General features: G+C 42.4%; 1 protein-coding gene across 1 annotated transcript; it reads left to right on the top strand.

Moving 5' to 3' along the window:
• Window positions 1-12,104: 12,104 nt before the first annotated feature.
• Window positions 12,105-70,052, top strand: LOC126285392 (uncharacterized). Its single transcript, XM_049984736.1, has 5 exons — window positions 12,105-12,249; window positions 23,378-23,851; window positions 24,538-24,634; window positions 25,486-25,764; window positions 69,901-70,052. Exons 1-5 carry the CDS (start codon window positions 12,232-12,234, stop codon window positions 69,960-69,962), a joined length of 930 nt encoding a protein of 309 aa, XP_049840693.1. The 5' UTR covers window positions 12,105-12,231; the 3' UTR covers window positions 69,963-70,052.
• The last annotated feature ends 2,037 nt before the right edge of the window (window positions 70,053-72,089 follow it).

Genomic DNA, 72,089 nt, shown 5'->3' with positions numbered 1-72,089 from the left:
GCACTGATGCATGCCTGTATTCGTCGTTCCAAAAGTTCATCAAGGCAATGTTGGTCCAGATTGTCCCATTCCTCAACGGCAATTCGGCGTAGATCCCTCAGAGTGGTTGGTGGCCCTTTTAAATCTATCCCAGGCACGTTCTGTAGGGTTAATGTGTGGAGAACATGTTGGCCACTCTAGTCGAGCGATGACGGTATCCTGAAGGAAGTTATTCACAAGATGTGCACGATTGGTCCTCAAATTGTCGTTCATGAAGACAAATGCCTCGCCAATATGCTGCCTATATGCTTGCACTACCGCTCGGAAGATGGCTTTCAAGTACTGTACAGCTATTACGGCGCCTTCTGTGACCACCCCAAAGCATCAGGGAACCTCCAACTTGCTGCACTCGCTGGGCAGTGTGTCTGAGGCGTTCAGCCTGACTGGGTTGCCTCCAAACACGTCTCTGACAATTGTCTAGTTGAAGGCAGATGCGACACTCATTGATGAAGAGAACGTGATGCTAATACATTAGGCCTGTTGTTGGACCCATCTGTACTGCACTTCGTCATGGGCATGGACGTGAAGTCGTACATCATGCAGCCTATTGCACACACTTTGAGTCGTGACACGATGTCCCATGGCTGCACGAAAAGCATTGTTCAACATGGTGGCGTTGCTGTCGGGGTTGCTCCGAGTCATAATCCGTAGGTAGCGGTCAACCACTGAAGTGTTAGCCCTTCGGCAGTCTGAGCGAGGCATGTCATTGACAGTTCCTGTCTCTCTGTATGTCCTCCATGTCCGAAATACATCGTTTTGGTTCACTCTGAGACGCCTGGACACTCCCTTTCTTGAGAGTCCTTCCTGGCATAAAGTAACAAGGTGGAAGGATCAAACCGTGGTATTAACCATCTAGGCATGATTAAACTACAGACAACAAGAGCCGTATACCTCTTTCCTGGTGGAATGACTGGAATTGATTGGCTGTCGGACCCCCTCCGTCCAATAGGCGCCGCTCATGCATGGTTGTTTACATCTTTGTGCGGGTTTAGTGACACCTCTGAACAGTCAAAGGGAATGTGTCTGTGATACAATATCTGTCAATGTCTGTCTTCAGGAGTTCTGGGAACCAGGGTGATCCAAAACATTTTTTGATGTGAGTAGGTACAAAAGAGGAGTTACTATAGTTTCAGGTACCTACTTTCATCTACTTTTCCGGGTCATCCGACTACCCACTGTTTGCTGTTTTGCACAGTAACCATGCAAAAGATGCTTATGGATTACCGTAGGTAGGATTTCACCACCCCCGGTACCCGCATCAAAGTGTTCTGCATGGACGGTGGTGCTGTAGAGAAAGAATGACAAAGACAATTAAGTACAACGTTCCAGACATCGCTAGCTGCTTCAAGGAAAGAAAGAACACTTATTATTTGTAAGAGTAGAATGAGTGGTGCATATGAATTACCTATTTCGCTCTGGCTCCTTAGGATCTCCCTTAGGTCATCTGGTATCTTCTCACGCCAAAGAAAGTCTTCCTCCATGTGCTCTACCCACTGTGGTATTTTGTCTTCGCCTGAACTGGGGAAGGGCCATCTGTCCATCTCACTGGTGTCACCTAAAACCACGTATTAATTTTTTTAGATAATAAAAGCATATGCACTTACAGGAGATCTGCAGTGGCTCCTGTTTATCCTCGACCCTCGACACATACCCTTCACTGTTCACCTCTTTCTACCAGGAAATCATATACAACAACGACAAAGAAAATGCACCCTATTGCGAGTATGATGAAATTTTTGTCAAACAGCAGCATATTACTTATACATTGTACTACAAAGAAGAAAAATATGTATTCCACTTACAATGCTGATACTGTTGCTGCTTCTCAATATCCAGTTGGTCAATGATCCTATGGACAAATACTGAAACAATAAGATGAAATATAATTAATGTCACTTCTACGAAATTCTTAGTGGAAGAAAAAGTTATAAATATCGATTTTGGTCCCTCGAAATCATGTACACGTTGGTCGCAACGTATTACATATACTAGGAAAATGGAGATGAAAATATGTACTTACATTGATATAACTGTTACTGTTCCTGCGGCGGATGCGTCTCAGCAACTTGCTCATCAGGGATTCGGAGGATATATATACTCTGGAACAATGAGACGACATGTAATCAATACTACGAAATACTTACTGAAAAAGAAGTTACAATTTTCGGTTTGAATCTGTACTTGCCAGGTAATTCTCCGTCCTGCTCTAACGGCACTACTGCTGCTTGATGTCACTGAACATTTCATGTTAGATCAAGGACGAACCAAACTAACGATTAACGCACACGAGCGAGAACAAGGCAATTGACCTCATACAAAGGCGGCGAATGAAGACAGAACGAGACTGGAAGTGGAGGGGCTATGGTTTGTATACTTTCACTGATTCAGCGCCATCTTATAGGGACACAATATTTTGGAACACTTAGCCAATACGAGCGCAGTATTTGGGGATACATTGGTCGACAGGTTTGGACAGGTTAGTTCACGCACGCACAAACAGGAAACAGCCTTTAGAGATGGCATAGGACGTCGCCATAAACAAAGGGGACGGCTGCTGCAGGATGATCGGTAGTTTGGTTGGTTTGGGGGAGGGGACCAAACAATGAGGTCATCGGATTAGGGAAGGATGGGAAAGGAAATCAGCTGTGCCCTTTCAAAGGAACCATCCTGTCATTGCCTGAAGCGATTTAGGGGAATCACGGAAAACCTAAATCAGGATAGCCAGATGCTTATTTGAACCGTAGTCCTCCCGAATGCTATCCAGTGTGCTAACCACTATGCCACTTCGCTCGGTGGGTGCATAGTGGCCTATCTCCCAGACGGTTACACAAAATGTGAGTCCGCCATTATGAGCTTGGGCGTCCAGTACGCATTGTCTAATTTCAGTATTGATTGAAGTCATCGTATTCTCGCATACGTAAGAAACAAAATCTTTGCATGATGTTCTAACACGTTCCTTCTACTTTTCGTAACAAACTCTTTTCTGCCGGCTGCATCAGATCCGTCTCGGGACGTTCCTTTTCCAAAATGTTAAACATGTATGGTGGTTAGCAAGAGAAACTTAAAATGTGCTTCGACTTGATACAAAACAACTTTGCGATAACGTTATGGTGTGCAAACGTTTGTCTACCCATTTGCTCGAAAATTAACCCGAGTGGACGTGCTCTAACATATTGCACTCGCACTGATGTCTTACCTGCGAAAATTGTATGACTGGGTGTTAAGTCTGTGATAGTTATGGGTTTAAACACGGCACAAGGTTCAAGCGCACGAACATAAACTCCGACTTGTGGGCCTGAATATATACGACGCCACTGTCTTGGCTGGATTTACGAGTATTAAAAATATGGCAGGATATCGTGAAAGTAGCGAAATAGAAAAAAATAAAAAAGGCACATTCAGTTGTAATTAAATCATTTATTCCTCGACAAATATGTGATAATGACGATATGGTGGGGGCGTTTTGCTACTGGGCAGTGCGAAACGACGAGTATGGGCACATTACAATTTTTTCAGGCACGATACAACTATAAATCTCACGCTATTTAAATGTAAAGTACAGTGGCTTATGTTCCGACTATCACCAGATGTTGGTGGGAAGTGATCAGACTACTGTTCATATAAAAAATATTACGTATGTGTAGTCCTAAGGGGGGACAGATTTAAGGTGGTGAATTGTGATTTCAACGGATTGAGGAGTATATTTGACCATAAGGGGTGGTACAGTCATATCGTAAGCACTTGCATAATATAGCAGTGCAGGGGTTCAACTGGATCTTCGATGGTGAACAAACAGGATGGGAAATATGGCTGTAACAAAATGGTATACCTCAGCTCCACTGAGCAGATCCTCTTATATTCTTTGTTGTACTATCTACTGCGATGTTTATTACAGCCCAACAACCCATATCGATGTCGTGTTTCCCACCCTTTCGTCCGCAGGGAGGCTATTGATTTTCACATAGCACCCGATACCTGTGCTTTACAACACATCTTTGAGAGGGTCTTGGAGAGATGCAGCACCTTCCGAAGACTGGAAGACTTGAATGTCATATAATTTCCTAGAACTAGAGTAATCGAGACACCTGGCCAGTGTGAGTGTGGACATATAATAATGTTTGTGGGTGCTCTACAAATATAAATGATAACTGCACTGCTTGTCTGAAATGTATATATGTCGTTGTATAAAGTTACTGTGGTGAGTGCCCAAAGAAAAGGGCTATGTCCACTCGTGAGGGAGGTATAGGTTTGACGTGGAAAATTGTGATTTCAGCACATACATAGCTGTAAGGGGTATGAAAGATTTTACGTGACAAATTATGTTCATTAGTAAGAATGGTACAGATACTGGTATTTCCTGGCCACAGCTATCAGGAGGCGTTATTTCTGATACTTCGCTCATTGTCAGATTGTCACCAGATTGACACTATGATCGTAATATTTAATTGTAACTACACTGATAAAAATTTGGCTGGTTTCCTAGGACGATTCTGACTGGCGTGAGAGTGTGTGGCAGAGATAGCTGGCGACTGGAACAAATTGATATTTCCAACTTAACTCTGGAGCCATCGCTGAGCCCCAGGTAGGGAATGGGGTTGCAGTTGACCTAGCTGTATTGTCCTCTGGTCGGGTGAATAGTGAACTAATACTCGATATTTTTTAGGCACCCTTTGTGATCATGTGTAGTGCGAGTATTCTCTGTGGAAATTTGAGAAGATTCAATATAGTGAGTGTTGCCGCTGGACATATTGACAACATCTGAATTCCCACCACTGTGATCGTCCTTGACATCTTCCATGACCAGGCGAAGGGGGGGGGGGGGGAGGGTGGTCACTGAGACGCACGTTCCATGGTAGCAACTAGCAGTGCACAACTTTGGGCCAGGGGCGTGCGCTTGGACATTGGGACATAAGTGCATGGGATGTGCGAGTGATCTCTGGCATCTAACCATGACAACTACTACTACTATGGAATGGGTCGTGGTTTAAGTGTATCATGTTTAGTGCTTCTCAAAGCATTACAGTGGACTCTCTCTTGCAGTGGGGTTCGTTGTTGCCTCTATCCTCCTTTCCTTCCAAATGTGATGGAGAGAACCAATTTAGCATATCCATAGTGCTTGAAAAACCCAATTGTAATGTCGGATGCCTGACTGATCAATTTATCGTTTGCTATATTGGCACTGCGATCACACACACCAATCCAACTCCCCCACAGATTGTTTAAGGACATAGAACGCAACTGAGCTGAAATTTGAAATTTTCAGCCACCACCTATGTAATGGACTTCCCACGAAATGATCTGATGGTGCCAGTGTCCACCAATAAGAGGCAGGGGGGAAGGTCTGGAAGGGGAAAGAGTAGGATTTGGAAACTGGGCAGTTGCGAGTTTGAATCCTGCCAAACATACCAGTCCTAGTATCAACCAACAGGCTGCAAGGGAAAACTAACGGTACACAAAGAGTATCAATTTAGTTAAGTAGCCAGTCAATTTGATAGAGTGAGGTAATATTTCTAAGACATCCATAGCTGAGAGTTTACCAGGTGTCCACTATTTTGTCGAGGACAAATGTGCTGTTAGTGTGGTACACAACAGACGCTACCTGCTTCTTCTTGAATGTCTTTGTTCCATCTGTCACAGGTTTCTATAGCAGTGGAAGTATGAGAACAAAGGGATGTCCAGCTACCAATGCCAGGTCTGCATGAGTTGTGAGGGGGGCAGGGGAGGGGGGATGGAAGGGAGGAGGGTTCGGGAGGGGGGGGACAGCTTGGTCTCTGTGTGTTTGCATACAATAGTTTACAAAAACAGGAAGCAACCACTTGAGAGAGAGAGAGGGAGAAAGAAACAGACAGCGAGAGCATGTGTTTCAACAAAAATTACTCAGGTATCGATAGCAAAGAGTTGCCGCCACCTGATGCCTTGCTTGGGAATTAGAGTGACTTCCAGTCTGTGTGCCACACAAACTGGCTGGTGGTCTTGCAGCCAGCAGCGGTTGTGGGGCCTGAGGGGTCTTAGCACTGTCTCTTGGACACTGGTGCATGGTGCAGCCCAGTGAAGTGGTCAGGGTATGGGTGCACAATGCCCTGTGTTCGATATGAACGATTTTTAACAGTATAATTATGTTCAGTGAATTATGTTGACGTCGATCTCGTGATTGCATTCTTTGCGTGAGTGGAATGAAAAAACACTGCTATTGTTTAAATATTCCATATTGCCTTGTCACTCTAAAATGTTTAAATAAACAGTATTCTGTACACTTCAGTCAGTTTCCTGACAGATTCCTTAAATAGATAATTTAATTATATTCGAAACACTGTTTTGTATCCCTTAAATTGATTAAATAAACATTATTCCACTCGTTGCCTTGTCTACCAGAAATTTTTTAAACATTGTTCCATACACTGCAATCGATTTCCTCCAAACTCTTTAAATAAGCAAAGAAACCTATATTTCATGGACTGCCTTGTAGACAGAAAGATTATTAAAATAAACAATATTCCACACAATAACTTGTCCACCAGAATTTGTTTAAACAATATTCCATACAATGCAGTTGTATTCCCGCCAAAGAGCCACTCAAATGACTCTTTTCCCCATCAATTTCCAGATGGGGAGGGGAGAGATTAATTAATTTATCAAGTTAATTAATTAGTGAATCAGATTAAGATAATGGGTGGGGGGCTATTCGAATAAGTCAGGCCTGAAAGTGTGCTTTTATTGGCGAGGGGAGGGAAGGGTTGGAGGTTTCTAGAGGGGTGGTGAGATGGGGGTTTCTCTGAAGGACTGATTATTCCAGCAGATCATAAATCAACTAGCTTAACAATATGTTAAGGGTAGGGGATCATAAAAAAACCATGTCTGCTCTTGAATGTACGGAACCTGCACTAACGAAATGGTCCAGACCCCACCTACTTCTCCCTCGGGACAACTGAGGCAGTAAAGGCGCCTTTGGCCTCTTGTGGCGAAACAAGCTACGTGACTCTGTTGAGACCTGCACAGTGTCCCTACTGGCTCTAATATTTATGACACATCGTATCATTTGACATGGGCGTGTAGAATGGCTTTTAAAGAAAAAATGTTGCATTGTAGCTCATCGTCTCCTCTGTGTTACAGGTTTGAATTGCTACTGAAATGTATAACATGCAAGTGAGTAAAGGGATAACTTAGAATATTATTCCGGTCAGCCAAGTACACATTCATTATTATTTGATAAGAAATTAGGTCTTTTACGCCAAATGTATGGTATGTGACATTTTATTCGAATCGCCTTGTCGAGGAGATGCCCATGGAAGGTGGTATAATGTATTGTCACTTTATGTATTGCCCATAGAAGATGGTAGAAATGGACAGCCACCTTACATCAGTCTGCTAATGAGAGAAGAGTTTGGTAATACTGTCACTGTAGAATGTTTCACATTGTTGATGGAGCACGGCCTTACTTTTGCTTGCACCAAATCATCACTATCAAAGTGAAGTCCTCGAAGATATTATTTAAGTTTTGGAAACAGATGAAAATCGGATGGGGCCAACTCAGGACTGTGTGGAGGATGATCGATGACACTGAACCCAAGGCATCAGATTGTTTCAAATGTCGCAGTGCTCATTTGTTGTCTGGCATTGGCATGCTTAAGGATAGGGTGCTCCAAGTGTGGACAAACTCTTCGAATTCGAAATTCGATTACAGCACACTGTTTCCCACGTACATACGTAATCACCTTACACACTACAATATGAAGAGCTCTAATGGCAGAGGGCTGCAAATTGCGCCATCGAGGTGGGGAAGTCGACCGACTAATACGCGTAACATGTAACACATCAGTCAATATCGAGAACAGAATAAAAAATTCGGAGCATTACTTTTCAGCATACCCTCATAGATGAAATAAGCTGAGATCGTTACTCAACGGGTGATACATACAAGTAAAGAAAGCGAAACCAAATGTGGTGTGAATGCTAAAATGTCAACATTAAAACTTAATAACCTAACTATACATCCCAAAAATACATCACCTACAAAATGTAAGAAATAAAGGAAATAGGCTCCATACATTTTAAGTGCAAAATCATGAAATCTTTCACTGTATATGCTATCGTGTGCCAATACACATAAATATATGTCAGTTGACACGTAATGAGCAATACTACTGACAACTTTCATATTAAAAATTTGTGTCGTAAAACTATGTAAATCATTTGTGGTAGACAATAATTATCAAATATAGCTCTTGGGAAATAGTCATTGTGAATCACATATTCTGATTAACCAAGGACTCAGCCATCAGATGATTTACACTTCTGATAGTGTACGTCATAAGAAGGGTAATATACAGGACTTGTTAGATGTACTGTAACACCGTAAATACCCCATGTCTTACATCCAATACCGGTGCTGGAATGTGAAATTAATTATATGTAAACAGGCAGTTTTCTTCATCGAGAAAGTCATTTTAGTAACATTCTAACTTTTGCAGAAGTTACAATGAAGGTTAGTAGTGTGACGTCGAAGAAACGGAATGAATGTAGTCAAAGAAAATGGTTCAAAGATGAGTTAAATTGGAAACATCAATGTAAAGCATCCTTGAGTAGGAAAATATAATTGCCACATACATTGTTAACTGGCTTGATTGATTATGACACTCTGAATGATGTAATTAGCTTCGAAATTACTATGTCAGTTGTGAAATGCAGGCAGTAGTACACAGACATAATAAGAACATTGAGAGTTGACAAGAAACAAAACCATCCACAGGATGGTAATAGTTTCTTTCCGTTCTATGATAAGGTAATTAATCTCATCGACATTGTATTTTCTCCACGAGATATCACGTTATTAGAAAATAATTTAAAATATAATTTGTGTTGTGAATTATATGCAAAATGGGTAAAGCGTATGACAGCTCATACAAAAATCGCTGTTGATCAATTAGTAGGATCAAAAACCCACAAGGTTACAATATTGAGTAGGGTAATAAAATTTCTTACGAATATGTGTAAAGTAATAGGAAAGAAGAAAACATGTGTGCTACAACTACGTTACAAATAAAATAAGTTAAAGAGGAAAACTCGTCGATAATGATGCAATAGATAAAGCTGATACCCGAAATTCCCTTGTAGTAAACTCATGTCTATTAAGAATAGCACTGAGAAATCAACGCGCTTATTGAAGGATAAAACCGATTGCTGGTGTCCAACAACGAAAGCGAGCACATATAATATGGCATTAGTTATCAAGGTGACTATCGCTGCACATAGAAAGCTTTCTGGTTTTAATTCTGCCACTTCCACGTTATGTGCCCGCTTCCTAATCAGCTATATCCGCCGTTGAATAACAGGATAATTTACTGTACACACATCGACACCTTCTGAGCTTAAAAATGGCTTCTAAGGGCGAAACTGGCCAATTGTGTAAGGTATACTGAAATAATTGCTTTTCAAAAACAGCAGATGTGCAAAACTGCAAAATTTCTTTTAACAAATGTACGGCAGTGATACCCCACATGAAGCAAATACCTCGTATACCGTCTTTTACCCGTTGGCTAACCCGTTTGCAGTTTCATTAATTATTCCATGTATTCTTCTTTAGCGACAATTAGAGTCTTATCCTTTTCCAATAACAGCTACTATACAGGGTGTTTCACAAGGCATGTTACACAGTCATAGAGCTTGTAGAGCGGACTTAATAGATCAAGTTTTACATAAGTACTCATAGCTCCTCACGTATACATTTTAGAGCCCATGTTTACCGGATATTTTTCCCTTGTTTTGTAGAGGATACTAGCACCTCTGTATGCTGCCTGTCTTAGCAACAACAGCACCAGTACAGGTATTCCACCGTCAGGGGTATCACAACGGACTTGTCTTATAACTTTCGACTCCTTCCTTTACGGTACAGGGATCCTTATCTCAAATTGATGCATTTATTCTTCACCATCATCCTAGTAAGTTTGTAACATTATCATTGGACCACCTCGTATACACATACATTTACAGGCACCGGCGCCTATAACTTTGATGCTCTGTAGCATCATTGGATGACATTTCCGGACAGGGGTTCCTGTGTAGAACTTGACCTACTAAGTCCTCTCTACAATTTCTAGAAGTGAGTAACATGAATTGTGAAACACCCTATATAATTGTTTTAAAAATAAAGTGGCCTTACCATTTTAAAATTCTACGAGAATTTATGTAATCCAGCTTCATCTTTATCTACATCTATGTAAACCACTTTGAAATAACCAGCAGAGCGTTACCAGTTATTAACACTTTTTCCCATTCCATTGATGTATGGGGTGTGGGATGAAGGGCAGTTTAAATGCCTCAGCTAGCTCTCTCAATACCTACGGGAGCAATATGTAGGGGTATGTAGTACAATCGTAGAGGCATCATATAAAGCTGGTTCTTGAAACATTCTAACCAGGCTTTCTCGGAAGAGTTTATGTCAGTTGTTAAGAGCGTACCAAAATTTTTTCTTCAGCATCTGTATAGGTGAAAAAAAGCTGTGACCATTCGTCGTGCCCTTCTCTGTACTCGTCTAATATCCCCTTATAGTCTTATTTAGCAATGTCCGACACATTTGAGTATTATTCTAGGAGTCATCCGTAAGCTATTTCATTTGTAGATTGATTGCACTTCCCTAGTATTATACCAGTAAATATTTACCAGTAAACCGAAGTCTGCCATCTGTCCTACAAAGTGCTACAGCCAGGTATCTGTATCAGGTGTCTGATTCCAGCTGTGACTAACTGTCATTATATTCATAGGATACTACTTTTTTCGATTTGTGAAGTACGCAGTTTGACTTTTCTGAACATTTAACACAAGTGGCCAATCTTTGCACTACTTTGAAATCTTGTCGAAGTCAGACTGAATATTTTTACAGCTTCTTACAGGCAGTGCTTCGTTACATACTGCTGCATCGTCTGCGAAAAGCCTGAAGTCACTATTAATATTGTCCACAAAGCCATTAATATGCAACATGAACAGCAAGGATTCTAAGACATTTCCCTGGGTCACACAAGAAATTACTTCTACGGGGTGATTTGACGATAATGTTACAAACTTTCAAGTACGATGGATAGGGTACAGTTATCAATTTGAGGTAAGAAACCCTGGCACGGAAACAGCCTACACGAAACTTATAAGCGAAAATCATTCTGATATCTCTGACAGTGGACCTCTTCTATTGCAAGCTCTTTGCCATCCACATTTTGAGAGGCAGGAGAATGGTCTAAAACAAGGAAAAGTGTCCAGTAAACATGGACTCCAAACTGTGTACCTTAAGACGTGTGAGCACTTGTCATCTTTGCTATGGTGGAACATATCTATTCTACTGAACAAATGCTCATAGCTCTTACGGTATGCTTTTATTAGTTCATATATACTGAATATTTTTTTCCTAATTTTATTTCATTTTACCTCCTGACAGAGTATGGAAAGCAAAGAAGTTACAGTAGAAATGGTCCACTATAAGAAGTATGACACGGTTTTCGTTTATAACTATCAACTCTGTCGTTTAGATACCAGGATTCGTTCCCTCAGATTGATGAATGTACCCTTCTCAATAATACCTGAAAATGTGTAACGTCATCACAGAATCACACTGTACATTTGCTCATGACTCTCCGTTCTAGATAACTTGCTGCGTCCTTCCTACCAAAAGATCCTCAATCCAGTCACAAATTTCGCTCCATACCTCGTATGATCGGTCTTTTGAAGCATAGATGTGGTACTGGGTGAAATGATTTTCGGAAACGAGAAATAGTGCATCTACCTGACTGACTTGATCAAGGCTTTCAGTATGTTATGTGAGAAAAGTAGAAGTTGTTTTCGGAATCTATTCAGGCTAATATGTACGAAGTCATTCTGTTCAAGGTATTCAAGGTGCTTCTGACGCCTTGGGGTGATGGGACAGCAAAGAGTGGCAGCTGCGGAGAGGGCTGAGCCGTGTCGCAAGGCCCCTACCGACGTTTCCCAGGCGGAGCTGGGCGCGGCGCAGCTGTCGCTGCCCCGTGTGGCGACGTGCTGGCCGCCAGCGGACGTCACGATCGCCGGAATTCCGCATTCGTCGCCCCGTCTCCCGAAGAGGACCAGACGGTGGCCGGCCGTATAAAACGCTCGGCTGGACACCGAGTGGCCACCAGTCTCCCAGTGTCCGCTGCCAGCAGCAAGCCGAGCCACGCAGCAACAGCGAGCGACATGGGCCGCACGACGAGGGTAAGCACAGCAGCAAGTCTCAAGTTTTGCGACTACAAAAACACTTCATGCCTCCCGCTTTCAACGCATTTACCCTGGTAATAAATATTTTCACCCTCAGTTCGCAATCCTCCCTGTTCTCCTCCACCGACATAAAATCTCTCGTTGTATAAAAAAATGGTTCGAATGGCTCTAAGCACTATGAGACTTAACATCGATGGTCATCAGTCCCCTAGAACTTAGAACTACTTAAACCTAACTAACCTAAGGACATCACACAACTCCCAGCCATCACGAGGCAGAGAAAATCCCTTACCCCACCGGGAATCGAACCCGGGATCTCGTTGTATAAACGGTAGTCATTTCGAATAACTCTGTCTGTATCCTTCTCTCTTTATGGGATGCTAAAAGGCGAACAGGTGAACAGGACGGATTCCAGATTTTAGAATTCTGTTAACAGCCAACCATGGCAACGCAGGTTTCTGCAGTCTCTGACAGCGATCTTTAGATGACAAAATAATTCAGGGATGTACGTTCGGATCTCGATGCCCGACGGGTGCAGTGTTTCAGCAATCGACTACTTCGCCATCATCAGGTGTATTGATGTACAGAGATACAGTCGCACATCGTCAATAATTTTGCAATCTTTATTTTTCTATATGACTCTTTTCAGGTAAATTGTTTTTCATCGGTAAACCTCTCACAGATATTATTTCTGCAGTTTTGAATATTGAATTTAGTTTACAAATTTGTTTCCGTTCCTAGTTGAATGCATGGTCAGCCGTGTCTTTCTCGTGTTTGCCAGCATTCACTTCTTCACTCCTCCAACATTAAGAGCTAAAGAGCGGTTTACAGTCGAGATATGGACGGAAAAGCTTACAATTCTGCGCTAAAAAAGTGGTTGCAGCGAGTGCCGTTAATGAACAAAAACCTTTTTCTCTAGTATCTTCATTTTGTACCGAGCAAGAGGGTCTAGTGGTGAAGACCATACGCTCACTTTGAAGAAGCGAATTCGAATACCCATGTGGGTGTCCTGATCTTGGGTATATAGGTCTGCATTCTTGTAGTCCACTTTACAGTACATGGAGAATTTCCTTCGCTCCACTTTTAGCCGTTCTCTGTCCTACCCTGTCCGCAGCTCGTGGTCGTGCGGTAGAGTCCTCGCTTCCCACGCCCGGATTCCCGGGTTCGATTCCCGGCGGGGTCAGGTATTTTCTCTGCCTGGTGATGACTGGGTGTTGTGTGTAGTCCTTAGGTTAGTTAGGTTCAAGTAGTTCTAAGTTATAGGGGACTGATGACCATAGAGCTTAAGTCCTGTAGTGCTCAGAGCCATTTGATTTTTTTTGTCCTACTCCATTCGCGCGTGAGCGGCAGAAAAATGACTATATAAACAGTCTAATCCTTCACGTTTACGTGACCATTAGGCGAAACAGACTATCGAACAGATAATACTCTTGCGTGGTCTATCTCTATTATCGATTCTCTCTAAATCTACCCAACGCTCGAGTTCAGTTGTCTGAGCTTCTCTGTTTCCCTTAACTGAGAAAGTCACTTCAGTCAAACTTTGGGGTTGCGTCTTAAAATTATCACAGGTTTCTTTCCAAATCTTCTGCAGCACTTCGTCTCTAAATACCTCAATACATTTTGCTTTTCTTCCATTTCTAAAATTTATTGTCATATGCTTGGTGCGACCGCCATCCAGCACTGCATAGATTTATACGAGTAGTAATGATGACACGCCATTAGTCCTCTATTTGTGAAGCATCTATCCGTTTCTATTCTGTGTAAATTATGCGAAACGTTCTGAATTAAGGGAAAACAAGCAGTGGACACTACAACTAACTGTATCTGGGCATAATATAACAAAATAGTCACAGTACTCTAGCAGATCTTTGAAACCTATTTCCTCTGCTTACAGCAAATTACATCTACAAGTAGTATCCATGTTGACCTAGCCTCATTTCACGTCGTTGGCTATAACGAAATAATGTTATAGCTATTGCTATTGCTGTAGGTAGAGGCACAGAGGTGCAGCTGTGTCCATTGGTTTGTTCTGTCTTGTGCTTGATTAAAGCCTAGTCACCGAGTCAAGAACTTACAAACGTAGTCATTGTAATTATTCATGGATTTCACGTCGTATAGATATCACTCCTCCAACTTAGAATTTTGTAACTGTGTACACCTGACAGCAAAAAAGTGGTACTCTGCAGAATGCAGGCAACATAACGTAGCTGTATTGCAGTCTCTCTAATCGTTGAAATCCCTTTGGGATGCAGTCGTCTGACTATATACACAGTGGTTACCACAAGCGAACACTACACATTATGGCAGTCAGTCCAGATATAAAGTAATACCGTCATACAACAAATATTAGAAAACACGTTATTACTTTTGAGACTGCCACTAACGCTTGTAAAGTAAACTACATTATAATATGAGACACTGGAGAAATCTTATCACACTCATTAAATTACATGACATGTTGTTGTCTGCTATCCGAATTTGTACCCAATGTTAGCCAAACAAAGTTTGTGCGTGTGATCGAGACTCGAACAGGCGCAAAGAGACGTACGATATCGAAGTGTTCACCAGCACCAGTTTACGAAGCCAAATGTCTGAACCTTGAAAAAAATTAAATAAATGCTAAAAATGTGAATCATATGCTAGTATACACAATTATTTGGCAAGGTTGCCACCAAAACATTTTACTTTTACAATGCCCTAGCTTATCTTGCTAGAGTACATATTTTCTTAAGCCGAGATCTAAACCAGAGCTTTTATAGTTGAAATATTTTGTGGTAGCTATGGTTACCATGAGTGTATTCTTTAACTGAATATTGGAATGAATCACCAAAAGTAGATGTGCCTGCTTATGTTATAGCAAAGTAGTGCTTTAGTATATACTACAGACTTGCATAGAGTAGATGAAATGTTTGATCCTTCAAAGGGTGAGCGTGACTTTGTGCTTTGGGTCCATACTGGCCGTAGCTTGCGAGCTACCGGCCAGCCAGGTTGGACGGTTGATGGGATGGCCGATGAGCTACAGCCGGTACTGAGGCGAGACTGAAGCGAGTGAGCCAGCGGTGGCGGGTCAGCAGCGGCTACAGGGCATGGCTCTGCCTCTGTCACTCCTTCTTACATAAGTATGTTTATGCCCTCTCCTGGTATCAGTATAAGAGCGGCAAGCAGAAATACACATCAGGCCGTCTGCTGCAATTGCTCACTGGGAGAGATAAACTCGAGATGAGTCGTCACTATTGTTGAAGAAGGCGGATGTTCCATCAGAGAAACAGGCCTCATACCACTGCAACGGGATGGTGGAGGAACTACCTTGGAAGAGGCACTATCAACAGACCTCCTGGCTCAGGCACGAAGAGAGTGAGCTCACAGCAGAAGGACAGGGAACTAGTGACTAACAGCAGAGAAAATCCATTTCTGTATGCGAAGAAGTTGCGGCCGGAGTCCAATTTCCCTGGCTACAGTGACACAATTTGCCGAAGGCAGAGGGACACTGGACTGCACGCACGATGAGCCGCTGTGTAACAAGAACGCGGAGAAGACAATGCTTTACACCAGCTGGCGTTTGCGGAGCTCCTTACGAGTGCGTCGTGGGAAAACTTAACGACGGTCCAAGGGCAGCAAGGGACTCGTCTTCGACGCGAGTGTGTAAACTTGTCGAGAAGAAGTGGGCGTTTATCTGTTTCCTGCTGGGGATGGATTTCTGCGAGAGGAGCAGGAGCTCTTCACAGGACAGAAGAAACTCTCGAGAGAGTGCAATATGACCACATATTGGAAAATGTGATGCTTCTGTCAGTGCGAATGCTGTGAGGAGAAGGGAACTTCACATTGCAAGAGGACCATTCTCCTATTCGCACTTCTGCATTCGTTCACCAGCAGCTCTCCACGATTGGAGTCAACGTCATGGACTGGATACCGTGGGCGGCTAATATGAACACTGCGGAAAACATGGGGCTGAGGTCGCCAGAACATTAACAGAGAACGGGCCACGAAACCAACCAAGTACAGCTGACGCTCATTGGGACTGCGTTCTTGAAGTCAGGGAGGAAGTTGCTTCTTCAGGCTGTTATGTCCAATGGCTTATAGATTCTATGCCAAGGCGCATGCCAGAAGAGCAAAATAGTCGGATTTTTGGATAAAATATCAGAATCCTTACAACTTTTTGTTATGTCTTCTTTTTCTTCATTTTTACTCAGTGGAAGATCGCTTGTCAACAGATAAATAAAATTTGAGTTAGTTTTTCTTTGAGTTACCTTTTTAATTACGTTTCTTTTAGATGTACTCTTTGTTAAATATTCTACTGTATTTTTATTTCATTTATACCATGTCTAGATACAAAGTAATCAGTTTCGATGGACGCATTCAAAGTATTCTCTCTTCCCCTCCATCCAGTAATACATCCTCTGTTCTACAAAAATTATGCAAACGATTTTCTCTTACATTTATTCATTATTGATTTCTCGTCCATTCTCTCTCGCCTGTCTTTACATTATCAGCTCAGTTGCCCTTTTACTTCATTCTCCCAAAACGTTATAAACAAATCTTGCGGTTCTCATTGAAACCATACGTTTTCGTTTAATTCATACTTTATTTACTGTCCTCTATCATTCCTCTCAAAACCTCTGAGTCCATATTCTTTTATATCTCCTTGTCTATAATCCAGTTTTCGTTATGAAGACATTTCTCCCTGTACTAAGAAAAAACGAATTGTGACATACGCCTCAGTAAGGAATACTTTGCAGGCTTTTCACTTTGCAGGCTATCCATTCATACCTCCCTCCCTGCTGCACCTCCTTTGACATCTGCATCCACATCTACACGAATAATCTGAACAATTAGGTGCTCGGCAGGGGGTTCCTTGAACCACTGTCACATAATTTCTCTACTTTTTCACTCTCAAAAAGGTGCGGAAATACTGAATAACTTAACCTTACCTTGCAAGCAGTGATGTATTATCACAATGTTCATGTCTCCTATGTCTCCCAGGGCAAACAAAATACCGTAGCATTCAGCGGAGAAGGTTGGCGATTGGAATTTAGCGAAAACATCTCGCCGCGCTGTCAAACGCCTACGTTTCAATGATCTCCATCCTAACTCGTTTACCATCCCTGTGTCTCAATCTCCCCTACTTCGTGATAATAGAAAACGATCTGCCCTTCTTTGAACTTTTTCGATGTCTTCCTTAACTTCCACCTCGTAGTGATCCCAGAACATGCAGAAACACTCACGAAGAGGACGGACAATTGTATTGTAGGCACCCACTTTAATTTATTTGTCGCAGCTCCTACGTATTCTACCAATAACGGGTTTCCTTCCCCACAATATTTTCCATACAATGGTTCGAATTCCAGTTGTTTGTGATTGCAGCTCCTAGATATTTAGTTGAATCGACAATCTTTAATTATGACTGATTCATCGTGCAAGCGAACTTTAACGGAATTGTTTTGGTTTTCATGTGGCATTACGTGCCACAAATCTAAGATAAATGTTTTGATTGTTTGCTGAATAGTTTAAATATACTTTAGAAATTCCAGAAGGTCTACATCACTTTACTCGCGGAATCAGATTCATCACTTCCGTTTCACTAGGTGACGCCCCTGCAGTTACTGCAAACTGTGACCTTTCAGACAGAAAATCACGAATCCAGTCGCACAACTGAGACGACAGTCCATAGGAAAGCAATATGGTTGGAAGCCGCTCGTCAGGAATGATATCAAAAGCCTTTTTGGAACTCTGTAAATACGGAATCCATTTGAGAGCCCCTGTACGCAGTACGTCGTGAGAATAAAGTGCCAGCTGTGTCTCACAACAGCAATGGTTTCCAATATTTCTGGCTATTTCATAACTTAGAACAAAGTATCTGTTCACACATCCTGCTGCATGTTGATATCAATGAAATATATCTGTAACTCAGTGGATTACGTTTATTTTCTTTTGTATGTATTGCCGTGGTCTGTGCAACTTTTCATTCTTCTCCCTCACCATAAATGAATATTCCTCATGACTTCGTAGAAAAATTAAGTAAGCCGATGCATCGTTGATGCACAAGACGCATTCCCAAACTGTTAGTCCACTCAACAAAGACTTTGCGTACAGCAACATAATCGACTATGAGAGGATCGTGACAACATAGTGGAACATGACTGCTGACGCTGTGATAGTTCTGCTACTTCCTGGAACGACGGAATCATCTTCGAAGATTCACTTAATATAATCATTGTCATTTTTTTTTTTTGGTCATCAGTCTACTGACTGGTTTGATGCGGCCCGCCACGAATTCCTTTCCTGTGCTAACCTCTTCATCTCAGAGTAGCACTTGCAAACTACGTCCTCAATTATTTGCTTGGCGTATTCCAATCTCTGTCTCCCTCTACAGTTTTTGCCCTCTACAGCTCCCTCTAGTACCATGGAAGTCATTCCCTCATGTCTTAGCAGATGTCCTATCATCCTGTCCCTTCTCCTTATCAGTGTTTTCCACATATTCCTTTCCTCTCCGATTCTGCTTAGAACCTCCTCATTCCTTAACCTTATCATCATTGTATACCAATAAATAATTTTGAATGGATTCCACTTTGGCGTGTGATCGTCTTATCAAATATCTATTTACCGACAGGTGAGATTACTTTTACGCAACCACTGATCTCGTTGTTACATTGCGAATTATTTGTATTGCTCCATGAAAATGTCGAAACATTGTCAAGAGTAAGAAGCAGTTGCTCTCGGTTCCAAACTGGCACGAGCTTAACATTTCATCTCCTCTGTGACAGAACTACAGATATGTCGAACTCGGAACGACATCTTTAGAAATTTTATCGTCATAAGACGCCTCGATGCTTTCAGTAACCAGTAGATCTAGGAGTAAGAAACAGAAAATACTGTGAAACTGCTACTGAAAATACACAAATCAGTTAATGAAACTCTATCACGGAAAGCTCTGTCAAATATGTTCAGCAACTACTCTCACAGCCACATTGTTGTATTCATGCTGCAGTCCGGTAAGCTACTTGAGTATGACAAAAGATTTCATGTTTGATTAAGATAGCCATTCGTTGTATGGTACTATGATGAGACACCACTACTATTAGGGTAGTCCATATTAACATAGTTACCCGTTACGTTATTGATCAAAGTAGACACAAATATTAGAGAAATTGTCAACAATATATTCGATCTCATTATCGAAAACGTGTTGCCATCGAAGCTCCTTGGTGCTGTCTTTCTGGGTCGCATTTACTACTCTGGAACTGCAAAGCATCTCATTTCTTGGCAACTAATGTCCGCTGCGAAGGACACATTACTGTGATGCAGCTCGTAACACAAAACACCTTCTTTGTCCCACCAGATGTGTATTAATCACATTGTATTTGGTGGACGTATACAGGCTATTGTTTGAAATAATGTTTGTTATGGCTTATCCACTATTTTCCCCTTACGAAGTTACCATATGCTACATTAAATCGCCATCAGGCGGCGCTGATTTCGGTTTACGGTGACTTCCATAAATCTATTATGGCAAATGCCAGGATGAGTCCTTTGAAAGGGCGCACACGGATTCCTTCCCCATCCTTCCCAGTTCTAGATTCTGCTTCGCGTCTTATCACGCTTTCGACGAGATGTATCGTAATCCTCCTTCCTTTCTTTTAACTTCAACTTAACTAGACTACTGAAGACAAGTCTCGCAGGAAGCGTAAATGGTCGTCACACGTACCAATTTTTGGGGACACTGTCATTGACCATAGTAGTAAATGGCAGAAACGTCCTTCATCAAGACCTGTTTGTTTTCCTGGACGTGGTGATTAATTTATTTCAAAACGATAGCACTTGAAACAATACAACATGACTTTCTCGATAATACTCACTCCATGCAAGCAATAGGTGTTTCAAATTACCTTCACTGCTTTCACCCTTTTATTGAACACACAATGTCACAAATGTTAGACTTTATTCCTTTTTAGACTCCGTTTTCTAATGTATAATCGACGCTCCTCATAATGTCAAAAACCAGAAATATTCAAGTTGTCATGGCGCGAGCTACACTTACAACATTAATAAAATAAGACCATAGTTAAATACATTTTTAGCAAGATCATATACAAAGTCGTCTTAGAGCATAATGAAACATAATATTATATCATACACAACGTTCCATAATGTTCTACTTGCTAATTCGAGCACAGAATAGACCGCTGGAGATCATGGGCTCTCTGCCCAATGCGTCGTGATCACTTGAATGTACGGCGGTGTGTACCAAGTGGCCGCTGGCTGACACACTGAAATTCGTCTTGCCATGAGAGACACTCACGAGTCCTTTCACAATCGTGTTGTTGCAAGATTTTTCTTGTTACTGACTGGTCAGAAAATGAATGAAACTGACCTTCTGTCAGGCTCGTGCTCTGCTAGACCACGAATAAGTGTGGCTTGCTTGGAATGGCTAAGGCGTGGGTTCAGTTCGCACTGAGGCTAACAACGCTTTAACAGCCACAGACATACCCTCTTCACCTGCAGTACCGCCGAGTAAAGAACTCAAGACTGTGCTGTGGTTCCAAATCAATATTATACATGTCTACTCGCTACTGTCTGGAACAGATTTGGGTTAGTTTTGGCTGTCTGATGTCGAAGTCGCTGCTTGCAGAAAGACTGTATATAGTATTCATCTAGTAAGCTTTCTTACTCTAGTAATGTTATTTTAGTTCACAAAGCAATTGTCGTTTAAAGTCATTTGACTTTCATTTCTTATTCTAACTGATCTTGAAATTTTGAAGAGGTTAGCACTGGGCTGGGAATTGAGTTCCGATTCCCATTTTCCTCTGGGTTTGAACCGTTGGAGATGATACTATCCCATCATTTCGTTGTTTCCTCACGATTTCAACCCCCCCCCCCCCCCCCCCTCGCCCTGTCTCTGGGAACGGCGCGGACCTAACTATTAGTGGAAGAGAATTTGATAGTTGACATCTCTTTGTGTTGGGTCAACATCGAAGAAAAGCGTGGGGTTGGAGACCCAGGCAGCACAGCTACTAGCCTGTAAAATATGCTAGGGATACCATATTTTTCTAGAAATGCCCTAGCTGCTCCATGACGTGAGGACTGTAAACCCACACTGTAACAAGAGAGTTTCTTCATCAGAGGCACAGTGTAACATTACCTTAGTTACAATGGACAGCTTTTTCCGAACCGTGAAGTGCAGAACACAGAGACTTGCGCCCAATAATCAGGTCACCACTGTCTCTAATTGCTGTCCCTTGAGACATTCGGTCTGCTCTCAACCTTCTTCTCCACAAGGTTGGAAACATGACAAGTTCCCTTAATGGGGGACCAAGCGAGGTGGCGCAGTGGTTAGCACACTGGACTCGCATTCGGGAGGACGACGGTTCAATCCCGTCTCCGGCCATCCTGATTTAGGTTTTCCGTGATTTCCCTAAATCGCTTCAGGCAAATGCCGGGATGGTTCCTTTGAAAGGGCACGGCCGATTTCCTTCCCCATCCTTCCCTCACCCGAGCTTGTGCTCCGTCTCTAATGACCTCGTTGTCGACGGGACGTTAAACACTAAGATCCTCCTCCTTCTTAATGGGGGATCTACCTCAGTTCAGTGACCTCTTGTCAGGGCCTCTGGGCTCACAGACCACTGCAGTCCATTGCTGGATGGAAGCAATCAGTTTTAATCTACAGTTCAGAGAGAAGATCACTCTGCATCCTCTGTACATGTCACCTAAATCATTAGTGTTTCTGAGACCAGAGACAGCTTATTTGCCAGCTGATATGGATGTTTGACATCCGTCAGATAGGGAAGTTATTCTCGGTGTCCTCTTTGGTGCAATTCAAGAGCAGGCCTTCATCAACATCGTTAATATAAACACAACATGCACTTATCATGGCCACCAAAACTGCACCAGTCACACTTGATACCAGCACTTGCCAAAGGTCTCTAAGTGTGTCTGGTAGCTTCTCAGATTCACCTTTTCAGTAGTTTCATGTCAACGTGCATCTTATAACTTGTACTGCACAACGTAATGACAGGCTATGATCAGATATTCGTATGTGTACAGCTTCTATATTTTTATTTGAGCATATTATGAAGACATTATCCATCAGATCTGACCTCTACAGGTCGCTTTATTCCAATACAGGTTAATCTACACATCTTGTTGAGAGATCTGTAGGATTCGCTGACCTTTTGGTTTTGTAGAAGTATGAACGTGCCGCAGATATTACTACAGTTGAAACTCCGATGGACTACCCACAAATGAAATTAAGTGAATAAATATTAAATTTCAGCGTAGATACCATTTTTGTAATCAAATAGAAATCGTTTCGCAGAGCCACCTACTTATCTGTTTCCGTATATCCTTAACCGCTCTGTATTGAGAGCTGAGTAAACATTAACATCTCTGTAGCAGTGGTCAGGCAGTTGTTTCAGACAGAGTAGAAGCCACAGATTAGTCGACGGATGATCAGTAACGACACAAATTTCGAGATATTCAGAAGCTATGAAAATTTCTTAACAGGGAAGAATGGCTAACATCATTACACGATTCGATAGTAGTTCAGAAGTGTCAGAATTATTGCTTTAGCGTTTAGTTGCATAATTCTTCAAGGAAATCTTGCCTTTCTTAATTTTCTGACATTTAACTGGATTTTCTAGATCTCAATAGGAATGCAATGGCGAACACGTAAGCTTTATTAACAGTGAGTTACGTTTAGTGTTGTTATCACAAAAGCGAAAATGATAGCATTGCACAAAAAGAAAGTCTCTTTCAGTCTCAAGAGTAGTATATGCTGTTACGAAACTTCCTAAAATGTAATTATGTGATGGACAGCACCAGACAATTCATACGTAAAAAACGTCCTCTGAAGGTCGTAATAAACTATATTCTATCCTTAAGTCGTCATCTACCAAATCTTTTCTTGCGGATGTGGTTGCCAACTGCGGACTTTGGAAATGTTTCAGAGATATACTGCAGATTAAAGAAATGAGCTAAACCGCGAATGTCCTTGTTATTTCTTCGCTGGATAGAGCATTTACTGGTAAAGATAAAAGTCAAGGCTTCTGATCACTTAATCAGCCAGCAATAATTTTCAGCTGAGTACCACAGAGGAGTAGAGCTGAACTCTAGCTTGTTGTTTGGTGTGCAGGTACTGGTGGCAGCAGGCCTGCTATTGGCAGTGCTGAGCCAGGATGGTATGGCACGGCCTTGGGGCCACGGAGGCGGCGGAGGCGGCGGCCACGGTGGAGGCGGTGGCGGCCACGGCGGAGGCGGAGGCGGCGGAGGTGGTCACGGAAAACATCTCGGAGGACCTGGCGGCTACGCCCACTCCTACGCCTACTTCCACGGACCGGTAGCTGGAGCCCACGAGGCTGTCCACGGCGGCGGTGGCCACGGGGGCGGTGGAGGTGGCAGCGGACACGGAGGTCACGGGGGCGGCGGCGGCGGTGGCGGACACGGAGGACACGGTGGTGGTGGCGGCGGACACGGAGGTGGTCACGGAGGCTACGGTGGCGGCGGACACGGAGGCTACGGTGGCGGTCACGGTGGTCACGGAGGTGGCGGCGGGCACGGAGGTGGCGGCCACGGAGGCGGCGGTGGTGGACACTACACCGACTTTGTCGTAAGTGCATATAAAAGAAGATTTAATACCATCCAAATCTGCTATATTCAACATATCTAGTTTAGTTTGCCATTGGCTTCTCATAGACACTGCGATGAGTGAAATAATTTTTTGACTATGAAAAATTGTGGGCCCAGTTTCATAAGGATTCGTATGTATGACAGGAGTAGGAGATTTCAGTATAAAGCACTAAACTGATATGGGAAAATCTATCAACTTTTTTAGTAATTTAGAATTCATGTAAGATATCCTGAAATGATACTGAAAATATAGAACTAACATGTGTCACTTAAACCTAGCTGTGAAGCATTGGTTTCCATCACTTGAATAATTTTCTATTACGGAAGTGAGTATATAACAATCTTCTAGAACAAATCTCCAAAGTGTGAGACAATTTAGCTTATTTCTGTTCAATAGCTAGTAGATTTTAGGGTGATTTGCCTACTTTTGATCTTTACTGTACTGTGTTGTTTGTAAGCTTTTGTCAGACTACCTGCAGTTTATTTTCTCTTTCTTCTAGCATGAATGGAACGAGTTGCATTGTAATAAAGCAACTTTTTGTATGAACTGAAAATTTTTTCATTTGATTGGTCATTTAGATAACCTTGTATTTTCTTCTGCTGTCTAAGTTGTTATTGCTTCTTGACACATCTTGTGTTTACCATGATCTGTTTTTTGCCCTACAGGCCTACCCGCTGTACACCTACGGTTATGACGTGTCTGACAAGCACACTGGAGACCACCACGGACATAAGGAGGACAGAAAGGGACACAGTGTGATCGGTAAGCTACAGATACCACTATAAAGTTTTGTTCATGTTAGCGATGATTGCAAGGGTCCACAGCTTAAATAATTTACAAAAAAAATTTATATCGCTTTCATAGCGCATGATAGGAACATTTTCCTGTATTTATTCGCCTAATCGGTTTCGAGATACTCAGTTTCATTATCGAATTATTACGTGAGTGATTATATTGGACAGTGAACGATTAGAAAGTAAAGCTGAATATAATGTTTTTATATTGCGACGATGCCAAAGGCTCCGTATATTCAAATGGGCTGTGTCCCTTCTTGAAGCATACGTGTGAAACAGTCAAACTGTTGAGAACAGTGCTGAAGAATTGTGAGACGAACTGTATCCATCCTCTTCATGTCAGAGACCAGCTAGCTCTTTCAGAGTAAAGTATGTACTGGGTCAGTCTTAAGTACCTCAAGGGTTTCAGGAGGCCACAGTGTCAAAACTACAAGACATACAGAAAATAGACACCTATTAATGGACGGATCACCTTTCCAAACTTTTACCTCGCATTACAGGTGCTTAGTATGGTCACTGTTTGTGACGTGGGAGATGTCGATATGCGTATGTAGTTCACTGAATCCGCTTAAGCGAACTGCCTAAAAGGCAATCCGACAACATGGAGCGGATGACTTTCTGCATGGTCTGACACGCCTACCAGCCAGTACGATTACACCATGGCGCGCATTAATAATCGAAAATTGAAGAGATGGTTCCATTTTTCTGTAGGTTCCGTAGTTTTCGTACAGTGTTCTAAAACCTCAGAGGTGCTTACGAATAATCCCGTCAGCCACATTGTTCACACACTAATGCATACGTACTATGCGACTCCTCCAGGAGAGTACCACATCAAGGAGCCGGGCGGCGACGTGCGCGTGGTCAAGTACAAGGCGGACAACAAGCACGGCTTCCAGGCTCACGTGAGCGGCGGCGCCGCCGGCGGAGGACACAACGACCACTCCGGCTACCACAGCGGCTGCCACGGCTGCGGATCCCATCACGGAGGCGGCGGCGGCGGCGGCGGCCACGGAGGTTACGGAGGCGGCGGCGGCGGAGGCCACGGAGGTTACGGAGGCGGCGGACACGGAGGCGGCGGTGGCGGTGGCGGCCACGGAGGTCATTACTGATCGACACTGTACCTGGACCACACCATTCTGTAATCAGATTCTTCTTGTATGTTTGTTAATGTTTTTGTATAAATAAAAATTTTTAGCACATTTACTGCATTATTCTACTCACCATCGTGTACCTCGAACCAAGATATGAGAGTTGGTGGTGTATCCTATTCCACTTCATAGAACTTAATGCTGAGTGATACAAAGATTGATGAGAGACTCCCCATACTGATGGTTCTTACTAAGTGCCTTTGGATAATGAAAGTGTCCATACTTGGATGTGTCACTAACAGCATTTTCCATCAAAGTATTGGTTGATCTTTCACAGAGAGAAATGCAAGCAACTGTGAACACCCTGAAATTATTTCTAATTCTGTTCGCAGCTCGTGGTCGTGCGATAGCGTTCTCGCTTCCCACTCCCAGGTTCCAGGGTTCGATTCCCGGCGGGGTCAGGGATTTTCTCTGCCTCATGATGACTGGGTGTTGTGTGATGTCCTTAGGTTAGTTAGGTTTAAGTAGTTCTAAGTTGTAGTGGACTGATGACCATAGATGTTAAGTCCCGTAGTGCTCAGAGCCATTTGAACCATTTCTAATTCGTCAGTGTTATGATTGGTTTCGTGTGGTGTACCACAATTTCCTCCCTACTTCTAATTTCTCTTAATTTCAGTGGAACAGCTAAAGTAAAAATCTATTATTTCTAGTGTATGAAGAATGTTCATAAATTAAGATCTTATTGCTTATTCAAAATAGATAAAAAGGTTTATTTACAGTCTGTACGCACACAGTGACATAACTTCTCCGCACAATAAACACACAAATGCAGACGTTTGTCATATTATAACACCATTTCTTCACCAAAGAACGCTGCCACCTGGTGCTTTAGCTAGTCATTGACAGCATCCTTCAGCTCACCGCTCGATGTGATGTGCTGAGTAGCCAGTCACATTTTCATCTTGGAAACGTGATAAAGCTCGACTGGTGTCGAGTGTAGACTATAGAGATTATCTTCAAAAATCTTCCAGCCAATAAGTCTTATATTTAATTCGTCGAGTTCACAAAACAATGTTCAAATGTGTGTGAAATTTTATGGGACTTAACTGCTTACACACTACTTAACCTAGATCATCCTAAGGACAAACACACACACCCATGTCCGAGGGAGGACTCGAACCTCCGCCGGGACCAGCCGCACAATCCATGACTGCAGCGCCTAAGACCGCTCTGCTAATCCCGCGCGGCGTCGAGTTCACAGTATGAGATCGTGCCCTGTCGTTGAAGGAGATTGATGTCTTTGGTAATCATCCCTGACTACTTATTTTGGACTAACTTTCGTAAGAGTCTCATAATAAACATGTGATATCACAATATTTTTATGTGTTACTCTCACGAAATATTTTGTCTAAATTCCTTTGGTATTGCAAGAAATTGTAACCATTATTTTGAACTCCGACAGCGTCTGCTTGAATTCTTTGGATTTATCGGAAGAATGGAACTGTTCCTTAGTTTCAGAATACACCTTCTCCACCCAAGTCCCCATTCAAGATTGTCTTTAGAAATTCCTTCCTCTCTAGATAGTTGCGCTGGAGGAATGTCAAGACTCCAGTCACCATTTCAGTTTTGTGAAAATCATTTAGACATTTTAATACTCACCTTGCACATAACTTACTGTAACGTGACCTCTCTGTAAGTAGTGGGATAAAGCTCGTATGAGGACAAATTGATACCAAATTAATTAAATGATCAACTTATCCCCTCCCCCCTCACACTGAAAACGTCATGGGTTTTCCCTAGTTGGCATGTGACCACCGATTCTAGGCTACTTTTCTTTATCACCCTATCCTCTGGGAAATCCCCACCCCTGCCCCCTCCCCTCCCTCCCTGCCGATACGAACGCACTACTTGAATTTGAAGCGGTTTTGAATGCAGTTCCTGGTGTGCTTTTCCTTATCACCCTCCTCTCTGGGAAATCCACAGCCTCCCTTCCTCCCAGAACTTGCGCCACTTTTCATATCAAATTAACTGACTAATTAATTAAACAGATAAAAAAATGAAATAGCTCATTTGAGGTACCTCTTCTTAACCTATTTTGCCACTTGCATATTCTGTCGTTGAACACAGGTGGCTTCAGATGAGGTCTGAGTTATGTCAATAACACCATTCCCCTCAATGAAACTGTTTGAGTAGTTAATTAAATCGATATCCTTTTGTGTGGGACAGTTTTTTGTGGCGAATATTGCCCCTTTAGAAAATATTGATTGACTGGCGGGAAATCGATTGCAATGTGTGGAATATAGTTTATTTAAACATTTTATTGGATTGTGTGTGGAATATTTAAACAATTGTGGCGCTTTTTCTTACTCCAATAGTGTAAAGAATACCATCAAGAAACACTCACCACACATAGTTACACTCACATGGATTGTGCTATATATATCTGGCCATCACTGGGCTGCACCACACACTGCCGGGAGAAGTGATGCACGATCTCTATCGGCTTCTGTGCTGCCACATGAAGGACCATCAGCTGTCTCGCAGTATTAGCCCTCCTCATGTGGCTACTTCCTGACGCATGGCAGTGCTGCATATGCACGTGCCACTGGCCGTGTCTGGTCCAGACTGTGAACAAAGCAGTGTTTATCTAGGAAACCCCTCCAGCTTTTCCCTTGCAGAATCCTGGTCCATTTGAGAACATCTTCCAAGGCAAATGACTGACTGGAAATCGATCCAAGTATACTGTTGAAGTCAATAGATTGGTTGACAAATTAATTTTGGTACTCATGATCGTGCTGCAGGGGATATAAGGTAGACACTGTAGCTCACCGGTCTCAGATGCAGTTAGTTTTTGGAAGAAGAAGAACCATGAAGTGTCAACAGCGGAGAGGGTGCAGTGATTTCCAGCAGATTAGGGAGAATCAATAGGGCAAGTACTTCTTGCTTAGTAATACATCTTCATGCCTCTCTCTGCCTGTAGTTGCTTTATTACACATGTAACTTTTCTTCCTCTTTTGGTCTGTGGAGATGACGTCCAGCTCTCAAGGACATGCAGGGGCATGTAATCCTCTAGTGGATATGGTCAGCACGTTAAAACCGACAAATACGGATGTCGCCTCTGGAGGACTGTGCTGGACCCCAACACATGCACCATCTCAGAACACTGGTGTTACTGCAATGCCAGAGTATTGATGTGGTGGATGAGATGCTGCTGAATCCTCCTAGTGCACTTCTGCTTTTCATTTCAGCCTATAATTTAACAGCTAGTGGTTCAAAGTGCTTAAATATTCCCATAGAACCATAAGTGGACAGTGGCTCTCATGTTGTGTTGAAGTTTGAAAATGCATTGGGAAGTGTTAAAGTACTGTTTACGGATTTAGAATGGGATGAAATGTGTCAAGCAGATCACCATATCAACCAGCAGATGACCTCCGAGTAGTCTCCATTTGTGGACATTTACTGTTTGGGACTGACGCTATGTATAACATTATTGCACAATGGTGTGACACTCATGGTGATATCAGGAGGTCGATCCATTTCTCTGCAACACTTCATCATCACAAACGTGTTCAGCTTATGTATGGCGCTATCCCTTGTGCTGGAAAGACTGAACCATGAATTGCTGTGTGTTCAAGCTGTGTATAAAGACATCATGAACTATCTCCGCCATATCATCTGAGGTGCCTTGTCATGGTCCATGCAACTCCCCTATCGGAGGTCCAAGTCCTCCCTTGGGCATGGGTGTGTGTGTTGTCCATAGCGAAGGTTAGTTTAAGTTAGATTAAGTAGTGTATAGGCTTAGCGACCGATGACCTCAGCAGTTTGGTCCCATAAGACCTTACCACAAATTTCCACATTTTCCAACTATCTCTGTTTGTATAGTGTGTATGCAGATGGTTTAGGACAGTGTATCAATACTGTGTCAAAAGAAGAAGCTGAAGGAACACTCATCAATTGAGAGAAATATACACTGAATTTAGTGCATACAAGAAGCAGTATTCAGGAGATACAGTAAAAAATGAATCAGTGTTTTTTCTTGTTGATGTAAGGCAGCCCATTTATCATTGTTGAGGTGTGTGTGATTTGTTCCTTCATAACCCTCTTATTATAATGTAGCAACAGTAGCTCTTTTGGTAAGATGATTGTGCTAAAGTGGATACACATATTATTGTTACATGTGTCCATTTTTCTGTAAGAGCCCATTGCACATGAAAACTTGATGTAATCGGAATCATCGCAAGGTGGGTGAAGCATCAGGGGTATGTCATAAGTGACAGGTTCTGTGATGGTGCAGAAGTCAACGGGATGAAGAAGAAGAATTGGAAACCTACTGTAAAAGATACTGCATAGAGTAGATGTGTAACATACACAACATTCAGTGAAACCAGTCAATGCTGTTGCTGTGGAAGACCAAGATCAAATTCTATAATATTTTCATTTTGGTCGTGATACGTGTACTGATGTATTTTATTTGAGTCAGATATATTCCAGAATCCCAAAACAGTTGGTGAGGTATTATGCAAATATCATTATGCCTTTCAGACAAGACAGTTGGAATCTAAGACACATTAGCAGATGCGTGCAGTTACTGACATGATTTGGTAAGGATATGCACAGATTGCTAGAGTCACACACAGTACAGGTTCCTTGTTATTGATAAATCAAGAAAACTGAATAATGGTAGGTATGGAGGGAACTTCCAGGAGTTTCTATCTACATAGCTATGGGAAGTGGTGAGTATGTTAGTGTACATTACACCATGGACAATTTCATGCATCAGGTGCTCAGCCCGAGAGAATAGATGTGTACATGGACAGAGAAGGCATCTGTACGTAGATGGAAAATTCCAGTCTCTCGAACATAAAGTTAAGATGCCGGAGATGTATGCTCAGGCCCATCGGAGACTGATCAACGAGTTAGATTCTAGGGTAAAGGAGCTAGAAATGTACACCCATGTCATTATTAGACAGAAAATAAACCACTTAGGTGTAAAGGCTGGTGGAATTTAAAAGGAAGTTCTTGACTTAACTGTAAAGGTTGAGCAAAATGTACATAAGATGCAGCCTGTGAAGTACCCTACTTAAAACATTGCAAGATGTCGACTAAGTATAAGGTCATTGCTGCATGGAAAGCTCTTTGAGAGCAGTTATAGCTGTTAAGTTTAGGATATTTGGATTGAGAGCAGACACTGAGAGAAATTTTTATACCGGTTAGTGAATCTCTCGATGAACTCTCAGCGAAATTACACAACAACAACGATGGAGCTATTGCCAGTTTCACTAATCGTTACAGAGATGCTCGGGTAGACAAAACATTTAGTGTCAGTGGTGAAAAACCATACATGTTGGGCACACAGTCTATTATTTTAAAAGAAAATCAGAACAGATAGGGAATACGTAATTTCAAAGAACACCCCAAGTCTACTGAACCTCATTTTCCTCAAAAACAATAAAATTTTCACCCAAAGATCTGGATAGTACAATCGACTGTGTTCACAGGAAAGCAGGAAACCAATACAGTGCGAAGTAAAGAGACATCATAAAACCGTTATTATTAGATTGTCAGTATAGCATTGGTGATGGTATTGACATTCATCATAAAAGGGGCAGAAATCAGCCCTCTCAGTATACATACTAGGATGAACCCAATGAGATTACAGATCGACTATGGCTACTCACTGCATCTGCTGCCACAGCAATTCCGCTCATTCGAATGAGGTTGTCTCACTAATTCAAAAGCTTAGTGAGAGAGGTATAATCGAATGAGTGTGGAAACAGTGGCTTGAGAACTGCACAAACCAGCATGCTAAACATATCCCCATAGGCATGTTATGATTAAATTTTTGGGTGACTTACGGCAGGCTGATCTCGTAGAAATGAGGGAATATTCATATGAGAATAATGGGTTCAAATATACTTTAATAGTTATTGATATATATTCCAAATTTGGGCATTACCTGTTAAAACAAAAATAGGGAGAAAGGTCACAGATATGTTTGAGTGGTTGTTGCAGACAGGGATGAATTAATGCCCTGACAACCTCCAAACCAAGGGGTGGAGACTGTTACAACAGGTATTTCAAGACACAATTAGTGATATGGAGTGTATCACTCCTGAACATTCGCCCTCTGGAAGGTGTGTATCATGAAACATCTGAACAGAACAAAATGTGGATACATTTTAATCTTTGCGGCTCACACAAATGTACAGATACCATCACAGAAGTAATTGCACAGTATAACTGAATCAAAATAGACACCATTCGATGTTAATGACAGTGGACTCATGGATATGGTGTACTACCTTATTAAAACGCTCGATCAAGGTAAACATAAATTTAATATGGGTGATTTGGTACATATCTCAAAACTCAGAACAAAATTTTAAAACTTATACATCCCAAACTGGTCGGGTGAGATATTCACAGTTTCCAAAGTGCAGAGAACAAATCCCAGAACCGAAATCTTAAAGAATAGCAATGGCACTGAATTATCAGGATACTTTTACACCGAGGAAATGCAGAAGAGCTCAGAATCCCACTTGTTTCTCATAGAACATAAGATGTCGAGGATGGAGCACTGGTTAAATGGCTTGGTTTGTCTGGAACACAAAAAAGCTGGACTGACTCTGACGATTTTCTGTGTAATGGGATGCACATAGCACAACCAGCACATAGCATAACATGTCTTATAGTAGATGCGTCATAGGAGGCTGTGCTTTCTTGGCAAACTTCCCCTCGAACTGCACGTTCTGGGGTATAATTACTGTGGAACTGGTATAAAACTTCAACAACGTTTGGCTTGTAGCGACAAGGGGATTAACCTCCTTGACGAGGCGTGTTGGGAACATGACATTGCATACACAAAATGAAGGGATTTCCAAGGATGTCGCAGCATAGATCTAAGTTTAGCTGATGAAGCAAAGCCAATATATGCGAAAAAGGATATTGGTATAGGACAGCGCATTGCAGTATTTATAGTTGATAAAACCATGCATGGTAAAATTAAGTTTGGTTTGGGTGTGAATTTCAAGCACGTTATGAACGCTGCATGTCGTCCACAGAAGAAGAAGAAGAAGGCAACGATGAAGAAAAAGTAGGCGTGTTTAAAAAATTGTATCCTGACAACAATGGATGCAGCTACAAGCGTTCTGAATCATAAATGACCCGTTAAACCACCCAGGGTTCTGTCAATACCCAATACATCAGGTGGTATTATCTCCTTCGTTATTCCTGCCCTCTCAGGTCACTCAGTGATGGGTTCAATGGCTGGTGGTACTGTGGCTATCTCAAGAACAGTGAAGAACACACAGAACTCCCAGGAGCAGCTAGAGGAAGCAAGAAGACATGACCGCATGATGGAAGCAGCAGCCATTGGAGAAGGAGACCATACAAGGAAGGACTAGGTCTCCTCATAAATAAAGAAATGCCTATTAGCTATTTTACCACACAGATCGCTTACAAACACTGATCTGCTAAGGTTGTAAGGTTGTTAGGAAAAAAACATTCCAGGATTCTGTAGTGAGTTTATGTGGGATACATTATCGAAGACTATGTGGAAATAGGGTGGAATTGTGAATTTAAATGTTACTGGGAGACCAGAAGCCCCTTTGGTGGCGTATGTTAAGAAAAATACAAGTAACGTCTAGTATTTCTACTCATTTGGAGACTTGCAGCCGCCAAAAGAGTTACAACGATAATTCACCCACATGAGTCACGTGTTCTATAGTTTTCAACGCTATCAAGACTTTAATGCCCACTTACGTGGGCATCTGTGCATCATATTTCTACTAACATTTACGAAGAAGCATATATTTAAGGAGATACATTAAGTATGCAATCTTCAGATGTTCAGATGTAATATCGTGTACTCTAAGTTTAAAAGATCGATCGCTATTATTACACCTGAATTACTTCCTAATGATTGATTTAACAAGTGGGGAGTGGAGAATTGCACTGATGGGACTGGAGACTTACAATAGCATTCTGAATATCACAGAGGATAACAACAAACTTCATCTGGAAATTAGTGGTGGAAAAGGAAGTATGGAAATAGAATCTGGTGAATAAGACAATGATGATTTAAACGCTGTTTTAAAACGGTCTGGAAAAGGGATTGCACTACGTGCAAACATCAGTACACTTATATCTGAAATAAAGACAATGGGTGCAATGACTGGCGTTAATCAGAAAGGTTCAGTAGGATGGCTACTGAGTTTCACAAAAGGACGGGTTTTGTTGAAGTATCCTAATAAATTCCACAGATCTGACCAGACATAGTATAGTCTTACTGTCGGTACTATCCGTGTCGAGTTTAACACTGTAACAGACTCTTACTTCAACAACAGATTGATCCATACAGTTTATGAATTCTTCTCATCAGTGGAACAGGGCATAAGATCATTGAGATCCTTACCAACGCTATTTGCCTTCCAGTAAGAGTTCAGGCTTAGGACTACCTGGAGCTGCGTATTGTCGACCAGGAGAATCAACTTGTCAAAATTCGTGACGGGGAAATCATTGTACAGCTATATCTAAAGCAGAACCAGCAGAGACATAGAACGTGAAGAGACCCAGAAGCTGCGTTGGCCTTCAAGCATGTGGGACCTGTTGGAGGCAGAAGCCATGACCTGTAACTTGTCAGACTGAAAGCGTCAGCAGCGAGCTTCAGCCACCCCAGAATGCAGTGTCCCCGTATTCTCAACGAAGAGAGGATGGGCGTAAGGTATAAAATCAAAGTGCACAACGCCCAACGTGGCACTTCACAACAGAACAGCAAGCTGATAACACGTGGAAACTGCAAATTTCTTAAATCAGTAGATTGTAGCCGCGGAGTGACGTCGTTCTATATAACTATCCTAATGGAATATGGCTTGTGTATTATATGCCAGTAATACTTCTCACATAAACATTATGCATCAACCACATTTAACAAGAAAATTAGGATTGTCATCGAACACCAAGACCCTTACCCTTCCCGTGGAAGAGTTTCATATATCTTAATGGATCACATACGAAAAGGTATGGTACGGCTACAGTGGCATCGAACCATACACGTAACGCTTTGGCATTACTTTATCATAACATATGATATGAACTTAACTGGGTCAAGATTGATAGTACATGCAATTTGGGCATAACGTCAACTATTAAAACGTTCATCTCTGTTTCTCCCTCGGATATGCACGATTTAGAAAACGCTGGATGGTTCATGGACAAGCCAGTGTATGGAACAGTGGAAGAGGACATGAGATTTAGTGCATTTGTACCTTTAAAATAGCTTATGAGATACTTCGAGGACATGCGGGGAATTGCTCTGAATGCTAAACAGGAACATATTCTGGTATGGAGTGCAATGGATAACAACTCATACCTTCAAGCAGTTCAAGAGGAGAATGAGATCACCATGAATAAAATAATATGAAAAATGCGACACACCGCTGTAACTGATGAGCACCGTTTGAAGCTCTTATAGTTCTGAATGCTGGGGTATTTCTGCCATTAACTTTGTGTTCATGAAAGGCTTTCGAATACCCAGTACTACTGACTGTAAGCAGACAAACGTGGTCTGTTAAAACCGGTACTCAACTGGAGTCACTCCATTCACTATACTTGAATTTCAGACAAATAGACGAGGGAATATAGCAAATGATACCACCAAATTTAATAATTTTAGGTTGACTAATGCCAGAGACTACCCTAATTCTGAATTCTACCCACGTGGTTATTTAGATCTGGAGTGGATGAAAATGTATACAGTCCATCATACGACAGCCATGCAAGGTTCCATACTTCATACTATGAAGAGGAAGGATGCCTACTCAGTCCGCGGAAAGTCAAGGAGCTAGCATCAGACATCATAGAAGATTGCCCAAAACAGAACTAGACAGTAAAATCTGGGCCTACAGATGTGCGAATTGAATTTGAATCTTCGGCAAATTTCCCAGAACGCACTGCAGCGCATGCTCTCGTTCTATACGACTGTGTGATCAACTAATACCCTCTCACTGGTGTTGTGAAATGACTGGCATAAATGAAGAGGTGCTGTGTCGTATCCAGAGCATTCCACGATGTATTCGAGCTCTGAGCACTATGGGACTCAACTTCTGGGGTCATTAGTCCACAATGTATCTCAAGATGTATACATCATTGCAGACATTCTATGGTGACGAGCATAGACAGTTCATATTTTAAGATGTTGCATCATAGCATAAACAGAAGATGCCGGAATAATAGAGGCATTCTCAGCAAACATTGCATCAACGAGATCTTTCAAGGATTCGAAGTGTGCTAAAACACACAGGAGTGGAAACTAGTTAACATGTAACTACCAGGGAATTCTCTGGGATGATCCTAGCTTATCCTATAAAGATAACGTGACCTTGCTTCGATTATTCGACCACAAAGATACCATCATCTACTTGAAATGGAAGAAGAAGATTGCAAGCATGCAACGAATTTCCAAGTTTGCTGCTATTCAAGAGCTGGTATTCTATGGGTTGCCTGCTCTCCATCGTATAGTGTTACAATAAAAGTATATCTCCATGGTTTATATATTTATATATACATCTGCAAATTGTCAATATTTCAACCAGTAAATTTTTGTTTGTTATTGTTAAAAACAGTATAATATCTGTAAAAAGTTGCATTCTATATAGATATGAAAGTGTGAGAAGGGTTAAATAAGTTTAAAAAACTGTACACATGTTGTGAGATGAAGTCAGTTATTGCTCATCGAACTTAAAAGTAATTTTACGATTTCATAAGCCAACACAGCACTATTTCGACACATTTTTTTCTACGTCATGCATTATGCAAACTAATAGAGTATGTGTGTTCTGTCTCCACCATATACCTCACATGAGAATCATCCGCTATACCCTTGATTATTCCACCTAATCCCCCACTTTCATTTTCAGGCACCCATGAAAACTCGCCAGTCAGCAGTGATTGTTGCATGGTGTGTCTAGGCGAGTTATTCACTTCGAGGATCATGATCGAACTCGAATCAAGGGATGTGTTGAACCTGTCACTCATCTTGTTGTGTGTATAGACACTTTGGCATATTCCCAAATGGATTCCTCGCTCAAAGAAGAAAGAAGCATGTCGGGAATCAATTGTTGCTACACAAGGCAATGTGTTGAATATTATTTATTTAAACGACTTACGGCATGTAAGGCGATATATGGAATATGGCTTACTTATTTATTTAAAGAATTTCGTGGGAAATCGATTGAAGTGTGTGGAATATTGTGTTAACAATTTCTGGCAGTCAATGCAATTTATAGACTATAGTTTATTTAAGCAACTTATGGGATACTAGGCAGTGTTTGGAATATAGTTTATATATTTATTTAAAGTATTTTTCGGGAAATTGACTGCAGTGAATGTAATACTGTTTATTTAAGCAATTAATGGGAGACAAGGCAGTACGGAATATTTCAAGAATTGTGGCGCTTTTTTATTCCGATTGCGCAAGAGATACTGTCATGAAACACTCACTACATGTAATTATACTGTCAGAGATCGCGTTAAACATATGTGGAAAAAAACACCTGTCATGTTGCTGACTTCCAGCTCAATCGCACCGCACTGCGTACTTGACACATCAGGGACTTGAGAAATTTCTATCGCAACTCATGCTCTCTCTCTCCCTCTCTCTCCATCTCTTTCTCTCTCAATGGTTGCTTCCTGTTTGTGTGAAGAAATGTGTGCAAACGCACATTGACCAAGATGTCCCCCACCCCCTTTCCTTCAATCTTCCACCCCTGCCCCATCCCTCTCGCCACTTATGCACACTTGGCGTTGCTAGTCAGTGCATCCCTTTGTTCTCACACTTCCTTTGCTATGGAAACCTGTAGCTGTTGGAACAATGGCATCCAAGGTAGTGTTTAATCCCCACATTTGTTCTGAAGAAAGTAGTGGAGACCAGGATAACCCCCAGCTGTGGATGTCTTGGAAATACTCGCTCACTCTATCCAATTGATTGATCAATTAATTAAATCGATAACTTTTGCTTCCTGCTGGTGGATGCTGAGATTGGTATATTTGGTGGGATTCGATCCCAGGACTGCCTAGTATCCATACTGTTCTAGAGTTTTTCCCCTTGGTTCCTATTGGTGGATATTGGCACAGTTAGGTCGGTGATAGGAAGTACGTTAAGCTGGAAACTTTCAGTTCAGTTGCATGCTATGTCCTTAAACAATCCGTGCAGGGATTGGGTTGGCGTACTTGCTTGCTCTACCACCCTTCGAGACAATACATTGTACAACTGGGTATTTGACTTTGCAATTGGGTTTTCAAAGTACTATAGAATTCCTAAGCTTGTTCTCTACACTACATTTGGAAGGAGTGGGATGGAGAAAACTACAGTGAATACCACTACAAGACAGAGTCTACTTCGATGTATTGAGAAGAACCGAACACAGCACACTTAAACTACTATCCATCCCGGGGTAGTAGTTGTTGTCATGTCTAGATGTCGGACATCACTGAAACACTCGCACATCCCGCACACTCATGTCCAAATGTCCACACACAGCACTCCAGGCCAGGTGTGCACTGCCAGCCACCACAGTGGGACTCATGTCTCAGTAATTGCAGCCCATCTGCAGCTGGACTTGGCCTGCTGCAAATGAACTGCCCTGCCACAGAGAGGGTCCACGGTGATCAGAGTGGTTGAAATTCAGACTTTTAAATACATTCAGCGCCAGCTATCACGGTATTGAATCTTATTAAAATCCCAAATAAAAATCAGAGAATACTCGTAACACACGCGATCAGAAGGCTGCCCAACACATACTAAGTATTAGTTCGCTAATTACCTGACCAGAGGGCGACTTGGTTGTACCCCGTCTGACCAATTCGAAAGCTCAGCAACGGCTCTCGCCTTAAACCGGAAATGTCATTTCATTCCGGTCACCGGACACCTCTGTCATGAACCCACATGCAAGGCGGAGTTGTCCTGTGAAACCAAGCATGTATTTATCAGTATAATTGCAATTAAATGTTACGATCATAGCACCAATGTGGTGACATTTGACAGTGAACAACTTATCGACAGTACCTCCTTCTGACGACTGTGACTCTGAAAATATCAATATCTATGCCATTCTTATGACTGGACATTATTTTCCGCGTAAAATGATTCATTCTCCTTATGGCTATAGATGCGCTGAAATCACAATTTTCCATGTCAAATCCGTACTTCCCATTCGACTGGACATAGTCATCTTCTTTGAACGTATCAGAACATCGACCACAGTAACTTTACACTGTTCATATACAAGTTTCAGAAAAGCATTGCAATTATCATATATAGATGTATAGCACCCGAAAAAATTATGGTACGTCCACACTCACATTAGCTAGATGTCCCCATTCTCATCAGTTCTAGGAAATTACTCCTGGCTATATCCTGTTCGTGTGTGCGTGAATCAAACTGTCCAAACCCATCGACGAAGGTATCCTCGAATACTGCATTCATGTTGGCTACGTGTTCCAGAATGCCGTGTTCCTATTGGCTGAAACTGACTCAGTAAAGGTATATAAACCCTAACCCCTCCATTCAAATTCTCATTCTGTGTTTATCTACAGCCGCATTGTGTGAGGTCGATTGTCTTCTCCTCACTCAATTGCGTTAATCGTTAGGTTGGTTCGTCGCCGATCTAACATGAAGCGTTCAGCGGCATCAAACAGCAGCAGTGCCAGTGTCGGCAAGTGGCTGAGACCGTTAGAGAAGGATGGAGAATTACCTGGTAAATACAGAATCAAAGTGGAAACTGCAATTTTTTTTCACTAGGAATTTTGTAGTATTGAATACAAGTCGTGTTGTTGTTTCAGCGTATATCCACCGAATTTCTGATGAACAAGGTGCTGAGATGCGTAAACCCAATCAACAGCAGTAGGAGATGCGTCAGCAATAGCAACAGCAGCTGTTATATTGCCGTAAGCATATATTTCCTTCTTCATCTTCGTGGTATTGTAATATCATGCGACCAACGTATCTGAGGTTATTATTGATGATTTCTAAGGACTAGAATATATAAATGTAGGTTTCTCACTAAGAATTTTGTAGTATTGAGTACATGTTCTCTTATTGTTTCAGCAGTTGTCCAGAGGATAATTGACGATCTGGATACTAAGAAGCAACAGCAGCAGCAGCAATATCGTCTTGAGTATGTATATATACTAATTTCTTTCAAAGAAAGTTTCTTCGTATACTTATATGCTGCATATTATTTACTATAGAAGACATTTTCGATGGAGCAAAATCGATAACTGTAACTTTTTCTTCCACTAAGAATTACATACATTTCGTTTTCTTGTTTCAGTATTTGTCCAGAGGGTAGTTGACTACCTGGATGCTGAGATGCAGTAATAGTAGCAGTAACAGCATTGTAAGTAGCATACATATTTTTCTTCTTCACAGTACTGTGCATATGTAATATGTTGCTGCTTGACAAAACTTTCAATGTATATATAATATGGTGCACATTCTCTGTTGTCGCTGTGGACGGTTTCCTGGTAGAAGAAGGTGAACAGCGACTGATATTCGTCGAGGATAGGCAGGAGCCATCGCTGATTTCCTGTAAGTGCATATTCTAAAAATAATATTTTTTTCGTGGTTTTTGAGAGTTTATATGCTTCTTTATTTTAAAAAAGTAATGTGTGGTATTAGGTGATTTCAGTGAGATGGACCGACGGCTCTCTCCCTGTTCAGGACTGCGGTTCAAATGCGCGCCTAGCCATCCAGATTTAGGTATTCTGTGACTTCCATAAAATCACTCCATGCAAATGCCGCGATGGTTCCTTCCCCATCCTTGACACAATCCAAGTTTAACTCCACCTCTAATGACCTCGATGTCGGCGGGACGTCAAACCCAATCTTCCTTCCTTCGCGATGGTTCCTACCCCATCCTTGACACAATCGAGCTTAACTCCATCTCTAATGACCTCCATGTCGATGGGACGTTAAACCCATCTTCCTTCCTTCTTCCCTCCCAGTTCAGGCGAGGACGAAATGTCACAGTGGGTGGAGGAGATGGAGGAAGACCTTTGTCGGCGTGAGGAGATGCTGGATGATCTGAGGGAGATGCCGAGGCGCTAGAACGAAATAAGATTCTACTTTTAAATACTAAGTGTTTTTTCTTTCCATGCAGTAGTAGCAGCTGTCGATGTCTGGAACATTTTACAAGCGTGTCCGTTATTTTTTCTGTACAGCACCACCGTCCATGCAATACGCCGTGGCAGTGAAGGCTACTCCGCCAGAGCGGCAAGGCACCGCTAATGGCAGCGCGAGAAGCCGCCGCCCCCGCCCCCACACCACACCAGCTCCGCTCTGGCGTCCATGGGCTACCCCTCCTCCGGCAAGTGGGTCAGGGGTGCAGCCGCAGCAGTAACCAGGCTGCTTGCAACGGCCCAACACTGCAGCATCTCCTCCTCCACAATCTCATCTTCGCCAATCTCTCAAAGTATAGCACATACCCCTCCATACCTCATTACAAGCAGTAGTTGTCTCCTCTAGTAGTAGTAGTAGCAATATTGCAGTAATGCTGTGGCTGGTGGCAATTCCCTCTCCCATCCTTTTAGTGAAGGACATCAGGTCAGTGACACCATACCAATTAGAATACTTGGTGATTGCAGACACCTTTGAGGAGTGGAATAAAAAATAAATTTTTTTTTGCGACTGTGGCTGTTTATATTCAGTTTTAAATTATAAATAACCCGCTGTACTCCAGAGAGATAGGTTCTCAAAAATTCCTTTTTTAGAAGTTAGCATCGTTCACTAGAATCGAGAAACTGGCAGGAGCGTACTGCGTGCCTTCCTGTAATGGAAACAGAGAAGGTTGTTAATGATCTGCGATAACAGTATCCCGCCATTAAATGTGATGCAGGGCTGTACACTGTACTGTTGCACCTCTCCTCCCCCCCCCCCTCCCCCTCCAAAATTCATCCCTGGAGTTGAAGGAACAAGTCTTCATTATCTTTCGAAGAATAATGGCGTGATAAAGACGAGCACATGACCACTGAGGGCTTTGTGAGTCCTCCTTGAGACCTACATGGGCCCAGTTTTCCAAAATGGAAATTAGGGGGTCAGCTAAAGCACTGAGCTAAATACTATAACTGGACATACATACATACGTCTATGATCCAGTAAATGGAGGGTCCATCTATACGAAGCTTCCTAAGGATGTAGATAATAAGAAGGCATGTATTAACGTGAAAAATTAAAACGATCAGGCTTGTTTTCCATGGTCTATCGTGGCTTGCGAAGGAAGTGTTAAAGAGAATCCAAGGCACACGTATATATATGTGGTAGATACCTTGACACTCGTACGTGTTATAGCTTTGATGGTATTGAGTTCCCATCAAACTCCAGGACATATCTAAATTTTAGGTGCGGAATATCGGAATATCGGTTCTTGATTATGGCCTGTAGAAACTCAGTCAGCTCAGCAGGACAAGCATATAGTCGTCGATGAGCATAACATGCATGTAAAGATGCTCTTATTCTCCAATGAGAGAAATAAGGAGAAAGGCAGTTCTCTTTATGTTTGTATCAAAGACATGTCCCGACCCCTATTGTCTCAGCTGAGTAAACATGAACATAAAAAGCATATTCGCTCAAGGTAGCTGAATTATTTTGCCTCAGACAAGTTATTAGCAGTGCATCTAGTAGATTACGATACCAGGGACCCGGTATGGGTTGTTATTTCTACTGAGGAAGACAAATTCACGAAGTTTAAAACTGCTAATCATCAGGGGCGATGCCTGTTTGTAGCGTATGCTGACTTCAAATGGCTTCTCGCTACTGTCACCGACTATCAAGGCGACCCTACGACCGATATACCACCTTTACAGAAAAACATGTACCTCATGCGACATCGCACCAAATTGTATCGTCCTATGATTCAAGTCATAACTTCTACAAATCTTATTTTGGGGATAATCCTGCGGTTTGGTTACTCACGGAGGTCGAAAAACGTTCATGGGAGGCTGATAGGCTTTACGACGACAACATTCCCATGACCAGATCGAAGGAGAATAAAGATTTGTACAGTAATGTGGCTGGCTGTCATATTTGTGGGCTGCCGCTTGACAGAAAAGCGGAATCTTCTAGCAGCTACCACTATCCTCTTACTGGGAGATTCCGTGGCGCATCCCACAATACCACAATGCCATTTGAAGTACCTATTACCAAGATACATACCCGTTTTCTTACATAATTTAAGCGGGTATGACGCTCGCTTCCTTGTTGAGCACTTGGCTGATAACAATGAGGAGAAAAATCAGGTCAGTGTCATGCCTGAGAGCGTCCAGAAATATATTTCATTCTCTAAATCAATGTCGCCAAGAATTACACACTGATTTCTTGACTCGCTATGTTTTATTCAGCACCGCTCCGGAAACTAGTTGAAACTCTACCTAGGGACAATATCCATATCACCCAAGCTGCGTTTCGTAACGAGGAAGAGGGTTTCCACGAATATGTGGATAGTATGGGAAAACTCATTGAAACTACACTACCTGACATAAAAGCATTCTACAGCAAACTTACAGGGATGCCACATTGGACGCAGAGCACGAACTTGCCAGGAGCGTCTGGCTGGAATTCAACATCACCACATTAGCAGAGTACGCACAGCTTTACATGGACACAGAAATGCGCTTGTTTGTGGATGTTTTCAAGAAATTCTGGAGTCTTCCCAAGACCGCATATTCGCTCGATCCCACCTTTTATTACACAGCACTGGGTTGTCCTGAAATGCAATACCCAAGTAACGTAGTGCAGCATCGAATATTGAGCAATCGCGACATGCTTCGTTTCTTTGAGCAAGGGATCCGTGGTGGACCTCCCAATGTGTCCATAGACATGACACAGCAAATAACTCATGGATGGGTGACAGGTTATAGATGGGTGACAGGTTCAATGCATCCCTTGATTCAAATTACATCATGTACTTCATGCAGATAACTTACATGGGCACACCATGCAACAGTCCCTGCTGATTCTTGCGTTTCGATGGGTACCCAAAGACGAATAAAAGAATTAGGTGGAGAAATCAAGGGTATGTGGGCTGATGTGGGGTATGTGGCGGAGGCAAGACTCACATAATCTATTAGTTTGCAAGATGCGCACGCTCATTTGCCACTGTGTCCAGAGCAAATAATCCCGTGAGGAGGCTCCACCCCAAAACTGATGAAACCACTGAGTAATAAGCAGAGATATGTTATTCATTATCTTAATTTCAACCAGTGTCTCAGCTTGAGGATGGAGCTGGTTAGTATCACCTGGGCTATCTCCTGCAATGAATCCTGATTTGAACATAATTCCGAGGGCTACCGTGACATGTGACTTCGAAAAAGATTATTTTAAATTAATGAGTAATTCAGTTATCAGCAAATCAATGGAGAATTTGTGGGAATGTAGCGAAATTTTGATTAGAACCGAATGGGGTGGGCAATGGGGCTTAAGGAAATGCATTGGCAGACCAAAAGACATGTCATCATATTCAATAAGAACTTCATTGTCGTGGAGATGGCGAAAACTTCAGTAGATTCCAAGAAACCTGATTATGTGGGGATATCCGAACTCCACATGTAGTGATTCCACTATGAGTTTGTGAAAACTCATTTCGCAGGTCCTAAGTTACTTCATATTGTTACAGATAGCGTCATCTGTCGGATGAAGACCTGCAATCCATATGAAGTAATGAGGTACCACTGTAATGAATTCGACATGTCCTCATAAACGAGCAGTAAGCAGTAATACTTATGGTATTGTTCCACAGAACAAGGAAGCTATAAGCCTTACGAAAGACGAGGCGAACGGATTGCCAGTTGTGGACGTTTTAGGTCTGTGTTCAAAAATGTATGTGAATCGTACATTTGAAGATACCACCCAGAGGTGGGCAAAGGGTGTGCGTCATTTGACATCAAGAGCAATCGAAGACTGTTTGCAGTGCTCATGGAGTGGTGTTCATGATGCTGCCCTTCTGCCACCATACGTGGTACAGCAAAATAGTATTCAGTCGAGAGGACACAATGTGTACACTACGCTGGAATGTAAAATCGTTCTGTTATGTGATGATGGTAAAAGGGTCATTTATGATGACAGGATTCAAACTCTCCCACAATCACATATTCACCTGTAGCGAGAAAAGACGGGGGACTATGAGTGAGAGATGAATGAGAGTGTAAGCGCGTGTGTGTGTGTGTGTATGCAGAATAGTATGGCCCCTTTATCATAGTATAAATAATTGTGTGTGTGTGTGTGTACAATTTTATTTGTTTATTTATGTGTACACACACACACACACACACACACACACACACACACACACACACACACACACACACACACACATATATATATATATATATATATATATATATATATATATATATATATATATACATCATATGCGCAAGAAGCATAAAGAAGCACATAAAAAAGAAAGTGTATGTATATTTATCTATTCATATGCAGCATATGTATACTGTGTAAATAGATATCTATGCAACATGTACGTTATGTAAATAGAATAGCTTTTAAGTTTCACCTGCCGCTAGGTGTCCAAGACTGATTAGTTTCTAAGCATAGATAATCCATCAGAATTATTGTAAAACTTCTACTTCTGCACTGTGGAATTTAGTTGTAGTAAAATATTTTGCATTAATTTTAGAGTAGATTTATGAAAATTGTAAAATATTCTCAACCAGTACTGCCGGAAAATTTTTAAAAATATTCTCAACCAGTCTCTCTATTGGGAGGTTACTTTTTTCCAAGTTATTAGTAATAGGTGCAAGTTAAAAGTACATTTGCTTTGAAATGTCAAACTGTAGCTCAAGAACTGAACTGTATCTCAAAAATCAAATTGTATCTTTGTGAAATGAATAAATGAAAAGCTTAATAACCAAATATCCTTGTTGTTGTTATTATTTCACAAGTCTGTAAACTAACAAATATTTATAATTGATGTACATGACACAAATGACATTAGTTTTGAACATGAAGGTTAAGTTTAAAATGGAAGGTAACCAAGCATATAGATTGGTTTTATGGGGTACACCTCTAGTGCAGTATGAATTGGCTTATGGGAGCAGGAGGCTTGTGACTGTGTCCTTCCAAATACATACAGCAAACATGTCTCAAATTATACCTCCTGTGCTTGAAACAAGCCATAGACATAGCTTCCAGGCAACACTTTGCTGTCAAAGTGGGAACAGGGCGAAGAGAAATCATACACATATTATGATGTAAAAATTCATTTGTTTCTCATCCAACTTAAAACTAATTTAACATTTTCATAAGCAGACAGAACAACACCATTTTCACACATCATCTTCTTGAGTCGATGGAGAGGAGAGCACCCTTAGAATTCCAGTTCTTGAATAGCAGCAGACTTGAAGATTCGACACGTTCATGCGATATTTTTGTTCCCCTTTAGGTAGAAGGGGATACAGGTGAATTCCATGGTAACCAATTTGTACTCCTTTGTGTTTTAGCACACTTCACATCCTTGAAATTACTTAACGATGCTTCTTTAAATACGAACTGTCTATGATCATCATCACAGAAACCATAAAGTAAAGCAACAGGCTATTAAAAAAAAGTAGTAGAAGCTTACTTGGTTAATGGACAGACATTATGATTTATTATTGGTCATGCATCTTAATTGATGGTGATCCATCAATTTGGCGTCGTGCATTCATATGATAGAGCTTAAAGCAGGGCCGATACTTTGAAATGAGTTCATCCCATTTAAACACTTCAGGTAACAAATAGAATCTGTGCGACATATCACATAGTGGTGGTACAAGTTGTGTAAGTAACATGTAGTAATCAAGAGCGTTCATATGTCAACGACTCCTAATGTTTCACATAAATATCCGGGAGTACATTAGGTGCATTTCTTGTTTTCATCCGCTCCAACGTGTTGCAAGCAGTAACATTCTCTTTCCCAGAGAATCCGTAGTCCTAAAGGCTAATTGTCGTAATAGATGTGTTCTTGAAATAAAGTCGTGCAATCACTAAACCCTTTTAACACCTTTGAAATAGCGATAACTAAAGCATGAACCCCAGCATCCACGACCATACTTTGCACAATACACTCACTACCATTGCTCAAATTCAGTATTAGAAGTACGGCGCTCCTGCTGTTCCTTCTAGCCTCCACAGCACCACCTTATTCACAGACATCCTGCACGAGATTGAAGTTGAATAACTGAATGACGATGGATTCACAGTGGTTTTTCTATTCTATACAACTGGTGCACTGTAGTGACAAACATAAGTCTATTGTACGCTTCGAATAAAGCATGCTTTGCATTTAATCCTATTGACGGTTTCTACATAACATGGTATTCTTATTGAAAATTCAGCTTCGACACACATGTTGTAGGATCCAAACAGGTACCCGTTTAATATCTATCATTAGGTCATCGTTTCTCACACATACTTGTATGACGCTCTAATTGCTCATTTTTTCCAGCTGCAAGACATCCGACTCGGGGTGGTCCCCCTCCAAAGCGCTAAACAGATACAGTGCTTAACAAGAGTAACATAAAATGTGCTTACATGCGATACATAACAGTTTTACCATATGCAAAAGTTTCTCCACTGTTCACTTATCCTTGAAAATTAACCCCGAATGGACGTACTCTAGTATATTTCACTCGCTATGATGTCTTAGTCAAGAAATTTGTGTGATCTGAGTGTTAGGTCTACGGTTGTTATGCGTGTAAACTTGGCACAAGGGTCAAATGCACTAATACAGACTCCAACTTGGCGGTCAGAAAATATAAGACGCCACTGTGTTGGCTGGATTTCCTAGTATAACGATACGAAAGAATTTCGTGGATGTGGCGCAATGGAGAAAATAAAAAAGACGCTAGGGCTTTTTTTGATTGTAATTACAGCCTTTATTCGTCAACAAATATGTGATAACAACCATGTAGTGTGTGTGTGTGTTGGGGGGGGGGGCAGTGGTGTTGCTATCGGGCGGTATGAAACGACAGCCAGCTTCGGACTCTATAAACATGTAAATGGTAGCCAAACATGTTATGCTCAAGTTACTGTTGGGTATGTTAAAACATATCACTAGAAGTTTGTAGGAAGTGATCATACTACTATTCATGTAAAAAGAGTACGTATTTCTAGTCGTAAGGGGAGGATAGATTTGACATGGTGAATTGTGATTTCAACGCACTGAAGAGTATATCCGACAGTAAGGGTTGACCCATTCCGTGAACAGCTGCATAATGTAGCAATGCAAAGGTTCAACTGGATCTGCTATAATGTGCAAATAGGATGAGCAACACGGCTGTAACGAAATGGATATAAGGACATCCTCTCATCGGCTCCCCTAAGCAGATCCTCATGTGTTCTGTGATTCACTATCGACTGCGATGTTTATTACAGTACACCAACCCCTATCGATGATGTCTTTCCAACTCTTTCGTACCTGGGAGAGCTGTTCATTACCGCATAATGCCAGACACCTGTGGTTTACAATACTGTTTTGAAAGAGACTTGGCAGGATGCAGCACCTTTTGGAAGCGCTGTCAGGAAGACTTAAAGGTCAAATAATTTCCTAGAACTGAGAAGAATCGAGACACCTAGCTGGTGTGAGTGTGGACATACCACAATTTTTTTGGGTGCTATAAACATATAAATGATAACTACAATGCTTCTCTGACATGTGTATATGAGCAGTGTAAAGTTACTGTGGTCGATGTTCTGATATGTGCAAAGAAAGTGACTTAGTCCAGTCGTAAGAGAGGTATGGATTTGACATGGGAAATTGCACTTTCAACGCATCGATAGCTGTAAGGGGGATGAAAAATTTTACACTGAAAATTATGTATAGTCATAAAATGGTGTAGAAATTGATGTTTTCAGAGCCATAGCCATCAGGAGGAGACATTTCCGATACTTTGTTCATTGTCAAATGTCACCAGATTGGTGCTATGATCGTAATATTTAATTGTAATTACACTGATAAATATGTGGCTGGTTTCCTAGGACGTTTCTGCCTGGCCTCCGGGAGCACGGCAGAGACAGCCAGTGACCAGCATGAACTGACATTTCCGGCTTAAGGTAGGAGCCATTACTGAGCCTCTCAACCAATCAGCTGGGGTACAACCGTATTGCACAATCGGCTGATGAATAGCGAACTATTACTCAGTATGTGTTGGGCACCCTTCGTGTTTGTGTTCATTGTGAGTTTCTCCGGTTTTTATGCCCAAATTTGAGAACATGTAATATGGCGAGTGTTGGAACTGGACATATTGATAACATCCGCCGATGACTGCTTCCACTGTGTTGACGAAAGTGGTTGAGATAAGGTGTTGAAAGGTATGCGTCGAGTGGTACTTTGTGGGATCAGTGAGGATGAAAAGGTGGAGGAGAAGGAGATGCTGTGGTATCAGGCCAGTGCAAGAAGTCTGGCTGTGGCGGACCCGCTTGCCTGAAGAGTGGGAGCTGGACATCAGGGCAGTGCTGAGCGGCGGCATCGGCGGCGGCTTCTCGGATGGCGATTAGCGACACCTTTACGGACGAGGCATGCCTCACTGGACACCGCTTCAGTGAAGCAGGCTTTCCGCACCCATTACCCGCGGCACATAGTACTGCGGAAACTGTTCCTCTGACACAGTCGCTGCAGAAGAGAGAGAATAACGAAAAAAAGTTAAGTACAACGTTCCAGACACTGTCAGCTGCAGCAAGGAAAGAAGGAACACTGACTAGTGGGAAGCAGAATGAGAACATATTTATAAATTACCTATTTCGCTCTGGCTTACTGGTATCTCTCTGATCCTCCACCCACTGTGGCATTTCGTCCTCTGCTGAATTGGGGAAGAGCCATCTGCCCTCCTCACTGATATCACCTGCAACATAGTTGTCTAGTAAAGAATACACACACACACACACACACACACACACACACACACACACACAAACTCTTCTTCTGTCAGGAAATCATCCAGAACAACTACAAAGAATATGCACCTTATTACATATACATTGAAATTTTTGTCAAACACCAGCGTACTACACACACAGTACAACGAAGAGGAAAAATACGTATACTACTTACAATGCTGATTCTGTCACTGCTGCTGGATTTGAGCATCTAGCTCACAAATCAGGTGTTACACACTGTGGAACCTCGCTTAACGCGCACCTCCCATAACTCGCAATTTGCATAACGAGCTAAAAAAAATTGTAAAAATATGTCTCGCTTAACGGGATATGTTTCGCATAAGGAGTGATTACGATTTATTGTGATGTCACCAGCCGTTCTCCTGCGGCGACGGAAACGTTGAACAACATGAACATCACTCATTGCCAGCAGCGGCATACGAACAATGTCTTTAATACGTACTGCAGTCTGGATTTAGCGCTCTTTCTGCTACTAGCTTAGTGCAGCTTGTGATCACACATTTTTCTAAACTTGTGTTAACACAGCGTTTTTTTTGTGTGCAAGTTTTAATAACCTTCCAGAAATGGCTCCGAAGGTAATGACGCAGGAGCACGACCATAAAAGAAAGAAAATGTCCTCAGAAATGAAACGTAAAATGATTGAAAAACGCGAACGTGGTGTGAGACTCGCTTATATAGCACACACATTCAAGCGGTCTACGTCAACTATTTGCATCCCCAAAAACAAGGACGTGATAATGAGGTAGATGCTTCAAAGGTGTGATAAGAGTGTCTAGGCAACGATTTCGTATTCTGGACGATGTTGAAAGGTTGCTCCTTGTGTGGACAAATGAAAAGCAATTGCAAGGCGGCACTATTAACGAAAATATAATTTGTGAGAAGGCAAGAATGATTTTCGCCGACTTCGTTAAGAGGACTCCACGATTATCAGCGGCTGAAGAAGTATTTCAGGGAATCCGTGGGTGGTTCGAGAAGTTTGAGAGAAGAACCGGCATCCACAGCGTTGTGAGACACCATGAAGCAGCAAGTTCTGATACAAGGGCAGCAGAGCGCTTCATCAACAACTTTAAGATGCTCGTAGATTCTGAGCTTTATCTGACGCAACAGGTTTTTAATTGTGATTAGACGTCTCTATTCTGGAAAAAGATGCCAAAGCGTACCTTTATAAAAACAGAGGAGAATGCATTGCTCGGTCACAAGGCAACAAAAGACCGTTTCACACTGCTATTCTGTGCCAATCCAAGCGGCGATTTGAAAATTAAACCACTGCTTGTTTACCATTCATTCGGGAACTCCACCGGCCTTCAGGAAGTGTAAAGTCCATAAGAGCAGGTTAAATGTGATGTGGAGGTCCAGCAACAAGGCCTGAGTGACAGGTGACCTTCTTTTTGATTAGATCAGTGAAGTGTTTCGTCCTTCAGTGAAAAAATATTTGCTTGAGACAAATCTGCCACTTCCTGTCTTCATTGTTACGGACAATGCTCCTGCCCATTCTCTAGGCCTACAAGACCAACTTATTGGAGAATTTCAATTTATCAAGTCTAATTTCTGCCTCCAAACACCACTCTGTTATTCCAGGCTATCGACCAGTAGATTATTTCTGACTTTAAAAAGCTCTAGACTAAAGCACTCATCGAGAATGCTTTGTGTTGACTGAAGCTACCAATCTCACTCTCAGACGGGTTTAGAAATATCAACTGAGCATCGTTGCCTGCGTCAAGATGATCGAAAGGCGCGGGGAGGGATCACCAAGAGAACTCTCACTCCTGCTTGGAAGAGGCTTGGGCCAGATTCCGCTGTAGAAAGTGACTCTGAGGCACTGGGGAGCCTGTAGCCAACTAAATTGTGTCTTTGGTCAAGGGCATGGGACTAGTGGTGAATAACAATTATATTCATGAGCTTGTGGAAGATCGCAGCCAAGAAATGACCACCGAAGAGCTTATGGAGCTGCAATGTGTTTCACAGGAGGAGTTGTAGACGAGGAGAAGGAGGAGGCGGTAACAGCAAAGCAGCATTCTTCTGGCACGATAAGAAAAATGCGGAAAGTATGGGAATCGGTTACATCGTACATAGAAAATCAACACCCCAATAAAGCAAAATGTTACAAATTTAATTGGCGATAATGCTGTATCCCATTGTCGCCCATGTGTTGAAGCGTCGGCAGAAACAAATGGCGGGTAGATAGATTCTAAGTAAAAAGGAATTAGTTATGTATTATGAATAATAAAGTACATAATACTGTATGTATAATTATCTTGCAATAAATGGCATGAATAAGATAAAACTTTTAGTACTTTTGCGCATGGATCACATTATGGTATTTTTCATTCATTTATAGGGGATAAATTTTTTCACTTAATGAGTATCCCGCACTACGAGTAAGATTCTGGAACGAATTATGCTCGCTATGCGAGGTTACACTGTATATACTGAAAGTATAAGACAATATTTACTCAATACTACTAAATTCTCAGTGAAAAAGTTACAGTTATCGATTTTAATTTTCGAAATCATGTATAAGGGCAAGGACTCACTGACAGAGAACGAAGTAATAGCAACATTTTATGTATACGAAGAAGAATATGTATATTGCTTATGACGCTGTTGTTGCAGCTACTGCTACCACTGCAGCCTCTCTCCTCCAACTCATCCAAGATATGCTAAAACAATATGATGAAATGTATTTAGTACCACTACTACGAAATTCTTAGTGGAAGAAAAAGTTACAGTTGCCGATTTGAATTTGTATTTATCGGGAAATTGCTATTCCTACGACTACCATAGATGTTGCCTTTCATGCACTTCCATTGTAGCAGAATTTCTTCATTTCATCTACCATAGTATCCAATTAAAATGTTCTTTGTCTCATTGCTGCTGATTCCAAGTACTTTCATGTTTATTTGGTTTACTCTATTCTACGCTGAATAGACTTTAAATTTCGTTCACCGTACCCTGTAATTCTTTTTCACTTTCATTGAATATAGCAGTATCATTAGGGAATCATATAATTAACACAATGTCATACTCAATTTTAAGCCCACTTCTAAATCCTCCATTTACTTCATTTATTACTTCTTGAGATATACAGATTGAACAGTACAAGAGAAAGTCTGCATTCCTGCTTAAGGCGTTTGTAATCCGAGCACGTCTCTCTAGGGCTCCATTCTGATTCTTCCCTATGTACACCTTGTGTATTACCTTGTAGATGTTGTGTACTACCCGTCTTTCGCTATAGCGCATCTTTCTCTTACGACTTAGAACATATAGCTTCACTTTCCATTGTCGAACTCTTTTTATAGGCCGACAGATCCTTGAGTTTTGTTAAGTCTTGCATCCATTATCAGGCCTATCGTAAACAGTATCTCTGGTGCCTTTACCTACCCAAATTCAAAACTGTTCGTCATTCATAATATGCTCAGCTTGTTTTCAATGAGCTTTGCACGCTCGTCTGAAGCTTGTATGCACGAACTACCAATTCAAGCCCTTGCCATCTTCTATATTCAATGAATGGTATACTTCTGGAAGTGTCGGCCGGAGTGGCCGAGAGGTCCTAGGCGCTTCAGTCTGGAACCGCGCGACCGCTACCGTCGCAGGTTCGAGTCCTGCCTCGGGCATGGATTTGTGTGATGTCCTTAGGTTAGTTAGGCTTAAGTAGTTCTAAGGGAGTGATGACCTCCAGTGTTAAGTCCCATAGTGTTCAGAGCCATTTGAACTTCTGGAAGCTCAATGTTATGTCTCCAGTCTAATAGATTCCTCACACTATCTTGAATTATCGTATGGTTCCCAAGTCTTCCAAGTCATGTTATCTATGTTTGCCCTGTTTGATCACAGGTCTTCCAAAGCTATGTCAAACACTGATACGGATCCGTTACATCTTCCAAACTGACACCCATTTTTACTTCCTCTACGTTAGCAAACAGTTCCTCCCTTTCTAGATGCTCTCAACGTACTCTTCTTACATATAAAGTATTTCGTCCAATTCTAACAGTGTAGTTCCTTTTGGTCTTTTGGCGTTGAGCTTAGTGCTTGAAGACTGATGACTGGCAATAGTCTGCAGGCCTGTTTTCAGGGCAGTTTCATTTATTAATCTTTTATTTTGATGGCCTCTGATTCGACCTTAAACGTCCTTGCAGATATAAATGTAGATGAATAGTGGATAGTTCGAAACAATAACATTTATGTAACTAGCTTTCTGTCTGTTGACTTAGACATTGCATCGGTTTTACCATTGTATTTCTACATTCTTTACGGTTTAATTGGCAATGAACTTGCTAAATTGTTCTTCAACAGTTGATATAAGCCACACGGATATGGAAACAAAAACACTTGGCCTTTTCACTTCGCTGAAAAGCGAAGGGAGAGTGGAGACAACACTCGATACGGTGTTGAGCACTTATTGTTATCTTATTACGAACCATTCTCTTTCCTGCTAGTGTGAAAGAACAGCAGATGTCACGACCATGAGTGCCTCTTGCGGAAATAAACAGCGTCTCCCAATACCTGGAGTAGTGAAGGCTGTGGATGTATAATAAAACTGCCCTTCATAATTCCTGATGCAACGCTTCATTCAAAGGGAAGTGCACCGGTGTGCAAAACTTAAAGGCGAAGGCAACTTTCGCATTAAGTGTTACTGCCAAGTGAGGCGTGGAGGCTCACGTCGAAGTCTGCTGGTCCGTCCGTGGCAGTCATCCTGTGTTGGCGCGTGGCTTATACACGTGTTCGTCCGGCATCCGCAGCAGTTCCTGCTATGTACGGTCCAAACTTTCATCGAGCTTTGTTACTTGGCAGCCGAGGATACAATCATAGCCAATCAGAAATATACACTGAGGTGACAAAAGTCATGGGATAGGGATATGGTGGTAATACAGCGTACCAAGGTACAAAAGGGCGGTGCATTGGCTGAGCTGCCTATCTTGAACACGTCCGAATATCCTTCATTAAGCGTGAACTCGACGCTACCCACCCCCTAGTTACTCCCCTCTCCCCTTTCCCTGAGCACTGCTCCTGGTACTCTGCCACGCCTCTACCCTCACATTCCCCCAACGTTGTACCTCCAGACTCTCCATATCCTCTTACAATGAAACTTCCCTTGCCCCACCATGAAAGCTACTCTGATGTATACCCGTCCTACCGACTCTAAGAGAACCCACCCCACCTCCTCTGGTCAGGACTCCCTTCCTCTCCACGCCTCTCCTGACGCATGCCAAGGCTTGATCTCGAATTCCTCCCCCCCCCCCCCCCCCAAATGCTACCCTTCCTATGATACCACTTTTAATGGCATTCTAGGCCCAGTATCGTTTCATTCTTCTGTATCTATATCTTAGTCAACATAACGACTATTTACTTTTTTAACTTATGCAATGCCCCTCTGTCTTTCATCTTACAGGAAAAATTTGCCATTTCATCTGCTTCAGTCTTTTAACTAATAAACTCCTTTCATGTCTTACATTATGGAACTGAAAATGTCTTTTTATTGTGCCAAACATTTGTCAACCACCGTTTGTAATTTTATAATACGTTTTATAAATTTTATCCTCATAACGCTTAAGGACAGCGGCTTGTATCAGCTGACAGTCCATCTCCGTCCATATGGCGTTAGGGGAATGAAATGGAAAAGAAGAAAGAAAAAAATCAGACCTATCATTTGTAATCAAGTAATTCACGTGGAAAAGTTTACGATGTAGTTATGGTTGCACGACGGGGATTAGTAGACTTTGAACGCGGAACACTAGTTGGTGTTAGACGGATGAGACATTCCATTTTCGAAATCGTTGGAATTCAATATTCCGAAATCCACAGGATCAAGAGTGTGCCGGGAACAACAAATTTCAGCCATTACCTCTCACCACAGACAACGGCGTTCGCTGAGAACAGCGGCGTTTGAGTAGAGTTGTCAGCACTAAAAGACAAGCGACACTGCGTGAAATAGCCGCAGAAATCAGTATGGGACGTATGGCGGACGTATCCGTTAGGACAGTGTGGTGACATTTGGCGTTAATGGGCTATCGAAGTAGACGACCGAGGGGAGTGCGTTTACTTACAGTACGACATCGCCTGCACGCCTCTCCTGGCCTTGTGGCCGTATAGGTTGGACTCTAGACTAATGGAAAACCTTGGCCTGATCAGATGAGTCCCGATTTCAGCTGGTAAGAAGTGATGAAAGAGGAGAAAGACTAATTGAGTTCTGTAACAAGTTTCAGCTAGTAATAGCGAATACCCTGTTTAAGAATCACAAGAGTAGGAGGTATACTTGGAAAAGGCCGGGAGATACGGGAAGATTTCAATTAGATTACATCATGGTCAGACAGAGATTCCGAAATCAGATACTGGTTTGTAAGGCGTACCCAGGAGCAGATATAGACTCAGATCACAATATAGTAGTGATGAAGAGTAGGCTGAAGTACAAGACATTAGTCAGGAAGAATCAATACGCTAAGAAGTGGGATACGGAAGTTCTAAGGAATGACGAGATACGTTTGAAGTTCTCTAACGCTATAGATACAGCAATAAGGAATAGCGCAGTAGGCAACACAGTTGAAGAGGAATGGACGTCTCTAAAAAGGGCCATCACAGAAGTTGGGAAGGAAAACATAGGTACAAAGAAGGTAGCTGCGAAGAAACCATGGGTAACAGAAGAAATACTTCAGTTGATTGATGAAAGGAGGAAGTACAAACATGTTCCGGGAAAATCAGGAATACAGAAATACAAGTCGCTGAGGAATGAAATAAATAGGAAGTGCAGGGAAGCTAAGACGAAATGGCTGCAGGAAAAATGTGAAGACATCGAAAAAGATATGATTGTCGGAAGAACAGACTCAGCATACAGGAAAGTCAAAACAACCTTTGGTGACATTAAAAAAAGCAACGGTGGTAACATTAAGAGTGCAACGGGAATTCCACTGTTAAATGCAGAGGAGAGAGCAGATGGGTGGAAAGAATACATTGGAAGCCTCTATGAGGGTGAAGATTTTTCTGATGTGATAGAAGAAGAAACAGGAGTCGACTTAGAAGAGATAAGGGATCCAGTATTAGAATCGCAATTTAAAAGAGCTTTGGAGGACTTACGGTCAAATAAGGCAGAAGGGATAGATAACATTCCATCAGAATTTCTAAAAACATTAGGGGAAGTGGCAACAAAACGACTATTCACGTTGGTGTGTAGAATATATGAGTCTGGCGACATACCATCTGACTTTCGGAAAAGCATCATCCACACAATTCCGAAGACGGCAAGAGCTGACAAGTGCGAGAATTATCGCACAATCAGCTTAACAGCTCATGCATCGAAGCTGCTTACAAGAATAATATACAGAAGAATGGAAAAGAAAATTGAGAATGCGCTAGGTGACGTTCAGTTTGGCTTTAGGAAAAGTAAAGGCACGAGAGAGGCAATTCTGACGTTACGGCTAATAATAGAAGCAAGGCTACAGAAAAATCAAGACACATTCATAGGATTTGTCGATCTGGAAAAAGCGTTCGACAATATAAAATGGTGCAAGCTGTTCGAGATACTGAAAAAAGTAGGGGTAAGCTATAGGGAGAGACGGGTCATATACAATATGTACAACAACCAAGAGGGAATAATAAGAGTGGACGATCAAGAAGGAAGTGCTCGTATTAAGAAGGGAGTAAGACAAGGCTGTAGCCTTTCACCCCTACTCTTCAATCTGTACATCGAAGAAGCAATGATGGAAATAAAAGAAAGGTTCATGAGTGGAATTAAAATACAAGGTGAAAGGATATCAATGATTCGATTCGCTGATGACATTGCTATCCTGAGTGAAAGTGAAGAAAAATTAAATGATCTGCTGAACGAAATGAACAGTCTAATGAGTACACAGTATGGTTTGAGAGTAAATCGGAGAAAGACGAAGGTAATGAGAAGTAGTAGAAATGAGAACAGCGAAAACTTAACATCAGGATTGATGGTCACGAAGTCAATGAAGTTAAGGAATTCTGCTACCTAGGCAGTAAAATAACCAATGACGGACGGAGCAAGGAGGACATCAAAAGCAGACTCGCTATGGCAAAAAAGGCATTTCTGGCCAAGAGAAGTCTACTAATATCAAATACCGGCCTTAATTTGAGGAAGAAATTTCTGAGGATGTACGTCTGGAGTACAGCATTGTATGGTAGTGAAACATAGACTGTGGGAAAACCGGAACAGAAGAGAATCGAAGCATTTGAGATGTGGTGCTATAGACGAATGTTGAAAATTAGGTGGGCTGATAAGGTAAGGAATGAGGAGGTTCTACACAGAATCGGAGAGGAAAGGAATATGTGGAAAACACTGATAAGGAGAAGGGACAGGATGATAGGACATCTGCTAAGACATGAGGGAATGACTTCCATGGTACTAGAGGGAGCCGTAGAGGGCAAAAACTGTAGAGGAAGACAGAGATTGGAATACGTCAAGCAAATAATTGAGGACGTAGGTTGCAAGTGCTACTCTGAGAAAAAAAAAAAAAAAAAGATTCGAGTGTCGCGCTATCCCGACAAAGCCATCGACCCAAGTAGTCAACAAGGCACTGTGTGAGCTGCTGGTTGCTCCATAATGGTGTGGGCTTTGTTTTCATGGGATGGACTGGGTCCTCTGGCCCAACTGAAACGATCACTGACTGGAAATGATTATGTTCGGCTACTTGGAGACCATTTACAGCCACTCATGGACTTCACGTCCTCAAACAACGATGGGATTTTTATGGATGACGATGCACCATGTTACTGGGCTACAATTGTTCACAACAGGTTCGAAGAACATTCTGCACAATCCGAATGAATGATATGGCTACCCACCTCACTCGACATGAATTCCACCGGACATTTACGGGACACTATGGAGAAGTCAGTTCGTGCACAAAATCCTGTACCGACAACACTTCTGCAGGGGTCTTCCAACTTGTTGAATCCATGCCGAGTCGAGATGGTGCACTACAGCAGGCAAAAAGAATGTCCGACACGGTATTAGAAGTATCCCATCACTCAAGTCGCCTTAGTGGAGCACCACTGCGCAAGCGACTACTCAGGCACTCGCCGCACCTCTCGGCGGCAGTCACAACGCCGACTACAACTGTGGAATCAGCACACTGGGACATCGCACCTTCGAACTACAGCACGACGGTTGGGACTTCACTTCGGTGCACCGGATTTTACGGATTTATGGACAGCCCTGCAGGATTCATGGTGTTAATTCGCGCCAACACCACTTAGCAGACATTTGTCGAGTCCATACCACGGCCTTTTGAGGAACTTCTGTATGCTTGTGAGGCCCTGCACGATATTAGGCAGGTGTACCAATTTCTTTGGCTCTTCAGCATGTGTCCCACTATTTTCTTTTTCTCCCATTGATTTACGAATATCCCACTACTACTGTCTACTCTCATTCTTAACGGTCTTCAAAAATGGCTCTGAGCACTATGGGACTCAACACCTTAGGTCATAAGTCCCCTAGAACTTAGAACTACTTAAACCTAACTAACCTAAGGATATCACAAACATCCATGCCCGAGGCAGGATTCGAACCTGCGACCGTAGCAGTCCCGCGGTTCCGGACTGCAGCGCTAGAACCGCACGGCCAGCGCGGCCGGCCTTAACGGTTTCCTTTTGTGTTTCTTTCCCGCTGCCACGGTTCCGACCATACTTCGACAAATCAAAAACTTGACGCATGTACACAATAAACAAGCGCACTTCATACAAGGTTGAACAAAATCGTTTGCTTTACATCTTTTCTGGATACTTCACTAATCTATCGCAATTCACTGAAAACACACGGCTTATGATTTGAATCTTAAAAGAGCTTAAATGTGATTTGAAATATTTAACTAAATTTGCGGTCTTCCCAGTTTCAAAAGAATTTTGGCAGTCATTTGGAGATTTTTTCAGTGATGTGAAGACCCTTTGTAGCCCATTTTGTATCACTGTTGCACTAGTTTGGGCATATTTGTAGAGGCGTGAAGTGCCGATTATACAGAGACAGCTCGTCATAAAGTTTTATTGATGGTTAAATGCTGACTAAAAACATAATTTGGTGACCTCAGAACCCTTGCTGTAAGTTACTACATTTAAGTTAAAACTACATTTAAGCCTCAGATCAGATATTATGTACACATATTTAGTGCATGTATACTATGACCTTGGACCTCTTGACCTCTGTAGCGGATGATGATATCGAAAAAGATTCACAGTGTCTCGAGAAGATCATAATAGAAGCGTATGGTAAACATATCGACGGTTTACCATGAACAGAATTACAGAAGTGGCCATCTCCACACGGGGTACTGTGGTAGTAAGAGACAGAATCCTGATTGTGTTCTTAAAGACCAAAATGACTCGAACCAAAATTTTACTTCGTAATCTCCGAAGAACTTATTTCCTGACGTTAGTGTTCTTAGTGGGAAGTGTTACCGTGAACCGTTGAAGGCTTGCAGAGCCGTACAGTGCCGCCATCGTCTGCACAGGTTTTTGGGCGCCCAGCACGCGGGACGGTGCGCCTCCGCTCCCTCCAGGAACGTCCCCTACCTGGATAGCACAACAAGAACTACACCCAAGGTAAACTAACATGCAGCTACGAGTGACCGGCCCCATCTAGCGACTATCGCTGCACTTCACCGCCTTCCCACTACAAATAATACTGTTTGTTATTTATTTCTTGGAAATACTGCCGTAATTTACTTCTTTCAGTTACTTTACGTCCGTTCCTGTTTCATTTGGATTTTTATTATTTATTGCCTGATCAAAATGTAACCTCGAATATGAGAAACACGTCAAAATTGATGGTCTAGAGTTTAAATCCGTCTTCTTCCTTTATAAGTGTAATATTAAAAAATGGTTCAAATGGCTCTGAGCACTATGGGACTTAACATCTGAGGTCATCAGTCCCCTAGAACTTAAAACTAGTTAAACCTAACTAACATAAGGACATCACACACATCGATGCCCGAGGCAGGATTCGAACCTGCGACCGTAGCAGTCGCGCGGTTCCGGACTGAAGCGCCTAGAACCGCGCAGCCAACGCGGCCGGCCGTAATTTTAAACACCTCATAGTTCGTAAGATATGAATTTTAGAGCCAATATATATTGAATATTTTTTTCCTTGTTTTAGTTCGGTATATCTCCTGCCTAATATGGAAACCAAATTGGTTGCAGTGGAAGTGGTCCTCTGTCAGAAGTATCAGAACGATTTTCGCTTATATCTATCGACCCTGTCATTTCCGGACCAGGGTCAGTTCCCTCAGATTGATCTATTTACCGTTCTCCGTCGTACTTCAGAGCTTGTAACGTCATCATAGATTCACCCTGTTCATCTGCTGACGACTCTCCATTCAAATGGAATTGGTGTGTCCTCCCTATTAAAAGATCCTCAAACCAGTGACAAATTTCGCTCGATATCCCGTATGATCGTACTTTTGATAATAAGTTTAGGTGTGGTACTGAGCGAAATACTTTTCGAAAACGAGAAATAGCGCATCCGCCTGGCTGCCTTGTCGAGGCTTTCAGTACGTCATGTGAGAAAAATACAAGTTGGGTTTCATACGGTCGTTGTTCGCAGAATCTGTTCCGGTTAACATGTAGGGGGTCATTGTGTTCAAGGGCCGGTCGGAGTGGCCGTGCGGTTCTAAGCGCTACAGTCTGGAGCCAAGCGACCGCTACGGTCACAGGTTCGAATCCTGCCTCGAGCATGGATGTGTGAGATGTCCTTAGGTTAGGTTTAATTAGTTCTACGTTCTAGGCGACTGATGACCTCAGAAGTTAAGTCGCATAGTGCTCACAAGGGAACCTCCCCATCGCACCCCTCTCAGATTTAGTTATAAGTTGGCACAGTGGATAGGCCTTGAAAAACTGAACACAGATCATTCGAGAAAACAGGAAGAAGTTGTGTGGAACCGTGAAGAAATTAGTAAAATATACAAACTGAGTAGTCCATGTGCAAGATAGGCAAGGTCAAGGAAATTAAAGCTCAGGAGCGCCGTGGTCCCGTGGTTAGCGTGAGTAGCTGCAGAACGAGAGGTCCTTGTTTCAAGTCTTCCCTCGACTGAAAATTTTACTTTCTTTATTTCCCCAAAGTTATAATCTGTCCGTTCGTTCACTGACGTCTGTGTGCAGTGCAATAAGTTTAGTGTGTGTGTTTTGCGACCGCACCGCAAAATCGTGCGATTAATAGACGAAAGGACGTGCCTCTCCAATGGGAACCGAAAACATTTGATCGCAAGGCCATAGGTCAACCGATTCCTCCACGGGAAAACACGTCTGATATATTCTATACGACACTGGTGATGACATGTGCGTCACATGACAGGAATATGTTGTCGACCCACCTAACATGTACACTTATCGAATGGGTAAAAAGATTCTTTTACGTTGCCCGATTCTGGTTTTCTTGTGGATGTGATAATCACTCCCAAAAAAGTGATGAACACATAAGAGTTTGTCACATAAACTGAAAATAAAAAATTAAACTTTTAACTCGAGGGAAGACTTGAACCTAGGACCTCTCATTCCGTAGCTGCTCTCGCTAACTTCGGGACCACGGCACTCCTTGACTCCCAGTGCCCTTGATGTTGCTTATCTTCGCATGGACTACTCACTTTCTAAACTTTACTAATTTTTTTCATAGTTCCACACAACTTCTTCCTGTTTTTACGATTGATCTGTGTTCAGTTTTTCAAGGCCTACCCACTGTGCCAACTTATAACTAAATCTGAGGGGGGTGCGATGGGGAGGTTCCCTTGTCAGAGCCAACCTGTTCAAGGTCCTTTAATATGCTTCTGACGTTGTGGGGTGATGGGACAGCGAAGTGTGGCACCTGTGGAGAGGGGCTGAGCCGTGTCGCAAGGCGCCAGCAGACGTTTCCCAAGCGCAGCTGGGCTCGGCGCAGCTGTCGCTGTCCCGTGTGGCGACGTGCTGGCCGCCAGCGGACGGTGACGGCAAGCGTGTAAATCGACAGACAAGAGGGCAGCGGCCGCCCGGACGAACACAAAAACGGCCGCCCGATCTCGGGAAGTTGCGAAGCTCTCTGCTCTTGTTTCCGGACCGGCGAAAGGCGACGAACCCGGTGACGTCACGGCCGCGGGGATTCCGCATTCGTCGCCCCATCTCCCGAAGAGGACCAGACGGTGGCCGGCCGTATAAAACGCTCGGCTGGACACCGAGTGGCCACCAGTCTCCCAGTGTCCGCTGCCAGCAGCAAGCCGAGCCACGCAGCAGCAGCGAGCGACATGGGCCGCACGACGAGGGTAAGCACAGCAGCAAGTCTCAAGTTTTGCAACTACAAAAACACTTCATACCTCCTGTTTCCAGCGCATTTACCCTGCTGATAAGTATTTTTCCCTCAGCTCGCAATCCTCCCTAGTTCTCCTCCATTGAAATAAATCACTCCTTATACAAACGTTAGTCATTTCGAATAACTCTGTCTCTATCCCTCTATGTTTATGGGATGCGAGAAGACGAGCAGGACGGATTGCACATTTTACAACTCAATTAACAGCCAACCATCGCAATGCAGTTTTCTGCAGTCTGTGACAGCGACGTTTAGATCACAAACTAATTCAGGGCTGTACATTCGGGTCTCCATGCCCGATGGGTGCAATGTTTTGTCAAACGACTACTTCGCCATCATTAGGTGCATTGATGTACAGAGATGCAGTCACACATCTGTCAATTATTTTGAAATCTTTATTTTTCTACACAACTCTTTTCAGGTAAATTGTTTTCATTGGTAAATCTCCCTCAGACATTATTTCTACTGTTCTGAATACTGAATTTACTTAGTAAATTATGTTTCGTTCTTAGCTGAATGCGTGGTCAGCTGCATCTGTCTCATGTTTGCCGGCATTCACTTCTTTACTCCTCCAACATCCAGAGCTACAGAGCGATTAAAAGATAAGGACAATTTTGCACTAAAAACGTGGTTGCACTAAGTGTAATTAACAAAAATCTTTTCTCTAGTCTTTCCCTTATGTACCGAGTAAGGGGGGTTTGTATCCCGTCTGGATAGGTGGCGCGTGGGTCTGCTCCTGTAAACTGAAGGGTGGGCCGAATGTAGGAAGTGAGTAGGAGCAGAAAAAGGTGAAATGCTTCGGTACTGCGCATAGGTTATAACTCTTTTACTGGTGTATGAACATATACAACTGATATTACTACTTAACGTTGCTTACAGATAAGCAGGTTGCTGCGAAGCCGTTCATCAATCAAATCTAACAGCGGCTAGAAGTTACACAGGCAAAATCTGTGGTGGTTCGCCCACTAGGAAATAGAAACAATGTTGCTTGGTCGTCTTCTCGGAATCAAATGGACTGAATCTGAAGCGGCGCTCGTAGAGCTGCACAGCGCCGGCTACATGACGCTGTCGTCGGTGTCGGTGTAGTGCCAACCTAGCACAGCGCACCTACGTTGTGGCATCGTAGCTATCGATCCCACAAGGGGGGGGGGGGGGCTAGTTGTTAAGATCATATATTCATATTGGGAAGAACCGACTTCGAATACCCATTTGGGTATCCTGATTTTGGCTATATACGTCTACATTCCCGCAGTCCACTTTACAGTACATAGGGAATTTACTTCTCGTCAGTATTAATCATTCTCCGTCCTAACCCATTCACGCATGAGTCGCAGAAAAATGACCGCATAAAGACTCTAATCCTTCATGTTTACACGATCCTTAGGCGATACAGACTACAGAACAGGTAATGTTGTTGCGTAGTCTACCTCCATTATCGATTCTCTCTAAATCTATTCAGCGTAATGGTTCCAGCGAGTTCAGTTGTCTGAGCTTCGCCTGCCCTGTGACCGAGGGGTTCTTGGCGCTTCAGTCCGGGACCGCGCTGCTGCTACGGTCGCAAGTTCTAATCCTGCCTCGGGCATGGATGTGTGTGATGTCCTTAGGTTAGTTAGGTTTAAGTAGTTCTAAGCCTAGGGGACTCATGACCATAGCAATTAAGTCACATAGTGCTCAGAGCCATTTGAACCATTAGAGCCTAGGCCACTTCAGCCAAACGCAGGGGTTGCGTATTAAAACTACCGCAGATTTCTTTCTAAATCATCTGCAGAATTTCGTCCCTAAATATCTCAATACGTTTTGCTTTTCTTACATTTCTTCGATTTATCATGACATGTTTAGTGCAACAGCGATCCATATGAGTAATAATGAAGATACGCCATTACTCCTATATTTTTAAAGCATCTGTCTGTTTTTGTTCTGTTTAAATTATGCAAAAGTTCTGACATAAGGAACAACAAGCATTAAACACAACTAACTGTAACTGGGGATAATATAAGAAAATAGTCGCCGTTTTCTGGCAGATCATTCAAACTTGTTTCCTATACTTACAGCTAGTTACACCTGCATGCAATATCCAAGTTGCCCTAGCCTCATTTCACGTCGTTGGCTCTAAGGAAGGAATGTCATACTCATCGCAACAAAAAAAGAGGTAGAGACACAGAGGTACAATTGTCTCCAGTAGCTTGTAATGTCTTCCGCTTAGTTTACGCCTGTATCAAGAACGAAGTTAAAGTATTGATCCATGGATTTCGTCTCATATAGATATCACTACCCTGGCTTATAATTGTGTAAATATATACACATTAAGCGAGAACTACTAGTTTAGAAGGATAGGAGATTTTGTACGATGGGAGGAAGTGTTACTATGAATTATATCTGGTGAAAGTTTGGGACGATTATTGCAGTTCCTTCGTGAGTTGTTGACACAAAACTAGTGAGCAATTTATAACAGATCATCATCATATTTGGAGGAGAAACCTATACACCTATAAAACACGCTAGCGCTTCCATAATCTGAGAACAAAGAACCCACGCCATAACAAAATATATTGTTCTTCATCTGAGACACAGTGCAACAGGAATCGAGTGACAATGGACAGCTTTCGCCGACCCGTGCAGTGCAGAACGAAGGGACTTGCGCCCGGTAGTCAGGTTATCGCTGTCTCTAATTGCTGTCCCTTGAGACATTCGATCCGCTCTCTACAGTCTTCTCCGCGAGGAAATCCTCGGCCTGCACCGCGACTGCTCGCTGTCTGAAACCGGACCACTTCCCTTCACGGGAGATCCGCCTCAGTTCAATGATCTCTTGCCAGAACCTCCAGACTCACAGACTCACTGCTATCCATTGCTGGATAGGAGCAATTACTTTTAATCTACAGCTCAGAGAGACGAATACTATGCATCCTCTGCTCATGTCACCCAAATCTTTGCTGTTTATGAGACCAGAGACTGCTTATTACCAACTGCCATGGAAGTTTGCCATCCTTCAGATACGGATGTTATGCTCGGCTTTCTCTTTTGTGCAATTCGAGAGCAGACCTTGATCAACATCGTTAACATTAACACGACACTACACACAACATGCACATACATGCCCATCTAAACTCCAATAGTCACGCTTGATATCAACACATTCCAAGGTATCTGTGTGTGTCAGGCAGTTTCTTAGATTTCAGCTTTTCAATATTGTAATGTCAACGTGCACGTTACAGCCAAACTTCATTCACGACATTGTCCAAGAACAAAATTTTTAGGTAGACCTCATCAAGGAACTTGATTCGTATGTGACAGTTTATGTAATGACTTCTGTCACGATTAACATATATCTGCACTGAATAAGTAAAAGTGGTGTAGTGCCGCATAATGTTAACGGTAGGTGATGAACATATACTTGTACGCGTAGATTTTCTACAATTATTTGTGCGTATTATGAGAATGCTATCCACCGCACCAGACCTCTACAGGTAACTTTCTTCCTATAAAGATTAATCTACACATCTTGTTGAGAGACCTATACGATTCACTGACTTCTTGGGCTGATAGAAGTATGAAGCTGCCGCAGATGTTACAATAATCGAAACTCTGGTGAACTACCCACAAGTGAAAGTAAATAAATACGTATAAATACCAGTGTAGGTACCACTGTTGTAATCAAACAGAAATCTTTCCACAGGGCCTCCTACTTATCTGTTTTCTTATATCGTTACCCACTCTTTATTGAGAGCTGAGTAAGCGTTAACATCTCTTTAGCAGTGGTCAGGCAATCGTTTCAGACAGATTTTGAAACTACAGATCAGTCGGCGGATGATCAGTAACGACACACATTCAGAAGCTATGCAAATGTCTTAACAGGGAAAGATGGCTAGCATAATTACACGATTGGATGGTAGTTCAGAACTTTAAAGAAATATTTACTGCTTTTGCGATTAGTTGCATTATTGTGCAGGGAAATCTTGTCTTTCTTAATTTTCTGATGGTCAAACTGCCTTTTCTAGATATTAGTAGGAATGCAACTGTAAACATATAAGTTTTATTAACAGTGAATTCGGTTTAATGATGTTATTATAAAAGCGAAAATGACAGCATTGCACAAAAAGAAAGTCTGCTTCAGTCTGCAGAATAGTATATGCTGTTACGAAACTTCCTCAAACGTAATTATGTGCTGGACGACACTAGACAATCCATAGCAAAAGAATGTCCTCTGAAGAATGTTATAAACCATATTCTATCATCAAGGCATCAACCACCATATTTCTCGAAGGCATAATTGCCCAATGTGGTACGGAGATCTCCTGCAGGCTTTGGAAGAGATTCAGAGAGGTACTGGCAGATTAAGGCAGTGAGCTAAATTGTGAAGTGGGTTTGTTATTTCTCCAGTGGATAGAGCACTTAGTGCGTTAGATAAAGCTCTACGCTTTTGACCACTTAATCAGCCAGCAATGATTTTCATTTGACAACCACAGAGAAGTAGAGCTGAACTCTAGCTTGTTGTTTGGTGTGCAGGTACTGGTGGCAGCAGGCCTGCTATTGGCAGTGCTGAGCCAGGATGGTATGGCACGGCCTTGGGGCCACGGAGGCGGCGGAGGCGGCGGCCACGGTGGAGGCGGTGGCGGCCACGGCGGAGGCGGAGGCGGCGGAGGTGGTCATGGAAAACATCTCGGAGGACCTGGCGGCTACGCCCACTCCCACGCTTACTTCCACGGACCGGTAGCTGGAGCCCACGAGGCTGTCCACGGCGGCGGTGGCCACGGGGGCGGCGGAGGCGGTGGCGGACACGGAGGTCACGGGGGCGGCGGCGGCGGTGGCGGACACGGAGGACACGGTGGTGGTGGCGGCGGACACGGAGGTGGTCACGGAGGCTACGGTGGCGGCGGACACGGAGGCTACGGTGGCGGTCACGGTGGTCACGGAGGTGGCGGCGGGCACGGAGGTGGCGGCCACGGAGGCGGCGGTGGTGGACACTACACCGACTTTGTCGTAAGTACATCTAAAAGAAGATGTAATACCATCCAGATCTGCTATATTCAACAAATCTAGTTTAGTCTGCCATTGGCTCCTCATAGACACTGCAACTGTAAACAGATGCCAATACAATGACGCGACTGGCAGACACTGATGAGTGAAATAATTTTTTGACTATGAAAAATTGTGGGCCCAGTTTCATAAGGATTCGTATGTAAGACAGGAGTAGGAGATTTCAGTATAAAGCACTAAACTGATATGGGAATATCTATCACAGATTTTTAGTAATTTAAAATTCATGTAAGATATCCAGAAATAATACTGAGAATATAGGACTAACATGTGTCACTCAAAGCTAGCTGTGAAGCATTGTTTTCCATCACTTGAATCATTTCCTGTTAAGGAAGTGAGTATGTAACAATCTTCTAGAACAAATCTCCAATATGCGAGACAATTTAGCTTATTTCTGTTCAATAGCTAGTAGATTTTAGGGTGATTTGCCTACTTTTGACCTTTACTGCACTGTATTCTTTGTAAGCTTTAGCCACACTACCTGCAGTTTATTTTCTCTTTCTTCTAGCATGATTGGAACGAGTTACATTGTAATGAAACAACATTTTGTATGAGCTGAAAACTTTTCTCAGTTGATTAGCCATTTAGATAACCTTATACATTCTTCTGCTGCCTAAGTTGTTATTGTTCTTGCCATTTCTTGTGCTTACCATGATCTGTCGTTTGCCTTACAGGCCTACCCACTGTACACCTACGGTTATGACGTGTCTGACAAGCACACTGGAGACCACCACGGACATAAGGAGGACAGAAAGGGACACAGTGTGATCGGTAAGCTACAGATACCACTATAAAGTTTTGTTCATGTTAGCGATGATTGCAAGGGTACACAGCTTAAATAATTTACAAAGAAAATTTATATCGCTTTCATAGCGCATGATAGGAACATTTTCCTTTATTTATTCGCATAATCGGTTTCGAGATACTCAGTTTCATTATCGAATTATTACATGAGTGATTATATTGGACAGTGAACGATTAGAAAGTAAAGCTGAATACAATGTTTTTATATCGCGACGATGCCAAAGGCTCCGTATATTCAAATGGGCTGTGTCCCTTCTTGAAGCATACGTGTGAAACAGTCAAACTGTTGAGAACAGTGCTGAAGAACTGTGAGACGAACTGTATCCATCCTCTTCATGTCAGAGACCAGCTAGCTCTTTCAGAGTAAAGTATGTACTGGGTCAGTCTTAAGTACCTCAAGGGTTTCAGGAGGCCACAGTGTCAAAACTACAAGACATACAGAAAATAGACACGTATTAATGGACGGATCACCTTTCCAAACTTTTACCTCGCATTACAGGTGCTTAGTATGGTCACTGTTTGTGACGTGGGAGATGTCGATATGCGTATGTAGTTCACTGAATCCGCTTACGCGAACTGCCTAAAAGGCAATCCGACAACATGGAGCGGAAGACTTTCTGCATGGTCTGACACGCCTACCAGCCAGTACGATTACACCATGGCGCGCATTAATAATCGAAAATTGAAGAGATGGTTCCATTTTTCTGTAGGTTCTGTAGTTTTCGTACAGTGTTCTAAAACCTCAGAGGTGCTTACGAATAATCCCGTCAGCCACATTGTTCACACACTAATGCATACATACTATGTGACTCCTCCAGGAGAGTACCACATCAAGGAGCCGGGCGGCGACGTGCGCGTGGTCAAGTACAAGGCGGACAACAAGCACGGCTTCCAGGCTCACGTGAGCGGCGGCGCCGCCGGCGGAGGACACAACGACCACTCCGGCTACCACAGCGGCTGCCACGGCTGCGGATCCCATCACGGAGGCGGCGGCGGCGGCGGCGGCCACGGAGGTTACGGAGGCGGCGGACACGGAGGCGGTGGTGGTCACGGAGGTCACGGAGGCGGCGGCGGCGGAGGCCACGGAGGTTACGGAGGCGGCGGACACGGAGGCGGCGGTGGCGGTGGCGGCCACGGAGGTCATTACTGATCGACACTGTACCTGGACCACGCCGTTTAGTGATCGGATTCTTCTGTTATGTTTGTTAATGCTTTTGTGTAAATAAATGTTTTTAGCACATTTATTGCGTTAATCTTCTCACAATCGTGTACTTCGTACCAAGATGTGTATGTAGTTGGCGAAACCTGTTGCACTACATGGAACTGAATACTGAGTAATACAGAGGTTACTGACAAACCCTAAATGCTGATGGTTCTGAATAAGTGCATATTGAAAGTCCCCTACTAGGTCATTTCACCAACAGTATTTTTCATCAGAGGTCGGGTTGATTTTTTCAGTATAGAGGAAACGAAAGATCAAAAAGCTAGTAACATTTTCTGAGAGTATCACTTTGTACTGTGAACAAGTTGGACTTTTTTGAAGATCAGTGTTCTGATTGGCGGCCCGCCACAATGTCCTGGCCCACCACAATTTCCTCTCTGCTTCCAATCTCTTTTAATCTCAGAGCACCACATAAACCCAAAAGCTTGAATTATTTATTGTATACGAGAGCTACTGGTAAATTAACATTCGACTGCCTATTATAAAAGTAGATAAAATTATATACAGTATCTATTTACAAGGTGACATTACTTCACCACACAGTCGCCATACAAATTCAAACATTTGTTGTACCATCACTCCAGCTTCTTCACCAAAGAACGGTGCCATTCGATGCTTCAGCCAATCGTCAACAGCATACTTGAGCTCATCGTTGGTTGTGAAGTGCAGCGCAGCCACCCAGGCTTTCACCTGGAAAGACAAATGAATCTCAATTGATCCCATAGTCGGACTACAGGAAGAATGTCGAAAACTCTCCGCGTCAAAAAGTCAGAGTTTTTTCTTCGACTCACAGTATGGAGCCCTGCACTGTCGTGTGGGAGAATGCTCCATCGGCGATCATCTGGAGTTATTTGTTTTGGAGTGACCATCGAAGGATCTCAGAATACACATGTGATGTCACAGTATTTTTCGTGCATTACTCTCATGAAACTGTTGTCAAAATTCTTTTTAATTCCAGGAAATTGTAACCAATAGTTTGCAGTTTGACGAAGCTTACTTGAATTTTTTGGGTCTATAGGAAGCATGAATGTGCATCCACTGTTTAGACTGCACCCCATTCAAGATTCTGTTCAGTAGTTTACCTCTCTCTTCCTAGTAGTGCTGAGGTAATGTCAACGCTGAAATCAACCTTTCATTTTCGTATAAATTATTTAAACACTTTAATACCCACCGTGCACAGGACTTAAGGTAACCTATCTTCACTCTGTGACAATGTTAAAAAGCGTTTCCTTAAGTCTTGCTTCCATTATCAAGTCCAACGTAAAACTACATCTTTGGTGCCTTTACCTATCCAAACTCCAAACTGATCGTCACAAACAACATGTTCATCTTTCTTTTCAGTTTGTGTTCTCGTCAGAAGCGTGTGTGTATGAGCTGTCAATTCATGCCCATCTTCGGGATTAAGTGAATGATACAGTTATGAAAATCCAGTGTTATGTCTCCAGTCTAACAGATTCATCGTTTGGTTGTCAAGCTCTCCAAGTGAGGTTATCTATATCATCCTTGTTTGATCGCAGGTCTTCCAATGCTATGCCAAACTCCGATATGAGATCCGTTACATCTTCGAAGTAGACACCCATTTTTTTCCACTACTTTAGCAAACTGTTCTCCGTTTTCAGACGCCCTCCACGTACTCTTCCAACACACAACAATGAAGTTTCTTTTACTCTTTTGATGTTGCGCATAGAGTTTGCAGAGTGACAACTGGCAATAGCCAACCGGCCTGCCTTCAGTGCGTTCTTTTTATTATTAATCTTCTATTTTGATGGCCTCTGTGTCGACCGTAAAGTTGCCTGCGGAGTACAAATGTAGATGATTAAAAAGTTGATGGTTCGAAACAATAACATTTATGCAACTAGTTTACTGTCCGTTGATGCAGACTTTTTATTTATTTCAAAATGTTCAGACGTGTGTGAAATCTTATGGGGCTTAACTGCTAAGGTCATCAGTCCCTAAGCTTACACACAACTTAACCTAAATTATCCTAAGGACAAATATACACACCCATGCCCGAGGGAGGACTCGAACCTCCGCCGGGACCAGGAACACAGTCCA

This window comes from Schistocerca gregaria, chromosome 8, assembly GCF_023897955.1.
Source record: "Schistocerca gregaria isolate iqSchGreg1 chromosome 8, iqSchGreg1.2, whole genome shotgun sequence".
In the NCBI taxonomy this organism is placed as follows: Eukaryota; Metazoa; Arthropoda; class Insecta; order Orthoptera; family Acrididae; genus Schistocerca; species Schistocerca gregaria.
Note: the sequence above shows the minus strand (reverse complement) of the source record. Positions and strands in the feature narration are given on the sequence as shown.

Coding starts and splice junctions, on each gene's coding strand:
- LOC126285392 (XM_049984736.1), top strand. Junction 23,852..24,537: donor GACACTACACCGACTTTGTC/GTAAGTGCATAT, acceptor TTTGCCCTACAG/GCCTACCCGCTGTACACCTA. Junction 24,635..25,485: donor AAAGGGACACAGTGTGATCG/GTAAGCTACAGA, acceptor CGACTCCTCCAG/GAGAGTACCACATCAAGGAG.